The sequence below is a fragment of the Aplidium turbinatum genome, chromosome 9 (genome assembly GCF_918807975.1).
Source record: "Aplidium turbinatum chromosome 9, kaAplTurb1.1, whole genome shotgun sequence".
NCBI classification, from domain to species: Eukaryota; Metazoa; Chordata; class Ascidiacea; order Aplousobranchia; family Polyclinidae; genus Aplidium; species Aplidium turbinatum.
Genome location: NC_137480.1, coordinates 18,716,654 through 18,774,491, shown reverse-complemented (window position 1 = coordinate 18,774,491; position 57,838 = coordinate 18,716,654). Strand labels below are relative to the sequence as shown.

The 57,838-nt window shown below is 36.6% G+C and overlaps 2 protein-coding genes across 2 annotated transcripts; one reads left to right on the top strand and one right to left on the bottom strand.

The window, feature by feature from the left end:
• Positions 1-13,076: 13,076 nt before the first annotated feature.
• Positions 13,077-57,597, bottom strand: LOC145777093 (uncharacterized). The gene is made up of 45 exons (XM_082588382.1): positions 57,482-57,597; positions 56,427-56,494; positions 51,403-51,509; positions 50,590-50,796; positions 48,944-49,052; positions 48,512-48,666; positions 47,470-47,608; positions 46,918-47,037; positions 46,410-46,532; positions 45,987-46,183; positions 45,653-45,778; positions 45,081-45,257; positions 44,755-44,887; positions 43,989-44,224; positions 43,548-43,637; positions 42,900-43,110; positions 42,279-42,433; positions 41,829-41,967; positions 41,231-41,328; positions 40,729-40,870; positions 39,969-40,100; positions 39,523-39,701; positions 38,974-39,087; positions 38,631-38,751; positions 35,879-35,983; positions 35,181-35,294; positions 34,515-34,650; positions 34,220-34,335; positions 33,568-33,693; positions 33,155-33,275; positions 32,507-32,592; positions 31,700-31,852; positions 31,067-31,245; positions 28,804-28,941; positions 28,222-28,355; positions 27,501-27,717; positions 26,329-26,518; positions 25,860-25,982; positions 24,981-25,121; positions 24,295-24,426; positions 23,449-23,631; positions 22,904-22,993; positions 22,594-22,674; positions 13,736-13,860; positions 13,077-13,433 (listed from the first exon to the last, which is right to left on the bottom strand). Exons 2-45 carry the CDS (start codon positions 56,491-56,493, stop codon positions 13,272-13,274), a joined length of 6,129 nt encoding a protein of 2,042 aa, XP_082444508.1. The 5' UTR covers position 56,494; positions 57,482-57,597; the 3' UTR covers positions 13,077-13,271.
• LOC145777094 (uncharacterized) lies at positions 14,561-17,737 on the top strand. The gene is made up of 3 exons (XM_082588383.1): positions 14,561-15,452; positions 15,846-15,976; positions 17,068-17,737. Exons 1-3 carry the CDS (start codon positions 15,121-15,123, stop codon positions 17,247-17,249), a joined length of 645 nt encoding a protein of 214 aa, XP_082444509.1. The 5' UTR covers positions 14,561-15,120; the 3' UTR covers positions 17,250-17,737.
• Positions 57,598-57,838: the final 241 nt, after the last annotated feature.

Here is a 57,838-nt window from a genome sequence, read left to right as displayed (position 1 = left end):
TTCTTGTTTAAGGGTTAGGAGTACTTAAACTCCATCTTCATGCCTTGTATTGCCTACAGCTCTAGACTTAATGTATTCGAAGTCATATTTTGTTGTCATCAAAAACATTGTTTAGAAGTCACCCCCTGACTTCAGTTATATTCTCGAGCAAATTAAGTAAGTAGCCTAACCAAGATAACTTGCAACACAACTGCTATTCTAGTTTATTCAGTTGCTCAAGGCGTGGACGTCGCTATTATAGCGACGTCCACGCTCAAGGCTGAACAGAACAAAGATTCTATCTTTTAGGTTACTCATTAAAAGGGGTTAGATTCTAAAGTTGTGGAGAAATGTTTTATAGTCGCTCCACTAGACTTACATGGCTAGGGATCAGCCAATAAATGGAGCTAAAGTCCTTCACATGTAATTCTGACCTCCATTTTCCACAAAAGATCTCATTAAACAGCTTCAGAAAATAAAAATAAGTGACTCTTCTAAAACTTCTAAGTATTCACGTTGACAACAGAGCTAATCAAGGGTCTACTACGTAAAATTATGTCAACCAATGTAGTTGGTTCGACTTTTGTTTTGATTTGCGTAACGCGGTTTATTCTGTAACTAACGTAAAGTTGATAATGCTTCCCAAAATAGAAACGAAAGTTTGGGCAAACAAAAAGCGTCCTGCTACAAGTTTAGTTCAAAAACGGCTTAAATGCAATTTCCTTGTAGTTTCTTTTTCAAAATTTCAAAATGTTACATGTTCTACACCATGCCACTTGTGATTTAAACTTTAGGCTACATTTGTCGAGGAAATAGTTGGAAATGACGCTGCGCTATTGATGCTTGGATCGAATTTGGAATTAGATTTGAAAGGAATTCGGGTGAAATTGGTCCTAAATGTTCACATTATTTCTGTCACGTTTGCCATGTTAATTTTTACTTTCATTCACACTTAAGCAAATTATTTTCAAAAACATCTCTTCATTTCTAGCACTAGTTGCTACGTTCATCTGATGAAATTGAAAGTAAAATTAACAACAAACAAGATGGTTTATTGCTTCACTGACGTTTCGCGCACCATGACAATGCGCATCCTCAGAGCGAATACAAAATAAAATTTCACCAGGTTATATACTGCAATGCGATTGAAGGCAAGAAAAAATAAAACAGGCAATATTTTAAAAATTGGCCAATGATGTGTGAGCAGTTCACACATCATTGGCTAATTTTTAAAATATTGCCTGTTTTATTTTTTCTTGCCTTCAATCGCATTGCAGTATATAACCTGGTGAAATTTGGACAATTTGCATTGTGGACAATTTGTGGACAATTTGCATTAGAAATAATTCTGGTAATCAGTTTTCTACTTTATGCAGAGGACATTGAAATACGTATGGCATTGTAACACACCAGTGTCGGTATATATTCATGCATCTATTTCTAAAGGGAAATCAAAGCCTACAGCAGTGTTTCCCAACCTGGGGGTAAATTACCCCCGGGGGGTAATTTGCCTGTTTTCGGAGGGTAACGAGACCGGAGGTTGTAAACTTTATAAAAGCGAAGGAATGGAACAGTCGTCTTTACAAGGAACTGTGCAAGAAGATGGGAGAAATATACGAAGTATTACTGTACCACACAGAAGTACGATGGCTGTCTCATGGCAAAGGATAACCCGCCTGGTCGAACTTCGTGAGGCTGTCCATGCTTTTCTGATAGAAAAGAAGTCCTACTTGACCGAATACTTCTCTAACCAACAGTGGATTTCCCAGCTGTGCTACCTGGCTGATATCTTTGGTGAATCGAACAAAGGCAATCTTTTAATTCAAGGCAAGAATGTAACTGTGATCGACACCAAAGTAGCCGGAGCAGCATTTATCGCAAAGGTTAAATTGTGGAACAAGCGAGTTGGAAGAAGCACAGTTTTAGACGTTTGACATGTATCTCGGAGGCAATGGACTTGAGTTGACAGCGGTATTGAAGAAGGACATAGCTGACCACTTAGGCCAGCTAGCCAAGAAGATGGACAACTACTTTCCGAATTTGAACACGGCTAGTTTTCAATGGTGCACTGAGCCCTTCACATGTGATGCCAGCCAGGTGGATGATGACGACTTTTCGGCCAAAGAAGAATTTATCACTCTCCGAATTAACAAAGCGTTGAAACTTGATTTCAATGGGAAAGGCTTAGAAACCTTCTGGTTTAGCAGACTCCAGGACGCACCAACATTAGCGACACGGGCATTAAATATCCTGACATCTTTTTCAACAACGTATCGCTGTGAACAAGGATTTTTAACTGTCTTGGGAAGGAAGACAAACAAGCGCAATCGCCAGGATGTCGAAAGCGACACAAGAATTGTCCTCAGTAGCTTACCACAAAGCCCAGGATCACAAAGCTGGCGCCTGAAGTCCAGGCCTGACCTTCGCATTGAATGTTTACCACGCATTGTTATCTTGTATTCAGTATTGTATTGCATTTTGATTGTCATAGTTAGCCCTTTGAAATACATAGCAATAAACATTTTTGTTTTTGAAAATTGATCGTGGGGGTAATTGGCTCACTTCAGGGTGGAGATTAGGGTAACAGCCAAAAAAAGGTTGGGAACCACTGGCCTACAGGCTAGCCTACAAGTCGCAACAAACGCACGTTTTGCATGTGCGTGATTCAAGTAAAGAAAGCAAAGTTAATGAATTGCGGACAGAAAGTTCACATGACGTGTATATATTTTCGACACGAAATTTCCAACTGTGCATAACTTCAAAGTAACTTAAGTTTATGCATTTCAGTTAAGACATATTTTAACATTTCTGGTTAATTCTTAATCTGACTAGGTCTCCGAAATCTGTACTGAGAAATAATAGAGGTCACTTATAACGAAACGTTTTAAATTAAGACCAACATCCAACACGGTTTAACCTTTCGTTATCGGTGTTAGGCCTATAGCTCTGTATACAAATAGCCTGTGCCCATACGTTGTGCTGCGGAAATACATGCGTGGTTCTCTAGTCGATTAAGCACTTTTGAAGAATTTGTCAATTTATATTTAAATTTCACTCTTTTCTTAAAAGAGGAATACATGAAAGAAAATTCAGTGTTATTGTTCATTAGGCAAGTTAACAAAAGCTCAACAGCTAGATTTTCAAGTTATTTGACATATTTCTTTAGATATGTTACGCCACTGATGATTTATTAGAACAGTGTGAGTGATATTAAACTACTAGAAGTTAGTTTTTAGGTAGGGAGGTAGGGAGCGCAGCGGGTAAGACTAGGGACAGTACAATACGGGACGCGCAACTCCGTTGTTCCGCCAACATTAGAAGGGTCAATTGCCAATTTAACATTTTTTTCGCATTGCTGCTGGCTTGCTGTCAACTAAAATCCTTAAATTACTTTAAAACCAACTTCACTCTTCTTATATAACCCATAAAAAGTACATTATGTTGTAAATTACAAAAAAACGTAACCCTTCTAGTGTTGCGGATAAGCCAAAAGCGGATGTAGTTTCGCATCCCTATGATCTACAATCTCTAGTAAGGCGTTGTCTTTCCAATTTTGTGAACCTGTTTCAACTCCCGGCTTAAGCTGGTTCTGGAAACAGCGTTCACCTCTACCCTGGGTGTAATATATTGGGTGAGCGAAATTGCTGAAGGAGAGGCGGTTGAAAGAAACTGGGCACAAGCCACCCTACTCTCATAAATGCAGAATATCGAGTATGGACCTTATCATCTCAAGACATAGCATACCTTACAATGTATTGGACCTTATACCTCACAGTGTAAGCATTGGCATGGTTTAAATCAGATATTTTGCTACCATTTGCCCTCCGTCGGCTTCCTGCTAGGTTGTAATGCATCCTGTAAATCGTTGCTACAGCTGGCAGCCTATTTATTTTTCTATCTCGGATGTGATGACAAAAGTAAAACTAAAGAAAACAACATCTTCCACTAAAGGTTTTCTTTTGTTTAAGGGATGTCAATTTGAGCGTGATAAAACTGGAAATGCACAACGTTACGTACAATATTTGCAGACTGGTCAGTAGACAATGAGTTTTACATAGCAAAATTCATCACCGTACCAAACTGGTCAATGGTCATGTCTATAAACGAGGTACTGTAGTTTTAAGGAAGTTGTATTATAAGACATAGATGTCGGTTTTCTAAGACCCAGCGGGATAGTATTGTTGACTGCAAACAAAATAGCTGGCTAAAAACGAAAACAAACGGAATCGAAATGTTGGCTACTGCAAAAAAACTTTTTTTTTAGAAAAGATGATTATTAGGACTGTTGTGATAAAAATATGTTTGGTTGTAAGTTATTTAGTCTTTACTGGCTCTTCAGAGCAGGATATTCAAACAACTACAGCATTTGGTAAGTCACCAAATATTTTTTTTCTTTGTGTGGGCTACTATTTGAAAAGATCAATAGGCCTATAGGCCTAATTCAATTTATCATAAAACCACAAATTCGAATTACGACACGTTTTCTAGTTTTTTGAAGAAGTCACTCGTGTCTGATTGACGAAACGTCAGAAAGAATGTAGTCGATCACCTACAAAACCGTTTAATAAAATGCAACCAGAAAAGCTTTTAATATGCTTTTAAATGAGATGTTTCGTGAAAATCATCATGCAATCATTAAACGACATTAATTAATTTTGCCTATTCATTTCTTTGAATTAGCTGTGCTATGACATAAACTACATTACGTAGTCTATCGAATGAAATTTCATTATCGTGTTTCTTATTTATGACTTGTACATTTGCATTTGCAGCGCGTTGCGGTAACAGAACATGTACTTTCACTCGCCCATTTTGCTGTGCAGCTGGGTCAACACCACGGTGTGTTCCAAGTCCAAGCACATGCGTTGTCTCTCGAACGTGTGGAAGAAGAATATGTTCTTTAAACAAACCACATTGTTGCAGCTCCAAAACTGCGTCTTATTGTGTATCGGACAAACAAAGATGCATTCCCGCGTGCGGAAACTCGATTTGTTCAAAAACAAAACAATACTGTTGCCAAAATGGTACGACTGCATTTTGTACAACTGATTTTCCAGCTTGTGCTGCATCATTGTTTTGTGGGAATAACAGATGCACAGAAGAACTTCCTTTTTGCTGCGGCACTGGTGATGGCGCTTATTGCACGCAAAACAATATAAGTTGTGCCGCCCGAAACAAATGCGGAAGTAATTTTTGTTCCATAGAACTCCCCTATTGTTGCGGCAGTGGTGATTTTGCCTACTGTGCAACTAGCAACTCAACTTGCACAGTTCGGAACAGATGTGGTTCGCGGATTTGTCCTAACTCCAGACCATTTTGCTGCCACAGAGGTGACGCTTTTATGTGCGTTATGGAGCAGAATGAATGCAAAACCTCATCACTCCAGAGCTGTAGAAATACAAAATGTCCCGAAAGAGCTCCCTATTGTTGTAGGGGAAAATCAGAAGCTTTTTGCGTACAAAGTAGTGAGTCATGTCACGCGAATTCGCCTGAACTCTTTTTTTGTCCCGAAGCAACTCCGTATTGTTGCACGACCGCATCAATTAGCTATTGCGTCAAAGAGGCAATTATTTGCAAAGACGCAATGAGTTCCATAGATTTCAAAACAGCTTCAACATCAAACAAGAGTGCTATCAGTAATCACACTTCAGGAACAGAAGTGGTCACTAGTCACAACTCATTAGTTTCACAAAAATGCAGCTGGAGTAATTTTGATCAAACTGCTACTTCTGAGAAACTCAGTGACAAAAACAACACAGAACAAAAAAATGAGGAAAAATTGAAAGAGTCTACATCTACAAATCAAGCCTATAACACTTGTGGTATCCAGAACTGTTCAATGCCAAACCCGATATGCTGTAGTAATAGCACTTCATCCTATTGTGCAAAGACTCCTTGCGAAGACAATGTCAATAAGAAGTCTCCTACATCACGGTAAATTATATTTTTACTTTTAACGCTCTTTAAAACAATACTTGACCATAGAGATCCACAGCATATTGGGGTAGACTACAATGTGTAGCCTATGACTATTCTTCTACATTATATACAATATCATGAAGCGTTGCGGATGTTATTTAATTCAGTAATAGGCTAATTTACAATTTGCATTACAGAACTTGGCTAACGATCCTTGTTCCAATCCTGTTGGTTGTTCTACTTGCGATGGTCTGCGCTATTTGGTTTCGTAGGAAAAAAGGAGAGAAGAAAAACAAAGCATGCAAAGTTTCAACCGTGATGCTTCAAAACATCAACACCGACGAGATGGAACCTAAAGAAAATATTGATTTATAAAAAGGACAGAGTTGCTTTCACATAGTCTGACCTCCTTCCAGCAAATAAATCACGTTTAATCACACACGTGAAATGTCTCGACTTTGGCGACCATACCCTGCGGTTTAAGCGTGCATGTGCATTTGATTTCACGTGCATGTGTTTTTTTGCTACAAATAACGTGGTATTTACGTTTTTCCTAAACATTGACGTGAGCTTGGTATTTCAGTTATAAAACTCTTTACAACATTGGAACTTACATTAACTAGAAGTAGCCTACATTTACGTTCCATTGATGTTGATGCGATATGTAAAGCATAGAACGCAATGCTACAGAATTTATCTCCTCAGAACAGTTGGTCTGGTTGGTTGGTCTTGAATCTTTATCCTCGGACTAATAAAACTTCTGATAAGTTATTTTTGGTAGTTTCGCATACTTGAGGCTTTAATCCACTGACGCAGGTCCGGTTACCAAAATTGGCAGAGTGAAGTTCGATAGTTAGTTTTTGAAGTGTTGCCGAGGAATGATTATTCTCCATTCACTATAGGTGACGCTGAATGGAGAGCAGTGCTAAAATGCGTTGCTCAAGCGCACACCCCGAAAGCCGAACCAGTTTGATTGATAATAAGATCTTTATATCGCACTGTATCGATCTCAGATATCTGTTGTTCTCATCGCTACACAAAGCAAGCAGTGTCAGCTAATCCTAACAGAGACGCAGCTGGGTGGTTTTGAAACAAATTGTGGTGATGATTTAACAGTTTAGTTTCATATTAACAGTTTTGCTATGGCTTAAATCTGGAAGAGAAAGAGGCAAAGTTGAGCAAACTTATCCAGTTTTATTTAAGCACCAAACAATGGTAGGCTACAATTTTTGATACTTTTTGCAAAGTTTTGGAGCATTGCTAGTAAAATAAAAATAATCACGAAACAGGACCAATTGTTTTGTCTTTTCGGAGAAAGTTTAAGGTTTCCTAATTAGTAAAATTAAATTGTAAAATCTATTGAACTTTATGGAAAAAAATTTGCATCAGGGTCTTTCTTGTTTTGTTTATGTAGTTACGTTTCTAAACAAAGACTGATGAGTCACACGAATAGTGTTTGAATAATTTAATATGCTAAGCCAATGCTTAAGTGTTTAGATCTCTCTCAAATGTTTATATTGCATTTAATTATTAATGGGTTGTTGTATGTGAAACAAATAGCCATGTAAGTACAGTAAATTGGTTCTTTCCACTAGAGAAATGCGTAGGCTATGCTTAAAGCGTGTGAGGTTTTCATAACAGTATCTCCTTTTTTGGTTATCTGAATTAAGATAAAGTAGTTGCAATCGTGTTTTGACCTAACCACTGTGATCTTAAATCATATTTATGACACCGGAAACATCCCTAGTGATATGGTACGTTCCATATTCATAACTTTACCAAAGAAAACCGGAGCAACAGAATGCTCACTCCACAGAACAATTAGCCTTATGAGTCACTTAACAAAGATCCTACTTCGAGTCGTGATGATGAGATTGAGACCAAAACTAAAACCGGAAATTTCAACAGCACAGTTTGGATTTGTCCCAGACAAAGGGACCAGAAATGGAATTTTTACATTAAAAATGTTAACAGAGAGATGTATAGAAAAAAACAAGGATCTTTATCTATGTTTCATAGACTTTTTTAAAGCTTTTGATAAGGTTCAACATGCCAAATTATTCCATATACTGCATTCTTTAGATATCGACGGTAAAGACCTCAGAGTCATACGAAACCTCTATTGGGAACAAACGGCTGCAATACGTATAAATAACGATCTTAGCGAATTCAAACCGATACAACGTGGCGTCAGACAAGGATGTGTCCTATCTCCAGACCTTTTCAACGTTTACAGTGAGATGATTTTGAGAGACATCGAAAATATGAATGGAGTAAAGGTTGGAGGACAAAATATAACAAACTTGAGATACGCTGATGATACAGTCTTGATAACAGAATCTGCAAACAATCTACAGGACTTATTAAATTCTGTTGTCAATAACAGTAAAGCAATGGGTTTAGAGTTAAATTCAAGAAAAACAGAATGCATGACGGTATCAAAAAAGAAAACTTATCCAAATTGCAACCTAACACTCAATGGTGTTACAGTGAAACAAGTTGAAAAATTTAAATATCTTGGATACATTATAACTTCCGATGGCAAAAGTGACACTGAAATTAAAAAGAGAATCGCCATAGCAAAGGATACTTTCGGTAAAATGAGCACAGTCTTCAGGAATCGCAACATGACAATAAAGACCAAAATTAAAGTTTTAAAAGCATATGTAGAATCAATTCTAACCTATGGATGTGAATGCTGGACAATAAGTAAAGATATGAAGAAAAGACTAGAGGCTGCTGAGATGTGGTTTCTCAGAAGGATGTTGAGGATATCTTGGACTGAAAAGAAGAGTAATGACGAAGTTATGAAATTGGCAAATGCAGAAAGGAGATTAATAACAACAGTTAGAAGGCGTCAGATGCAATTTGTAGGTCATATTCACAGACATGGAGATTTGGAAAAATTAGCTCTATTGGGGATGATACAGGGAAAAAGAAGCAGAGGTCGACAAAGATTAACTTATTTAAACAGCTTGAATCAATGGGCCACAAACACAACAGTTAAAACGAACGATTTTATACGAATGGCAAATGACAGAGAAGCTTGGAAGACCATGATCGCCAACGTCTGTATCAGATCAGGCACATAATCATCATCATCAGTTGCAATCGCTTTACCGTGCGGTAAACTGTATAGGAAATTATCTGATTGTCTCCTGATGCCAAATGGTGAGCTATTCCTGCTCGTAAATTTGTGTTTTGCCGAGTGATAAGATAATCCAGTGAGCTTTCTTTACATCGAATATAAAATATAATTGAAACCAAGGTTTTGTAGATTTGTCTTTTAAAAATGCAAATTGGATTTAGTGTATATATTTTTATATTAGATTAAAGATTGAATTTAAATTTCTTTTGTCGGTTCTTACAAGGTTCCAACAATTGGGTCCGCCCGTACACCATCTTTGGTCGGTAATGACGGCAGGTGTAGCATTGGAGACTACTCTATTATTATATTGGCACAGGGCAAATATCACATAATGGAATGGGACATACCAATACCAGGACATACCAGTAGTGGACATACCAATATACAGTACATTGGTAGGCTATGTCTACGCGGCATTTGGCCACGAGAGTGAGGGAACACTTAGATTTAATTAATTTGAACAGAAAAATCGCCATTGAAGACCATATATTCGATTGCCAATCATGTTTAAACAACAAACCATCATTGGAATCTTTTAAAATTGTGCGTAAATGTTTCACCTAATTTAACACTAAAATCCACGAGGCTTTGCTAATAAAATCCTGCAATCCTCGCCTCAATACGCTGTTGTTTGCCGCAAGTGCTTCCTATCTGCTTAACGTCTTTTCTTAATTCATCATATGATGCGCTTTTGCCTCGCGGAATTAACCGCCATGTGATGTGCCTTTCTCCCCTGCTTTGCCGTTTCATTCTTATGTATTTCATTTTTCAATTCATTGTGTAGATCAGTTATATATTTTCAATGTAGATGTAAAATCAGTTATTTTTTGTTACTTGAAAAAGGCTAACACGTGTATGGCCGAAAACGTTCGTAGTTTATAGTTTATGTTCAGTTTAATGTATTATGTTAAATGCCGTGTGGTTGCTTGGTTTTATCTGTCTATTATTGAATTGCGTGCAACAAAAAGCTCACTAAGCTTTGCAGTCTGCATCCAATCTCTACTAGTAGCAAACGCTTTGTTAGTTTTGCTTGTCTTTCTTTTAACACGATGAACTTGATGAAAGTTGTATTGCTACGATTATTATATGGATCAATAGTTATGGTGCAAGTATCTTCTGCATCTGAAAGTGTTGGTAAGTTACATTTGAAATAATTCAATTGAATGAGCTTGCTGGTGAACAACTTTGGATTTTCTGTCTTTGTTCATTGTTGGCAATGTAAAAAAGTGTAACTTATGTTTCCAATAAAAAATAATAATAATAATTCAATCTACGCAAATAGTAATAAAATATCAAAACATTCTAGTTGCCGATTATAGTGTAAGGCTATGAGCTACCACATGTAGGCCTAAATAAAGTAGGTTACATATTTGGAGCCTTGGAAGTATTTTAATTGGCCATGATTCAACTAAATGTGTTGTGGACTAACATTTGATATGCTTCTCGCATCTTTATAAAAGAAACATAGTCTATAGTCCATATAGCCTAAATGAATTTCGTTTTCAGAGTTATGTAAATAAAATATTGGCTTTATGTTCTTCAAGGATATAAATATAGGCTATTTATTTTTTCAGAAAAATGCGGTGAAAAAGCATGTATTGGAGTTAAATCATTTTGCTGCAAAATAGGGCCCGTAGCAAGATGTGTGGTAAGCGAAAGAAGTTGCGTTCCCAGTAATTTTTGTGGAGCACTAATCTGTTCAATTTTAAAGCCGTTTTGTTGTGAAAATGGATCGATTTCATTTTGTACTTACGACAGTACAACTTGTGTTTCGAGAAGTGTTTGTGGAAAGACTAAATGCACTGAAATCAAACCATATTGTTGCGGGAAAGGTGATAATGCTTACTGCACAGTTAGTAAAAGGAGTTGTGTCCCTGACTCAGTATGCGGAGGCAAGATATGTACTAGCTCCTTTTGTTGTGGTGTCGGTGGAAAAGCTTTTTGTGTTGCTACCAAAGACAAATGCCAACAATTAATGTGTGAAAATTTTTACTGCCCAACTGCTGCACCATTTTGCTGTACATCGGAAAACAATGTAGCCTATTCTGTACACCCAATCAAACAGCCTGCATTTTGCAACAAACTCTATCAACAACATTAATTTCATCTAAAGTTGTACCTCCAACTGCAATGAGCATTTTTCAACCAACAAGTGATAGAAGTCTGGTTTCAGCTGAAAAGTTCATGGTCTTTACAGCATCTTTGACCGATCATGAAAAGAATACTTCTAAAAACTTCATGTTTACACCCGTCAAAGATTATCATCAGTTTCAAGATTTACCAGCACAAAGTACAAAAGAAGTTGAAGGATTCCAATCGACTACAATAGATGAATCTACTTCATTACCGATCAATTCACACATCCACATCACTTTGGATCCAAGCAGTAACTCTGAGGACTATAATGATTCAGAATACTTCAGAAGTAACCTCACCCCAACTTTACCTACAGAAGGTATAAAAACATTTCCTATAGGTGAGGTACCCACAGGTTCAAGTAGATCTATGTTGTTGGTAACAAAAGGTGCAACAACTAGCAAAAACTTTATAAATTTCAAGAAAACTGAACGCATTTTGAAAGCAACTCATGAAGAAAACTCCAATGTTAACAAACATGTTCGTCAAATCAATTCACCAGCCTCAGCCTTTGAACCAAATAAGACACATGAAGATGATTTCGTTTTGGGAAAACGTAGGAAACAGAATGAACAAAGTGGTGAAATAACAGATCTTCAAATAGCTCTTACTTCCAGTTCAAATACATTGGAGGTTCAATGCCGGAGAGCAAATTGTTGTGGAATATGTATTTCTTTATACTGTGCACCATTGTGTGTCTACAATTGGCAAGAATCCAAAAAATTTTTGAGGTTTGTATGTCAATATGTATTTACTGGTGAATTTTCGCTAAAACTTGAAAGTTTTTTGAACTTTGATTCAAAACTTAAAGCGACTGCATGAATGACATTAAAATTAACATTTAAGCTTACTTAAAATGTTTGTATTCAGAAGTTGATTTTCAGTCAATTTGACAGAAACTTAATTGCAGGATTTGGCTTCCAGTATTGCTGGTATCTATCCTCATCTTGCTGATTTGCATTTTGGTAATTCTTTGTGTTCCTAAGTTGAACAACACAGTATGCTATCAAAGAGGAAAGTGCAAAATTATGCTTCGAAGAAGAAAAATTAACACCACGGAAGAACTGGTGTAATGTAATTGTTTTCTACATGCCACAACATACACAATTACTTGTTTGAGTTAACCTTTACACTCTACAGTATACCGGCAAGCAGATAATAATGATTATTTTTTTATTCATCTTTTGTTTCCATGATTCCTGCCATTTTCCTCATGCAAGATATTACTTTCACAATATTCCCAGAAGCTGCCCACAAATAATTTGAGCAGCTTTACCTGTTATGGTTCTAATTCAGTTCCCCAGCTACAAGTTAATTAAAAACATGCATGCGTTTGTCACGTGAGCTTTATACACTCCGAAGTGTTCGCTGGTAGACTGTAGACCTGCAAATATTTGAATGTATTCCACTTCTGTTATGCATTTCAAATTCACCGACATCTTTTTGGCCACAAACGACAATGCTCAACGAATAAAAGTTAACGTTAAAGCAATGTAAAATATCAATTTACAGTTTGAGAGTCTCTTGCTGTGTCTCTTGCAGTAAGTTTACAACTTATTTTCTGTATTTCTATATCATTGCCGATGTACATAGGAAGCATTCTGTTATATTTTACTTAGAACTATCTTCTTTGTCTATGAGTTTATTCTTTTGGGAGCTACGGTGATGGAAAAGTTTATCACAATGATAATATTTGGTAGAATTCTTATTGCCAAATACCCTTCCTGGCGCTTAAGTTCCTTCCGTTACAACTGACTTGAGACTTTGTTTGAGGTATGTTTTAAACTACACAGGCCATTTTTTGTAAAATCCTTTCCAACTCAATTCTGCAAGAATTCCTAATGGTGGGATATTGCTATAAAACATACATTTATTTCACAGATGAAGTTTAACCTCCAACTTTTTCCGTTTTTATTTGCAATAACAGTTGCACTTTACCAACCGATTGGTTTGACTTCTTACAAAACTAACGAAATCATTTTAAACAAAATACGGTCATGGCAACAAAAGATCTATCTGCTTGGGCAAATCACTGGTCAACGCGTTCATAAACTGCCCAAAAAATCAAGCCAAATTTTCGTAATCTTGATTAGAAGTTGATGGCCACAACTCGTACGCGATAGTCTGGAAATCTGTTCCTCATGTCAACAGTGAACTCGATTTGTCCGCTGGAGCTTTGTTGCTCGATGTAGTTTTGAGAAATCACAAATTCTGAAGGGTTGATTCTCTCATCAACACGCCCAAACCAGACCTGTGCAAGCAATGATTTTACCTTGAGTTGAGATACTTGAAGTTAGAAAGATAAAGTTTCGGTAGATAGTTTGCTTTGTTGTACCATGTATGTCTATTGACAATAGAAAGTAAATGATAACTAAATTTTGAAAATGTATAAATCTAAACAAAAATTCCCTAGCTTAAGATTCCGAGTTACACTCTCTTGTAACAACTGTAAAAATATGCAATCGAGATTGGTTTCTCACAAAGAAACCATTATCATTAATTTCATTTAAAATATTGCTTGAAGCGTGTTTTGAAGTAGCTTGCAAAACTTACATTGAAATTAATGACAGGAATTGGGAAAATTACACGCACAGTATCAACTCCCGTTGGAAGATAAATTTTTCCTTGAGCTCCGTTTGGCCAGGTGCGGGTGAACACGATAAGAGCTCTGTCACGAACTAAAAGAAAGCAATGAAGTAGTTGGTTGAGAAATACAGAAATAATCTAATAGCAACCCTTAAGTTGCTTTAGGTACCTATAGTATAGAGCAAAACTAATTTCCTTGGAATTTTTTAAGTAGTTCTAATAGCATCAATGCAAGGAAGTAAAGATTAAATTCAGAGGGACGTTTTGGCTTGTCCCAAATTACTAAAAGCTGAAAGTCACATTATCGACAATTCCAAAACTGATTTCGACTAAGCCGAATATTTTAGTGTGTAAGTTCAGTTCAGTTGATTTTTGTTTTGTTGGCGAAAAATAAAAAAAACAAAAATATACAAAAACACAAATAATTCGCACAACAAGGATGGCAGCGAAAGACCAAAAGGTCACCAAAGTCAGCTGCCACCCAAACAAAAGACCCAAAATTAAGAACATTAACACATACGGTATATAATATATAGCACAATACCAGCACTTTACATAATACATTAACAGTGGAATAACACAGAGCAACATAAAAAAAACTGTGCAGAGAAATAAGCAGATGATATGTTTCAGGAGTGATCATAGTACAAATTCTTTAAAGGGGCAGACAACCCCATTTTCAAATGCAAATTGAGAGTTGAAATACATAAAGGGGATATTCAAAAACACGTTGCACTTGTTTTTATCAAAAAGTACCCATTTGTTCTCGCGCAATCTTAAAACAAAGTTTTGGTTTTGCAATTCGAACACACGCCGCCTCAACTGTTGTCAAAATAAAATATTTGCTTACGTGACGTCATAACCAGACTTTGGCAAAAACATTTTGCTGGTTTAAGGTGTTGAGTGCAGCTGCAGATAAGGTTTGAAGCGTTGCAGCAGTAGATAAGATTATCACAAGTAAAAATTTTAGCTCAGATTTAGTTTATTGTAGCTTTGATACTAGATTACATCATTTTAGAGACCATACTACACATTTACACTAGGCCTTGCACTGTTTGCAGGAAACAAGCAAATGCGATTATTTTGCTTCAGTGCTACAGAATGGTTTTGATGGGATTTAGTAACAAGAGGTTTAGACAGTCAAGGGTTGTAGGGGCTTAAATTTATTTATTTTTCATCTTTAGTCATGTTTGTGTACTATCAGACATGTTTGTAGGCCTATCAGACAGGCTAAACTAATATGCCTACCTCAATATACGGTACATGCTTTCCCAGTGCCATACCTTACTTGAATAGATTAAGCTAAACCTGTTACAGTTTTATACTCATCATGACAAGTCGATGTGTTGTGTATGACTGTTCAGTGTTCATCTGGTGGTTCTTCATACAAGAAAATTGAAATGGGACAAGTTTGTAAACACCACAAGAGTATGGCCAGGAGCAACAGAGACCAGCATAATAATGCCGACTCCATTTCAAGGAAACAGATTTTCAAAATCTTCAATTTAACATGGGACTTGCCACACAGCATTAAACCGCAATGCATGCCCTTCAATTTTTTTCAAAAAAATCCATTTCAACAACTCTGCAACCTTTGGAGTCAAGGTCCAGTGGGGAGACAACTCCACAACAAAATTCCAATCCATCCATACGACCGGCTGTCAGGAAACGTCAAGTTCTTGAAGTAATTTTGAGTTAACAATAATGTTACTACATGTTTGTTATAAAGTACCGTACATAAATTGGGAAATGGGGAGTACTGTACCATCCTTGGGAAATTGTTTTTCATATAATTTAGAATATCTTCCGGCTAAGCCTATTACATTTTAGTTGCTGCCTGCTGGCATAGCGATTCCTATCCTAGCTACATGTAATTTTAAAATGACCCATCTATAACTCACCAAGTATACTAACAAAAACAAGTCCTTGACAAACTGGTGTTTATTTCATTTACTGGCTAGCACGATATGCAACGGTAATGTAACAGTACATAAATGTGAGTTTTCTTTATTAGCCTACTGTCTTGTAATCTTGAGTTGTATTGTGCTGTTTTGTGATGTGCTTTTTGTGTTCATAGTTGTCCTGGTATTCTGATGGGTCAAGCCAAACAAAAATCGTTATTTGTTATGCCGCAGCACAATACAACATATCGGATTTTCGTGTTTGTTTGTCAAAAGGATGCCATGAAGCCAAGGAGTGTGGCAAAAGGTAAGAAATTTTAACTCTATAATAAACTAACATATGAAATAACGGGTGGTGATGATGTCGTCCCCTCATACATCATACATTGCTTGCTGCTTTTGAGAATCATGCTGCTAAAATGAGTTTCATTTGTAAAACTGCTTGTGTCTTGGTTGGTTTTGAATCTTTATCCTCGGACTGGCAAAGCCTTGATTGGTTATTCCTGGTAGTTTCGCATACTTGTGGAGGCTCTTGACACAGGGCTGGTTACCGAGATTAGCAAAGTTGAAGTTTTTTGATTGTTGAAGTGTTGTTGCCGGAGAATTCACTGGGTGCCCCTGAATGGGAAGCAGTCCTGAAAGTGCGTTGCTCAAGCGCACACTCCGAGAGTCGAACTTGAGCCGGGCGCGTAACCACTGAGCTAACGGGGCGGGATGGGAAGGCCTATTATTGGTCAACATTTTTGTTACGGATTTGTTATAATAGATGTAATAAAAGATAAGTTTTTATTGGCTTGTGAGTGCAAACATCATTTTGGTCTGCATTTCTTTTATACTATGCATAGACAACTTGTAACTGCATTTCTTTTATACTATGCATAGACAACTTGTAACTGCTATTCATTCCAACAAGAATAGCAGCAGGTCTACCGCTAGGTTTCGGGTTAGCTATCCGAAAGCAAAGCATAAGGAATGAGGCTATTCTCTAAAAACGATCAAAGAAAACCCCACTTACCATAAGTTATCTATACACCATAATTTTATGAAATTAGCAATATTCCAAAACTGCTACTTTATAATATGTGTACTGTGTAGTTGTAGTATGTGATTACCCAGTCAGCAAAATCAATCATTTTTACGTTGATTCAACGTTTTGCAGACGTTGAAACAATGTAAAAATGACGGATTTGACGCAAATATTGTCATTTTATTATTCATTTATTTGACGCAAAATTCGTCATTTTTACATTGATTCAACGTTTGCAAAACGTTGAATCAATGTAAAAAGGACTGATTTCGTTGACTGGATAAGCATGTGCGGTAAAGTGAAATGTGTGCAGCAATCATTGTGACTACCATACATTTTTATTGATTTAAAATGCATTATCTTTTTTAAAGATCATGCCAAGAGCCTTTTGAAGATTGCATTGTGTGAAAGGGAAACATTGGCAGAACACCGAGAAGAATGGGAAAGCACACCTCTTTTTATGCATTTATGCTTAGACGTTTGCATCCAGATGTTTCTGATGCAATTGCATCTTATTTTTCACGGTTTTCTAACCAAAACCCGTCTTAAATGATGTAGCAAATGCAATACCTAAACGTGGGCAATCATGTTGTATTATATTCATGTAACTAGAGATGTACCGATATATCGGTATCGGCATCGGTATCGGTGATATCGGCCATTTTTTGAGTATCGGTATCGGCATCGGTATCGGCAAAATTTGGCCGATACTGTGGCCGATACTAAACATGTAAAAAAAGGCGTTTGCTGCGGATTTTCTGCGGAAACAAAAATATAGATTTTTTAAAGTAGTAACTAACGTCACATTGAAGTAGAAAAATAACAACCTGTTCAAATTTTTGATACCTCACAGTCCCATGACATCATGCGCGCACCTTTTGGCATTGTTTGCTTACAGTGATTCTTTCACTCAAACTAAACGTTTTGTTTCGGCAGTTTTGCGTTGTTCGATTCTTAAGTTGTGAAGGAGACTCAATTTCTCCAATATTTATCATTTGTGTTTTTTTTTTACTCTCAGCAGAGAATAAAACCAGGCCAAGACTACCCAGGTGGCGGGAATGTGTAGTTTTGCATCGTTTTTGCGTTGCTGGACGTTTGAGGGACCCGTGTGGCTTGGTTGTTTTTTGGTGGGCTTGTTCTGTTAGTTTGTGATTTGGTTTCCGCCTTTCGTTGTGGTGGACTCACCAGGCTTGAACAATGTTGTGGTGGAGTGGGTGGGCTCGGGGTGGGGCGGTGGGACTGCAAATCCTCACTGAACTAATCAATAAGTAGTCTTGTTGCGCCTGGGATGGTGGCCTCATTGTGGTGGGGAGGAGTTTCCTTCCCTACTGTCGGCACGGGGCTGGGCGCTCACTGGTGCGGCGGGCTGTTGCGATTCGCTGGCCATAACGGTGTAGCTTCCACGCTAGCCATTTAGACCATCCAATCAACTATATATATGTTTCTCGGCAGCCGTTTTGTAGCAAGAATTGACATCGACAAGAATTGAAATGGCTAGTGTGGAAGCTCCACCGTTGTGGTTGGGGGGTCGCGGCAGCTTGCTGTGCTGGTGAGTGCTCAGCCTTGTGCCGGGGGGGACGCTCCTTTCTTCGCAATGAGGTGGTCATCTTGGGCGTAACAAGACCATTTTGATTGGTTTGGTGAGGATTCGTGGTCCCATTGCTTTCTTTTTGGGCCTACTTATTCTGCCGTGACATTGTTTGGGCTTGGTGAGTTTGTTGCGGCTAAGGGTGGAAGTTGAATCGCCGACTGGTGGAGCCGGCTTGCTGGGGGCAGCCGAGTTGCACGGGTTTTTTGAGCATTTGGCGGGGTGGGAGCGATGCAGAATTGTGCATTTTTGCTACCTGGGTAGTCTTGGCCTGGCAAAAGCTTTTCAACCAAACAACAAGCGCCCTTAGGTTGCACATTACTTGTCGAATAGTGTTTTGTACGACTACACAAATCACTTGGTTTACATTTTACATCTTATTATCAATTATGATAGCCTATTTGGAGAGTTTGCGCAAACACTTTATTAATTTTTCAGAAACCCCAATTATGATGTAATGTTTCTTCCCTTATACCCCAATCATCAATTACGGTGGCTTTTCATTACTAAAACCTACTATTATGACACAACAATGCGGTTGAGATTGGATTCTTGAATCTTTAATAAATTATGCCAATTTAAAGCTTTTTTTAATAGTTTTATGCAAATAAGGTAAAACTTAGCATTTGATATAATTCCTTGCAAATACCAAAATTGCTTCTTTTTGTAACACCAAAGTATCGGCCAAAATATCGGTATCAGTATCGGTATCGGCCTAAAAAAGTGATATCGGGATCGGTATCGGCCAAAATATTGGTATCGGTACATCTCTACATGTAACCAAAAGTTGCTTTTAAATACGTTATAGGCACATTGTCTACAGACAATTTGTTCGGTGGATCTGGGGTTACCTTTGTCATTCAATCCGTGTACCTCTGCCGTCATGCGTTGTTTCGGCTATTAGGTCGAAATTTTCAAGTGAACATAGAAAATATGTTGGATTTAAATTATCCTGATTTGAAATAAAAAGAAGTCACAATTCAAAGTCTGCTTCAAGAAAAGCTTTGCCGTGTGCATAGAGAGAGTGATTTTTGTACTTGTACACTAAAGTATACCTATCAGAGTTCTTGAGAAAATGTTCCTAGTTCTTTATAAACTAATATGGTGCTTGCCTGAAGCTAGTTGCTTTCGGTGTTCATTTTATCAACTACTAAGCTGCTTAAAATCGACATAAATAGTTCATTGCATTTGCTGGAAACGACACCATAAGCGATCTCTTACTCTGCATTTCAAATGCATCTTGCGTGAACATACGAGCAGCTTGTACCGTTATGACGTCACGTCCGATTATGGCACGGTTCAGTGAGCACGCGTCGCTCTGAAACTAAGGGCTAACTAAAACGGCCCTACAAAGGAAACGCAATGAAATTAAGGAAAAATTTCAACGACAACCACTTATTATACATCTCTAGAGCACTTACAAAGAAAAAAATCGAAAAGTATGGTTTGGGGTTTACTGCCCCTTTAAACAAACATTTATATTTAAATTTAAAAGCATTATAAGATTTTTTTTGGTATTTGATTCCATAGTTTCACTCCATTAAAACATAGCATCTTCTTACCAGAGTTTGACGTTGTAGAAGGCAAATATAAATCATTCTTTTGGTTCTGACGGGTTTTATGCTGGTGAATTTCGTTTACAAAAATAAAGCAGCCAGCAAAGGCCCGGGGAAGCATTTTGTGCACATATTTGTACATAAATTTTGCAGTCTCTAATTTAATAATATCGTCAATTCTGAGCACATTAAATTGGTGATAAAGAACAGTTGTATTTGTTGACCTCGACAAAAATAAGCAGGATCGGATGAACTTGTTTTGTAACACTTGAAGTGGAGTAAGCAATGTAGAGTTTGCTCTTCCCCAATTTATAATCGAGTACTGGATCTTGGATTGAAACAAATCATAATATAAAGTTTGTAATATTGTTAATGGGGCAATGTATCTCAGCTTAAATGCTATGCCGCAGACCTTTGCAAACTGCTTTCTAAGATTAATAATACGACTATCCCATGTCAATCGCTCATCCAAAGTTACACCTAGATAGTTTATACTTTTCTTCCTTTCGATGGATCGGCCACTGATGGACAAACTAAAATTTTCTGTTGCACTTTTTGTTGTTGCAGAGGATCATATAAGTAGTTTTACTATAATTTAATGAAAGTTTATTGGATTTCATCCACACATCAATTTTTCCGATTTCTCTATTGACATTTTTTTTGTAGAGATGACAGGCATTTATCTGACATGTGAAAATTTGAGTCATCAGCAAAAAGTGTAGTTGAAAAAGAAGATGCATTTGGAAGATCATTCACATAAAGACGAAAAAGCAAGGGACCAAGGATTGACCCCTGTGGGACACCACATTTAACAACATTGAAATTAGAATTCTTACCGTTAATTTTTGTACTTTGCATTCTATTTGTTAGATAAGATTTTAAAACGTTTAAAAACTTGCCACGAAAGCCATAATGGTGAAGTTTTTTTTTAAAAGTAGGCCATGATCAACTGTATCGAAAGCTTTACTTAAATCAAGAAAAACCGAGCATGTGCATTGGTGATCATTCAAGTTAGAAAGTAAATCATCATATATTTTTATCAATGCTAATCTTGTTGAATCATCTTCACGAAAACCATGTTGAGCTGGAGTTATAATATTATATTTGTCAATAAAATTCATCATCCGTTTATATAAAAATTTTTCGATTGGCAATAAAGAAATTGGTCGCAAATCTGTAAAGTGTAAAGGTGAACTAACTTTTGGTACAAGCATTATCAGACTCTTTTTGAGTACATCAGGAAAGATTTCTTGCAGAACACATTTATTCAGTATTTTTGTTAAAAAAAGGCATATAATTACATTAGCCATTTTGATAAATTTAGAAGGTATTTCAAAAATGCCTGAAGCTTTATTTGCTTTGAGGCTCCTTATAGCATCAGATACTTCTATCTCATTTATATCAGGAAAGCCAAAAGAAGAACATTTTCTGTTTAACATGAATGATTCAAAATTTACATTTGAATTTGGAACTTCAGCTGCCATTGAAGTTCCAATATTTGTGAAGTAATTATTTAATAAATTAATGAATTCAATAGAATCTGTTTTCTAGTTTTTATCATTTATAGCCATTGTTGAAGGAAGCTTTTTATTATTCGAATTTTTTCCCCTCTATCATCTCATAAATGATCTTCCATGTTTTCTTAGAGTCACTTTTTGTTTCTTTAAACTTTTTTTATGTGCATGTTTATCTAGTGTTAGCCTACTTGAAATCACATAATAAAAGAGTGCATCAAGTTGTCTGCATCACCAAAATCAGCATTTACTTCAGTCAAATTAGACTTCAAATCGCACAGGAAGCTGCCAAGACAAAAGTTTTTTAAGGTTCTAATTTTTTTGGTGGGTGAATTACACACTACATTTTTATTTTTAACACGTAAGAAAATAGGTAAATGATCAGAGATGTCATGTAAGCAAGTGCCATAGGCATTTTGGTTACAAGTTATGTTTGTGTAGATGTGATCCAGTAGGCTTGGATTAAATTCTCCACAAAATCTAGTTGCACTTGTTATCAATGATTGGCAGCCTGCAGCTTCAAGGGCTTCTTTATAATTTAATACTGCAGGAGACTTTGCAGCCTTTAACAAGTCAATATTTATATCTCCACAAATTATGTATTTACATCGAGAGTTTTCTAATTTGTTTAAAGAATCAATTATTTTGTCTTGGAATGTAGAAAAAGCGTAACTAGGATGACGATATATGACTCCTACAGTAATACTTGGTAAATTTTTTTGTACAATTGCCACCCAAAGATTTTCACAATTGGGTATAACAATCAAAAGGTCTTTTCGCTCATTAAATATATTGTCTTGTTTTAAGTAAAGTGCAACACCACCAGAATTGCTACAAGAATCCTTATGTAGCATGACATAGCCTGGTAAGGAATAATTAAGGAACGAGTTAGGACCAATTTTTGTTTCTGAAATGGCAAGAATATCAGGAGAATGATTGACAAGTTGAATAAATTCTTCAATGTTTTCTTTGTTTTTCCCTAGACTTCTTGTATTAAAGTGAAACAAAAACAAACTATTTTTGAAACTTGTAACAGTTTCTTGCAATTGTTTATGGTTAAAATATTGTGCATTTGGTTGAGGTTTTAATTGGTTTGTTATATTTTGTAAGCATCATAATCATTAATCGATGCATTTACCCAACAATTCAGAATTCATGTGAAACATAATTTAAAGTCTTTTGTTGTATGTAGGCTAGAGTGGTACAGGTGCCTCCTCAAAAATGTTGTTGTAAACTTACCCAATTCACAGATATATCTTCTGCTCGCACCACAATCCGATGCAAAGTAGTAAGTTTGTACATATCCACAATCTCCATTGCCTGTGATTAAGGAAAATTATTTAACTTTGATTAGCTTTCACTCCTGATACTGTTAATCAGGCAATTTTAACGAACGATTTTCATCACTTCGACTTAAAGCAATGAGTTTAAACAGTTCTCTTCAGTGTTCGTATCAGTTATGAAAAGAGCTAAAATATTATATCGCAACAAGTGAATTGACCCGACTTGTGCTTCATGCTGTAAACTTATCAAAGGAATTATCAAATACCCGGTTGCTCAGAAGCCCATCCGTTTGTAAATGTCAAAGGTTCATTGTCAGACCATCTCCAAATGCCTTCTTCTTCGCGATCAGTTAAACCTTTTGAAAACATATCGTATTGCAAAATATATGCTCCACTAATACGAAAACATGAAACCGCAGTAAAACTAGCGTTTTTTGTTCACATAGATCTAACAATAAATGAAAAGAATGAAAAGTAGGTTAAGCGTTTTCTCTTGTATGTTGGAAATGACATTTACCGTACATCACCGTATTATTATATATACAGTATGGGCTAACATTTAAATTTGTTTACCTATGGAAATTACCATGCAGTATCGAATTATTTCACAATATTGCCAAATGTGTTTCCTTCGCAATTGTACGAATATTTTTTGACAAGAAATAAAACCGAATTCGTTTAATTTTTATACGAAAATCAATTCAGTGTTTTGTGTTAGCACCCATTTGTCTGTATCAATGCGTGACAATGGGCTATGTGATTCAAAATAATTTTAATTTAAAGATAGCCTCCCTTTTATTCAAATACATACCAATCCAACGTCTGCCTTGAAAGTTTCGGTCTATGAGACGACGTAGACCTTCGCTATCGGCTTTGACAAGTCTTCCTCCATCTGCAGCGCAATTCTCGCTCGCTACTCGAAATATCGCTTCTCCATCACTCTCTTGCATGCAGCTCGAACCCAAAGCAATCCAATTGGCCGGGCAATCAGCAGCTGAAACACGACAATGTTGTTGGACAGAAAAGTTGTAACCATTGCCACATTGTCAGTTTTAATGTCGCTGCATAGCTGAGTGGTGATAGTCTTGGCACGATGCTAATTGAAGGGCGCCGGTTCACCACGCCTAAAGAGTATGCGCTATGTCTTTGGCAAGACGCAAGGTATGCCTGAAAATAGACATAAAGGTTGGCTTCCTTGTCTTTCCGTTCACTTAATACTGTAAAACTCATCAGGACAAAAACATCAGTTGTACTGTACAGCGTTGATGATGGTCTGATATGTACCGTATTTTACGGACCATAAGGCGCACTTTAAATTCTTTTTTTCCTCATAAATTGATCGTGCGCCTTATGGTCCGATGCGCCTTATGTATGGATCAAGTGCGGTAGTGCTTTATTGCCTACACTCAAAACCAGTACCGATATACTATTATATATGGTCCTGTGCGCCTTATGGTCCGGTGCGCCTTATAGTCCGGTGCGCCTTATGTATGAACAAAAAACTAATCAAAGCAATTTATTGACAGTGCGCCTTATAGTCCGGTGCGCCTTATGGTCCGTAAAATACGTATGCAAATTCTCTGAATGTAAGGTAGTCCTTCAGTCGCCACCTTGAGGGGCGTTCCATGCTTAATTGTTACAAGCAGCAATTACTTACGTCCAGGGCGTGGCGTGCAAGTTCGTTCATCTGCGTTCATTTCATGATCCTCTGGGCACTCGCAGAAAAACCCAGGCTCGATGTTCACACAAGAATGCGAGCATGGGTTCATAATTTCACATTCATTTAAATCTATAGGTAAAAAAGCAAAGTTTATCGCAGGAACATAATAGCAGATAGCGTAAATAAAACAAAAGCTAAAGCCCTTTTGTTCCACACATTTCTACTTTCAGCTTTCCTTCTCATTTCATAAAACTTTTCACTTTCATCACAACATCTAACGCTTCTCGCTTCTTCCTTTCTCTTCACCATCTGCACTTCCTGCAACTTTTGATTAATTATGCTCTTTAGACATTTCACATGCCTAAGAGCGCTTCCGATCCCTTGATGTTGACTTTTTAGACCGGAAAATACTTTAAGTGGTAACTTTGTACTAAAGGTATACTGCTATACCGCTACTACTACCATTATTACAATTACTGCGTGTCACACGTTGTAGGAAATTAACAAACATTTACGTTTGATAAAATATAATGTGAATCACTATAGAATATGTTATAGTTTCGTTTTTCTTGTTTTAGATTTACGATATAGGCCTAAGCTAGTCATGTTGTCTTACAACACGATAATGTTACTCAAACACTGAAACACACAAATTGCAAAAGAGACAATTGTTTGTGACTGACCGAAACAGGTTCGTTCATTATCTCCAAGAATATACCCAGCATTGCATGAGCAATTGTTTCCCTCCAACAGATCGATGCAAATTTGGCTGCAGCCGCCATTGTTGTCGGAGCATTCATCAACGTTGGATACTCCAGGACCACCTAAGTTTACCCAGCAATGAATATAATTAATAGGTCAGAATTTTAAAATAGTTTGTTACAAAAAATTTTTTGTCAACGACACAAAAATCGAGATTTGTACAAAAATGGTTTGGTGGCCGTGCTTGATTTACTTTCATCTACGTAACCTTTAAATCTGCATCGCAAGCACGTTTTAAACTTCTGTGGTTTTGCCACCTTTTCCTTTTGTTGGTTTTGTTCCCGTTCACTATTTGTACCTTTATCATTGCTGTTGTTTTCCGACAAAGAAAAGATAAATTGAATTGAATTAAAATTGAATTGAATGACACATACAATCAAGGTTAACAAATTTTTTCGTCCTGCGAGAGTTCAGCACAAAAATACAGTAGTTAAAACTATTTTTCATCCTTTCAATAAAAAGTTTTTTTCTTAAATTGATTTCGTTTAAAATTAATTTCTTTGTGAAGAATTTTGCTTCTCCCGTAAATATTCTTTTAAAATATCCCCGATACGTGACCATGAAGATTGAAGATGTAACACACAAAAGCTGAATATTGAAATTTCAAAACAGCAAAAACACATCGGTTAATGCAAGAGTTGCATGTCAGTTTGCGGTAAGCTATATTTTTAGTCAAGCTTAGAATCTGTCAATTTCCGTGACAACTAAGCTTAAAAGCTAAGTTTTAATTCTTGGACTGCCTATATTGGTTTAAAAATACGCAACAATGGGAAGCTTAAAAAACAATAAATTCCTCTTACCAACACAAGTTCTTGCATCTTCATCTAAGCGCAATCCTTCAGGACATTCACAGCGGTAGGAGCCTCTCACATTGACGCAAGTGTGACTGCACAGACCATTGTTAACCAAGCATTCATCTCGATCTAAAGCAAGATAAGTTAGTCAAATCTCCTTTATGATACATTCTAACTAATCTCTAACTGCTTGCTGTGAAAGGTAGTTAGTCATAAAATAAAGTCATGTTTGAGTAAGCGACCCCCTACTTAGAAAAGTGTTTTATTGTGGATTAATTAATCATACAATGAGTATAGAATACTAAAATGTTAAAACAACTTATTTGTTGCAAATAACTTGCAGTAGCTACTATTTAACTGAAGTAGCCTATGCCATACATAGGCTACAGCACGCATACACCATACGAAAAATTGAACACCAAATTTCTTCAAATTACTTGATTCATAATGGATTTATTATTGTAATTAGATCTACCGTAACAGATTTCTCTCTGGATATCAACGAGAAACATTCCCTCCAAACTATCGAAGCCTTCAGCGAAAAAGACTCGGCTTTCGTCTCCTCCAATCTGTAGCAATTCAGCAGTGTCTGCATTACCAATTCCAACAGCAAACGTAATGGCTCCACCTGCTCTCAGAGCTTCGCTTGGCTCAATGACGCTGTCCTATATACAAAAATTGCAAGATTACCATATAGCTGCCTTATCTTTTTTTTAAGCCTTGAAAGGTCATTCCTGGTAGTTTCGCATACTTGTAGTAGAGGCTCTTGACGCAGGGCCGGTTACCGAGATTGGCAGAGTTGTAGTAAGGTTTTATGTTGATGTTTGCAGCGACACCGCGTGGTTGGAAAAGCACTAGATATTTACAAATAACTTTATTCGTGAAAAGCAGCAAAGGAGTAGCTAAATAGATTAAAATCAAATGGTTAGGCTACAATAGTAGCCTACAAAGATAACAAAAAGATACACAAAAATAAGTTGATGAAAGATTATTTTCATTGAGCCTGTTAGGTCCAAGGCTGCTTTTCGGCAGAGTTAACTGTGTTTTGAAAATTTTATTGAACTTGGAAAAAAGTTGTTTTACTGTAATATTCAATCACCAATTAAATGTCACATTAGGTCCTGCGTGACTTGCCAAAGCCATGGTTGTGTTTAGTAGGCTTAAATCTATTCTTATGTAGCCTATTTCTAATTAAATATTTTGCTTGAGAATGTCGCTTGTCTTTTGCATTTGATCTACTTCCATTATGACTTTTCCATGATGCAATGGAATGCCTGTGGTTTATGTTGACAGTGTGTGCTATAGTTAGCATCATCAGGGTATGGCATAAAATAGTTTTTGCATTTAGCTTATATGCCTACGCATAGATTTTTAAAGGGAGTTTCTCGAAAGCTCAACATGTTCAAAATTATTTTTCTAATTTATAGTGTCAAATAAAAATTTTCTAAACCATTCAGCGTTAGATGAAACAATTTAATTTTATTCAAAAATGAGAAAGGCTAGTTGTTCATAGGTGCACGTTTCAAACAAAAGACAATGAACACTTTTTAAAATGGTTTTACTCATTGGGGTAAACCTCACAATGCTTCTAAAAAGATTAAGCCTACGAGTTATGGACCCAGTTCAAAAACTTTGCTTCACACGAACCTGAGATTGTCCATCCGTGACTGTCACCACAATCTTCGGAACGTCGTCATCTCGAGCACCGTTCTCTGGTGTTAAAATGTTATCAATGACGTATTGGAGAGCTCTTCCGGTCTGGGTTCCAACACCATTGTATCTCATTGCATCAACAGCATCAGCGACATCATCGCGGTGGTTTGATGAGTCAAAATTGAACTGTTCTTCAACAATTCTGTTGTATCTGACGAAAAAAAATAATTTAGTTTTGGTAAACGTAGGCTACATTAGCCTGTTGGTCTGTCTCATTTCACAACCTATTTGACCACGCTAATAGTAAAAAGCGTAAGTGGAAGGCTTGAAAAAGTAAGCAAAAAATAACCCTCACAATTTCCTTTCTTACAAACTTTTTGGTTGTTTCCATCTCTGTAAAAGTAACGTACTTAAATATGGTCTTAGTTGCTTTTCTTTTCTTTTTCTCCGACCTATTGCTACTCTTTGTATCATTCTAGCAAAAAAAAACAACTTTAACTGCTTGTATACAGACGTCACTGCTTTTATTGCTCAACCGGTTACTGTATTAAACTTAAAGTCAAAGCATTTTGAGCTCAACATTATGTTTCAAAATCATTCCAAAATTTTGTGACTATAATGGACTACTATAGGCCTACACGATCTTGAACAGTAGGCTATAGGCTGTCTTAAAACAAAGCCACTACTATAAGAAAAGCTATCCTTTGAGCCTTACCTTATCAAAGCAGTGTGAACTAAATCTTCTCCAAGATTAAAGCTCAATAAAAGAGCTTTTACAAAGGATTTGATTGTCTGGAAGTTGTCGAATCTTACAGAGCTTGATGAATCAGCTACAATAACCACGTCAGCCTGCGTAGAGAAAGATATCGTTGGAAGCAAAAGTGAAAGTCACATCGGTAGGGGCAGACGTTCGTTTTAAAAATAAAAACATACTTACTGCACTGAAGACTGAGGAGAACTTAAGGTCGAAACAGTGGCGTCCTGTCTGCAGCTCTTGGCTTATGCCGATTGAGCACTTTACTAGAGGCATCTTGCTGTGCATTGCGCAAAGCTCACTGCTTGCAGTTTGAGCACTTTGGCAAGGTTGGCGGTAGTACCATTTTTGGAGCTTAGATTCCATAAATGGGAAACGTCACACGGATGAATATAGGCTATCTCCGTGGCCAGACCCAGTGTACCTACTGCACTGAGGAAGCCGGACGGCCGAAACGGTGTGCACTGTCTGCAGTTATATATATATTTAAATGTATTAAAAACATCATTTTGCTCATGTTGATTACAAGGCTGTGCAACAGACCTGTTGAAGGTGACAACGTTCTTCGACGGCACAAGGTCTTTCGTTGAAGTTGCAGAGGTGACCGGTACAACAGCATCGGCAAACATCGTTCACCGTGCCAGGGTTACATTGAGTTGGCTCCCAAGCATTCATTGGGTTCTGAAGAGATAAAAAAGGATTAAATTGTGGTAAGAAATTAAATTTATTACACCTCACACATTTTAACCAAACATCATAGGAAGCAGTGTTGTGCGTTGACGCCGTCAATTTGACGGCGTCATTTGACGGCGTCAAATTTTTGTTGACGCTGAGGCTAGCGCCGTCAGTTTATTTTTTAGTTGACGGAAGTGACAGCGCCGTCAACTATTTTGCCGATTTTAAGCGTCAAGCGCTATGCGTCATTTTTTGTTTTCATGGAAAATCTCGTTTCGCAATGAGAGTTTCACAATGTATTCTGGCCAGCGCGACTCATCCAAATTACCGGCTTTCGCGTTGGTTGGAATGGCTCCCTGGAATACAAGCGGAAGAAGTTCGCCAAATGGTAATCACTCATATCGTGAGCAGTATCGAGAACGAGGGATCAGAGAGAGAAAACGAAAAATCAATGAATGTCATCGCGGAGGTTGAAGAAACTTTATTTCAAGAGCTCTATGCCCCTGAAAAGAGCGATGTTGTTGCAGTGGACCTCGTTAAAATAAGATTTATATAATACTAAACCATCACAGCACGCTTGGAAAAATAGAACAGTGATAGGCTACCTTTCCGAGTAAACGTTCTCAAGACTTGTTTTTAAAATACAACACACCAATACCATTTAGTGCTACTGTGGAACGCATGTATTCGCTTGGAAAGGACATTATGCGTCTCAAACGCAGCAGATTGTCAGGAAAACGTTTTGAAATGCTTGTGCTTCTACAAAGAAATAACTAATAAGCTAAAGCAGCTAATTAGGCTACAATACAATCTCAAAACATAAAACCTGCTCTTTATTTATAGCTATTGTTAGCCTACACTTGGTTAAAATACTTCCGTTTTGTGAGACCCTGGATACAATAGCGCTAGAAATTAGCGCTGACACTGACGGCGTCAATTTCTTTAAGAGCCGACGCAGTACTTTACGCCGCAAAGTTTTTAGGCAATTCGCGCAGACGCTGACGCCGTCAATTTATTTCATTGACGCGTGCAACACTGAATTAAGAAGTAGTATACTCTGTGGCTTAAACCGAACTCAGATGGCATCTAATGTTTTAACTTTCCTTAGAAGCCTCTTCAGAAATCTTAATGATGGTAAGCTGTATCTAACTTCTTGGGATTTTCAGGGTTCTGAAGCTTCTTATTGGCAATTCCAAATATAATATGGGTGAGACTAAAAGAAGAAATTATTAAATAATTTGGCGCTATCAATTGTAAATTTTCTCATTATGACATTGTTGCAAATTAAAATCATTTGAAAGCTTATTGAAAGTTTTTTGTTTGATAGTTGTTAATAAGCTATAATGGTTTCCTCGAGATGCAAACAGGATTTTGGTCGTGTGATAATGATTTAGCTATGTTCAAATTTAAATAAATTTAACTAAAGTCTCTGGGGTTGAAAAAAAAGGGACATAGTAAGAAATGAAATCATCAGAAAACCAATGCAATTTGGAGAGTTGGAAAACAAGCTGATAGAGACACGCCTTAAATGGTTGGATCACGTCGTAAGGAAAGACGAAGATTAAGTCGGAAGAAGAATAAGACAATCTGAAGTTGGTAAAAGAAAGCGAGGAAGGCCAAAAAGAAGATGGAGAGATTGTGTGACAGAAGATATGGAAACAGTAGGAGTGAAGGAAGAAGATGTTGCTGGAGTTATGTGGAAGACTGTAATCTGCACCAGCGACCCCACTTGCAGTGGGAATATACCAGAAGAAGAAGAATGTATTATTTTTTAATACTTGTACCAAAATATTTTCAACAAGGCTTTAGTTAAGAGTTTTACCTGACTTTCAGCACAAGGCTGGACATCCACTGAAATGTCAGCAAATATCTCACAGTCAATTGTAAATAGCCTACACGGTGGTATTAAGATCAGTGGTTCCCACACTAGAGTCTACAAACCCCCGAGGAGCTCGTGTATACATCAGTTGGAAACTGCTGCTTTCTTGTTGGGTAAATAATCTATAGGATCAGTCGACTTAATAAAAGTTACTGCAGCAAAGTGATGTGATATAGGTTTAAGTTATTACGTTAAGTAACCTATAAGCATAAAAGCTACATCAAAATAGAAAGTAATGAAAAACTCCAATACCTGTCTAAAATTGTTGTTACAGGATAGGGCTTGCTTGCATCGTTTGAAGATTTGTTTTTTACCGTCATGGACACGGACTTCGTTTTCACATGCATCCGCATCATCAGGACATACTTGCAATCCATTGGCATTGCACTCCTCGTTGGTTTCTGCCCCATTGCATTGGTAACATGCTCGTCCTTAGTTAATATAACTTATGTTATGTAGGGGTAATAGACCAATGCATAGATTAGAAAAAACAATAACACATCAAATTTTGCAATATTGGATAACAATAAGTTCTTTTCTGTTCTTTAAAATAATTTCACAAAAACTCTCTTATATTTGCCGAACACCAAAGTTTCTAATCGCTTTGCATTCACGCATCTTGTTGATAAAAAGATATATTTGACTAAATTTGAATCACAAACTAATTTAAACTGATATAAATGTTATGCCTGCTGTGATATAATCTAAAAACACTCAAAAAAAATTAGCATAATCTCTAATTGCACAGCGATCTTAAAAGTATTCCTGCCCCTTTCTAAAACTTTTATTGCTCGACCTCATTATCCAATAGTTTTGTACGGTATGAAAACAAGGTAGGCCTAAGGTAGTATTGAGAAACTGTAACAGAACATGCAGTTCTCTTACCACAGGTTCTACTATCTTGATGCAAGGCTTCTCCCATTGGGCATACGCAGTTGTATCCACCGTCTATATTAGTGCAATTTTTCTGACAGCCGCCATTGTTTAGAGCACACTCATCAATATCTTGACAACTTCCATCTTCCATTAGAATATAGCCTATATTTGAAAATAACAAATTCCGTTTAATATTGAGCCTGTCTTTAGCAGCCTCTTTCAACTTTAGGGGGTCTACTACACCCTTTCTTAGTTTAACTGATCAACTTAATGTACAATATTTTTTTTTAATTATTTCATTATTACCAGACATTTTCCATAATTCTGTTTCTTGGTACCAATTGAAGCAAGAATTGATAGCGAAAGACACGTGTTTCGCCCATGAGGTTGCGCCCATGAGTATCGTACCACCAATTCATGACACAATTTTTTTGACCACTGCTTTTGCCAGTCAATTTAATTCTTATTGGTAATATTAGTGGTCCGACTATTAGCTAAAGCTAGACTACAATTTGTTCTATGTTGATATTTGAATATGGTGGACTGAATTGACTCACATTGACAAAAGAAGGATTTAAAATTAGAATTCAACCTACATAGCTTAATCTTTTTATCATGCATTTTATTTGAAATAAAAGTAGGCTGACAGGCCTAACTAAGCAGTTCGAGAATAATATTAAATTTAACTCAAAAATATAGCCTATATTAGCACAGTTTTACGTAAAGCTTTGCTTGATTGTGGTAAGGGATGCCCTTTATAATTCTTTGACGTAATGCTGTAAACTATAACGTAGGTTAATCTTCCCAAGTCGTTACCTTGGCCGCAAGAGCAAACATAAGAATCTTCAGTAATAGTGCAGACTTGTCCACATCCTCCATTGTTGATGGAACAAGGATCAGCTCTGTAAGATAGTTGAAAATCTACTGTGGGTCGTGTGATAAAGAAATGTAGTAATTTATCGTCATCTGACAACTATATTCTGTTGGAGTCAAATTAAAGTGCAATAAAATTGCTAAGCAATGTAAAAACAAAATTATCATCAAGCTCAACAATAGATCTTGAAAACAATCCTTGAAGCACCTCAGTTTATTTATAAAGAAGCATTCGTATTAAAAATACGGGAGTAAAAATGATTACGTCAGCTATAGTGGCCTAAAAGGAGGTGACCGTAATGAAAAATTGGGACAACTTTTCATGACTTCTCATTTGTTTCCGAAAAACACGTGCCCAATTATAGCCTATTCCCAAGATCCGAGGCTGATTAAAGTAGGTTAAACAAAGTGTAAAAAAATCTTGGATCAAGCCGACCTAAACCTTATAGGCAACAATTACTTCTATCCAGCATGCTGCAAGAAGCAAGCTATCATATGTCATTGCTGGGAACTCAGCAAATGCAGACTCACGAGTAAATTGTTTTCCTTTCACTCATCTCAAGCTGGTTAGGTTTACATACTTTTACTAACCTGCATGTGAAACCATCAGCGCTAAGGACCTGGCCATCAGCACAAGAACATTCATACCCAGGATCCATATTGGTACAACTATCAGAACAGCCTCCATTGTTTGTGAGACACTCATCCACATCTGCACGTTTTCAAAAACAAATCCGAATTTTGATAAATAGTTACTAATAGTTATACTAATAGTTAATACTAATAGTTATAAATAGTAATAAATTGGTAAATAGTTACTCGTTGTAATTTACTTTTAAATTTTTCAAAAATGATGTTTTTCTATGGTGGTCGTAAAAAAAAAACTCAGAAACCATATATCCATTTATTCTTGTAATCAATGACTACTTAAATAGTATAGCCAAATGCTCTTCGAAGGAGTTATAATACAACAGTAGAGGTAAAATTATAGACTACTTAGTTACCAATGCAATTAATTCCATCGGCACCAAGAATAGACCCTTCATTGTTGCATCGGCACTCAAATCCACCAAGAGTATTAACGCAAACTTCTAAGCAGCCTCCATTGGCATCTTGGCATTCGTCTGGATCTAATAGAAAATGTTGCTTCGATAGAAGTGGTGTGGTATTAATAAGCAACTACTTTGTCTGCTTAGTTGCAACAGATCAAAACTACATTATTACAGCAGTAAAAAAAAATGTGATTATACCAGATTAAGACCGCAGGTTTATTTTCTCAAGTGCTGTTAAATAAGGTTCTTTAAACCAGTTGTCAAGTAAGCCTAATTTAAAATATTAATAGCTTAGACAGTGTTTAACAACTGTAAGTTTGACATTTTTAGACTTTGTTTTGTAATTTGTACTTTTTATTTTGATAACCAAGACTGCATTTGAAGTTGAAATCTATACAGAAACACCACGATTGAGTTTCTGAAAAATCTTTCTAGTTTGGGCTTTATTATTTAATCAAACAACTTCAAGTTTCAATAAAGTTTATGTTTCATTTTGATTGTACCACTATAAGATGTCTCAAGTCTTCATTTCTTTCAAAGGTTCAAACACAATATCAAAACATTGTCAGAAAAAAAAAACCCAAAAAAAAACGATAAATCCTACCACAAGTGAGGCCATCTTCCACAAGAGAATATCTTGGCGGGCAAAAGCAAACAAAGCTTCCAATAGTGTTAGTGCAGTTATCAGAGCACCCACTTGATCCATCAGCACATTCATCTCTGAATAAAAAATTGAAAATATAAGCAAAAGGAAATGTAAATTCTTGTGTTGTTTTTTGTATATGTTATTTAATGTTTTGTGTTGAAAATGGTTTGAATAGAATGGACAGGAAAGTCTTCGAATATAAATCGTAAGAAGGAAACGTATCTTTGCATGTTAACTACTCTTACTTACTTACCTTTCGCAAATGGTGCCATCAACAAGAACGTAATCGGAAAAGTCGTTTGGACAAAGACATTCAAAAGATCCTTCCAAGTTGACGCATGTAGCAGGCGCTACACATCCTCCGTTGTTGATAGAGCACTCATCAACATCTGAAAATTAATGCAACTTTAAAGCGAATTTTTCTTATTCTCGGTAGCGAGTGGTCAATATCTAGAATCCATGCAAACAAAAGCTATTTTTGTGAAGCACAGTGTATAACGTAATGTGTCAGTCTAATAAAGCATAAAATTTAGAATCGTAAAATTGTATAGGCTGCGATCGCACCACATCTTGTAAATTGCAAAGAATTAATAGGACACGAGTAATATTTTTGTGATACTTTATTCTGACTTTGTTGCATTACGAAGTAAGCTAAAACTAAAAATCCGAAAGCCCTGAATTCTTTACAGCTTGAAAAGTGTTAAAAACTATCTTCACGTGTTACAAATATTTGCCTTCTTGGCTCCCCAGCAATTGTTGTAGCATATGATATAGCCTACAGTAAGTTAGGCTATTGGACTGTAATTACATTAATGGAAGTCAGCTGATCTGTGAACAAGAATGTTAGCTTATTTGCATCAACGAAGTTAAAATACTTCCTGTTTTAGACAAACAGTTTAAAAGTAAAACTTCTCCTTACCAACGCATACATCCAAATCACTTGGATCGGCGTCCCAATCTGACGTTTCATTGACGAAATTATAGATGCAGTTGAGTTGAGAACGTTGTGCTCCACTCTGGCTTAACATGTAGCCTTTGCAAACCGAACGGTATAAAATTAAATTCACCTACTATCCTCTAAAAGTCTAAAGTACTGTAGATGTAATATGTCAAACAACAATAAGACCATGGCAGTTTCTCAAAGTTTTATAACACCAGGCTACTTGTTGTATAGTTGTCATATAGATGCTTGGAAAATGCAAACACTTGAATGCTAAAAGGTTGGGTCGCCCTTTGTGTAGTACCGGTAGGCCTATTGTAGCTGAAATAAAATTCCAGCGTTAACTAATAGTAGTGATACTTGAACGTTTTAAATCAGTTTTAAAACATGTAATAAACATAAAAGCCTGCTTTAATGCGGTGCTGATCGTATGTTAACCAATTAAAGTCTGGGCTGTTAAAAATACCATATATCGAAGTAGCAAATACAATAGGCAAACTATGTATAAAGTTCTAAATTAGAATATCGAATTTAACCAGTATACTGCAGGTAAATTAAGCTAGTTTAGAAATTCCGTTTGATTCTGCTAATACTACAAAAACATTTAATTTACCCAATTTAGATCTTCAAGTACATTGCGTATATACTCTGGTTAAAATGATATATCTCAAACATACCTTCTGAGCATTCGACTGTAGCAACTCCTCCAGGAGCCACTTGATCTCCTTCTTGAAGTCCTCGGAAAACAACGTCTGTTCGGGCAAAAACTGGACATCCATTGACTTAAAAAACATTATGCATTTAATTTCGTAAACGCAGAATAACATTGGATGGAAACACAATTTTCCTTGAAATTTATAGATGAATACAGGCTATAAAGCCTATCAAAGCTAACTGATCAAACCAAAACTTGATATATTTACTTTCTCAGAGTAAACCTAATGACGGAAAATTTATCGGATTGAATTTTTAATATGGATGTAAATCTTGTTAACAGAAATTATTCAACCAATGGTTTATATGCCAGAAACAGGAACAGTACATGTTCGAAACAAGCAAGTTTGTATATACACTGAAAAAGTGGCTCAAGTTTCCATATTTCAATCCAATAAATCAGCGTTTGCATTTATTTTCCGAGATGGAGAAAAATGTTCCAAACATAACAAGTAACAACACATAAATTATATTAAAACAGCAAGTACATGGTGAGTTATGGCGACTCCAAGTGGGGTAGTGACCCACAGGTTAAAGTTACAGTTTGTAGTGCTATATGCATGGGCGCCGATCGCTCTGTAAAATTGGTGGGGACATTTACTAGGAAAGGTAGGAAGGGGCGACGAGCGAAGCGAGCTAGAAAGTTTGGGGGTCTGTTCTGACAAACAAAAACAAATACAGTAGGTACAAGTCTAATGCGATGTATACTGTATATCAGGGGTGGCCAACTTCTCGTCGAATGGGATCGACCAAAAATTTCTTATTTACTAGCGATCGACCGGTCGGTGATAAAGTCACTGAGCAATTTTTGTGACACCATAAGATGTGTGGGAAGAAAGTGTGTTGTATAAGTGTGTATGAGCGTGTACGAGTATGACTGACAGGTATTCTGTTTTCATACTTAAAAAAAAAACCCTGATCGAAGTTTGTCTGAGTTGATCGACAATATTTCTCACGAAAAAAGTGCTTTTTAGGAATCTTGTAACTTCAACACAAAACCCGACACGATCGACCAATTGAGACTTGGCAATCGACGTGTTGGCCACACCTGCTGTATTTGGTTGGTTGGTTTTGAATCTTTATCCTCGAACTGACAAAGCCTTGATTGGTTATTCCTAGTAGTTTCGCATACTTGTATAGGCTCTTGACACAGGGCCAGTTACCGAGATTGGCAGAGTGAAATTTTCCGATTGTTAAAGTGTTGTTGCCGTGGAATTATTCCATTCACTAGGTGCCGCGGAATGGAGAGCAGTCATGAAAATGCGTTGCTCAAGAGCACACCCCGAGAGTCAAACTTGAGCCGGGCGCGTAACAACTGAGCTTGCCGGCCGGACAAATATATTTTAATTGTCAGTGTCAGCATTGGACGGCAGACGTCCAAACACTCGGCAACGAGTCTCCGGCTAATTAAAAACGAAGTCCTCGGAAAGGCCATGAATGTTGTTCGAATTCAAACCTGTGTTGTGCACATGGCAGACCATTGCATGATTTAGCCGTTTCTGTGTGATGGTAGATCGTAACCAAGTTTTGACACGTCGCAAAGTTGAAAATGACCGTTCAGCTGAACACGAGCTGGCTGGTGAAATGAGCAAAAGTCGCACAAAAAGTTCCACTTGCGGAAACATTTGTCGAACGGCGGATGGCATCTTCTTGAATATCATTCGAAAATCTTCCACCGAATTTCCATTGTACTGCTTTCGAAAGAAGCATAGCTCTTGTGCAAGACTGCAAGGGACTCTGTATCAAAGAACTCAAATCGTCTACCACATGTGATCGTAGCTTTCAACTAAAGGGTGATTTTTGTAGAATTCAGAAATATTGTAGTGCTCAAGATTGGTTGACTTGAAATAGTCAGTAAGATTTTGCTGCGTGCTGTGAAAGACTGCAAAATACTCTGACCGATATTTCGTCTCAGGTGTTTGAAGTTGAGGAGGTTGACCATGGCTATGTCCATGCTGGAGACAATTTGGGACCTTTTTGGGACGTGACAGGTTCAATAACTCAAGCCTTTCAGCATTTACAAAGGCAAGATTAAATTCTTCTTCACTGCGTAGATAGCGGAGTTTAGCACTACAAAGTTCAGAACCTTTAAACATGCCAGCCACAGTCACCGTGCAACCTTGCAAGGCTTTTGTTAAAACGATCCAGACACTGAATGCAGACACTGCCGCTAATAACCTAATAACACTCGACCCGCGAGAAAAAGATTTCAAAAGCCAACTAGTTGCTGTTGCTACATTTGAATGAAATTGATTCACGGCTACTTCCAAGACTTCCAATACTGACTTATAATTATCAAGCACTGCTTTTACAGCAGCTGCACGTGTGAGCCATCTTGTTGGGACTAATTGGTTTCAGTTTTCATGCCGCCTGAGGCAAAGATTCTTCAGAATAAAGATTCAGGTAGGCTACAGATGCTTGAATTTCTAAGAAACCATTACGTTATAAAAAAATAATTTAAAAAGATGGTGGGGACTTGTAAAAAGATGGTGGGGACATGTCCCCACTGTCCTATAGGGATCGGCGCCCATGGCTATATGGCAAGCTCCCTTGAATTTATACAGTATAAATCGTTCATAGAATAGGTATCAAATTTCTTATACCGTAGACCGGTTATTTAATTTTAGTGAAAAGGTAACAATGCTATACATAGTTACTTTAATGATGTAAACTGTAAAGTGTTAGTTTTAAAACAAAATTTAAATACAAACTTACGAAAGAAGTCATACGGGCAAAGGCCAGAGTTGCAAAAAGATTCCGTACAGCAGCATTCACACTTGGAGTTCAATTCATTGAAATTACATTGGGAAGGGCCTTCTCCTGCACTTCTTGGATTCTAGTGAACAGAATTAAAAACAGTTTTTGCTGTTAAAACGGAACAAAATTCCTCTTCACAAATTTTATTACAAGTATTTTTAAAAATTTGAAATCATTTTTCGTTGTATTTGCAGCGAACAGTTTTTGGCCTGCATTCGGCTTTAAAACTATACGTTTTTTTAGCAAAAAAAATTATCCAAATTCCTTAAAGCTTCTCAAATATTTCGAATGAACAACTTACTTGGATCAGGTTATTGATGCAAGCAAGAGTCTGCTGGCAGCCTTTGGTGATTCTGGTCACGTTATTTCTTGTCCTCATCGTTGTAAAACAGGAGTCAGCACCAAATGGGCAAGACTACAAAATATGAAACATACACAAACTTTCCATTATAGTGAATCCCATGCTTTAAAAAATTTTTGATTTGTAATACAATGAATGTTATTTGATGTTTTAAAATCATTAATAATAATAATAATAATGTTAGTTTTTATATAGCGCTGTATCCATCGCAGAATGCGTTGCTCCTCAGCGCTTTACAAAGCAGACAGTGTCAATGCAGCCGTATAGAGGCGCAACTGAGTACATAAAGTAATTGACGATTCAATCATGAAAATATTTTTCGTTAACTTAGGTTAATTTTCATCGTTGTCAACAAACCTAAATTAAGTTTAACTTAAATTGCGTGATAGAATATTGTGGTAATTGTCACATTCACATTGAAGGTATGAAAATTTACGGAAATCATATAGCCTAAAATTTAAAAAAAAAATAGAGATGTCAGAGGCTCACTGAAAGTGTTTGGCAATCGTCATTACTCAAGGCATTATCGCATGTATGACAAGTAACTCCACATGTGCGCCCGTCGTCACGAACGCCAAAACCATCGGGACATTCGCATCTGTACGATCCAACAGTGTTCACACAGGTGTGTTCGCAGCCACCATTTTGTGTAGCGCATTCATCAATTTCTAAACAAGATTATTCAAAATTTAATATCTTCTTAATGACTTGAAATTTTGTTGTTTGTTTTTGAATGAAATAAATAATAATGATGATCAATGCGGAGATATATGTTGCAATGATTTGATTGAAGTAACCTGGCGTTTAGCCTACTCTTTACATCAACACGTATTTTTTGGTGTACTGGAGCATTATGTCACACTTCAGAAAGTAAAAACATAACAAAAATGTTCTTCAAATCAAACGTTGCAGTAGATGTTATATCTATGTGTGACCTGTGCAATTATGTTCATCTTCATTTAGAGTGTGTCCAGAATTGCAAAGGCAATCGTAGGAACCACCTAAAATATTTTCGCAAACTTGTTCGCATCTGTTGGGAGAAACTTGTTCAAAGCAACTATCAGGTTCTGAAACACATAAAAAACATTGAAGGTATATATATCTTCATGGCCATATATATATCTTCCTGGCCTTATATATATCTTCATGGCCATATATATATATATATATATATATATATCTTCATGGCCATTATTCCAGTGTAACTACTGCACTGATGAGACCGGGAGGTCGAAACGGTGTGCACTGTCTGCAGTTATTGACGCTCTTGGTTTACGCCAATTGAGCACTTTACTGGAGGCACCTTGCTATGCATTGCGCAAAGCTCACTGCTTGCAGTTTGAGCACTTTGGCAAGGTTGGCAGTAGTACCATTTTTGGTTACTGATTAGGTACCACAAATGGGAAAATGTCACATGGGGATATATATATCTTCATGGCCATTATTCCAGTGTAACTACTGCACTGATGAGACCGGGAGGTCGAAACGGTGTGCACTGTCTGCAGTTAAAAAACACTTTTACCATTCATGTATTATTCTTTTTATACCTTGTCTGTAGAGTTATGATTGTAAATATGTGGAACACCTGAAAGCAGACAACCATTTTCGGCATTACCAATGTTAATATTATACAAACAAGAAAACAAATTATTTAAAAACCCGACATCAAAAGAAAAGAAGTCAACTTGATCTAACCGCATGTCTCTCTATCAGCTCCCAAAACCATCCCTTCCGGACATGTGCATGTGAAGCCCGGGTCCAAGTTTTGACATCCATGAGAACAACCAGCATTTCCATCCAGGCATTCATTGACATCAGCACAATTGAATTCGTCCACCTGTTTAATGGTCGTAGAAAGATTATATTGGTCATTACCTTCCCTGAAAAACAACATTTCAACAGACCAAATGATGCTAGAGATTTTACTGTTGAAGAGTATAAAATAACTCCATTACTATGTCATTGAGAACTCCACAAAACACTTTGGAATTAAAAATTTTCTCATGAACTTTATCATCAGCTTTTGTATTCAGTAATATCTCATTCCAAAATGAATAGCTTTGTGACGGATGGGCAAATTTGTAAACCCAATTAAATTGCAACAATTACTCAAGTTTAAAACATTTGTCAACAAAAAAGAAATGATTTCATAAAAGTATAGTTTGTTCTTTATTGTAAAACACATTACATTGCTTACCAAAACTTTGTCAAGATCACACAAGCAATTTCTTCCTCCTGGGATGTTGATGCATCCTTCCTGGCATCCTCCATTATCAACGGCACAAAAATCATTGGCTGAGGATGAGGAAAAAGATTTACGTCATTTCGTTTCTCTGCATGCAAAACAATCTCTACGTGCAGCTATAGCCCAGCAAACAACCTACAAGGTAGTACTCATTTCCATTTCAAGGTTATCCACACAGAATGCTATTAAATTTCATGTCATGATTATTGAGGCAACACAGCGTGAAGTCAATAAGGGGTGTGGGGTGTCCAGGAGGTAGTTTTAGACCCACACACGGGATGAATTTAGGGGCAGGTAACCTTTCCAAAGGTCCATGAATCTTAAATAAATTATCAAGTATTCTTTGGATGTAGTGCGTATGTCTTAGAGGTGTTTTGATTTGGATCCCGAGGATCTCATTGGTACTTTTCTAATTTCCCAAATTATCAAAATGCCCAAGTTGCCCAAATTATCCTTTCAATGGTCCTGTCAACAACATTACACAATACACGATTTTGTATTCTAGCTGAAATGCTGATGTAACAGTAAAGTACTTGGGAAGTCAACAAACCGCAGGTAATTCTGTCATTGCTGATTATCTGGTTCTCCGGACATGTGCAGTAGTAAGACCCCACCGTATTGGTGCAATTGTGTGAACAACCTCCGTTCCCGATGCTGCATTCATCAAAATCACATCTTCGCTCGTCTGCCTGAAAGAGAGAAATCGTTTAGTTTGATCCGTTGTGACAACACAAAACCACAAGGATAACAAAACTAACCGAAGCCTAAAAATTGTCAATTTTTGCATCAGGAAAACATAAATAGTGACATGTTTCATAAATGCAAAGAAATTTATTTTCACATGAGTCAGTTCAATCATATATAGCTAAAAACCGATTTCGATCAGCTAGAAGCTAGATCATCTTCAGTTAAGCTTGAAGATACTTCATTTTCTTGATCATGTTTCATTAAACATTTCATAACTGATGCTTATCTTGCGTCAATTTTACATGTAATTTACCGTGATAAAATGTTGTTGCTCTGGTTCAGGACAGAAACGACTTCCGACAAGACCCGAAAGTTCGTCGTCGAGATTGTCAAAACCATCAATAATTCGATAACTGCTGGGGTCGTTGTCAGCAATCATCAAGATTTCTTGCTCGTTGACACGATCCGCTAGTTGTGGAAAAGATAATTTAAAAATTAAAAAATGAAACAGTTTTAATATTGAAACAAACAAAATTGAAGTAAGGAAAGGTTCTTATTGGCTGCAGTCATAAAAAAGTAACACCGAAAGGTCTGGAAATGTGATGTTAACGGTGGATCAATTAACTTAATTAAAGTCAAAGAAATATATGATGTTTAACACCAGAAACTGCAAAACAAGCATAACGCACAAAGCCAAGAGTTACTGACCACTGAACTACTTGGATTTGGACTTGTGCCGTGAATTCAAACAAACAATATCCTAAATAGCGATTTTGCAGACTTTGTTTAATGTAAACTGTTTAAATTGTCCATGATAAGCAAAAACGACACTGGCAATGACTTAGGCTGTATGCTGCTGCTAAATGATCGTAGCAAATCATAACTAATCTACTCTCACTTGAGTCCTTGATAATTTGGATATTATCATACTCACATATTCCGATTGCAAATACTTCGGTAGCTATTGAGTGCAGCCGCTCAACTGCGCTAGGAAGACTTTTTCCATCTTGTGATCGACCGTCAGTTATGACTAATACAATAAGAGGAATATGACTTCGTCGACCTCTTGCTGCTGTGAAGCATTCTCGCGCGGCCACGTCAATGGCTTGCGCTGTCCTAGTCCCACGACCAGAGTACTCAATGCTCTATATAGCAAAAAGAATGTGTACGGCAGTGGTTTTCAAACGTTTCTTGTTGCGATGCCTTTGGATAAGTTTAGGAATTTCAGTAATTTTATCTATTTGTTTGTGTCTCCTGCCTTCATTTGTCTTTTGGGAAAGTGAATTAGAATTGTGCTATGTAATTGTTTATTGCTACAGTTTTGTAATAATGAGTTCGATTGCACATGTCAGGGGTAATAACGTCCGTAAGCACTTTATTGCTGCAATTGAGTTGATACGAAACGCAATTATTGCTCTACGCTTTTGGAAAAGTAAAACGACGCACCAAGACGGAGAACCTCTCGTGTGCGGTAAGCTATGCAACAGTAACAAACAAACTCAGCTTCCTTGCCAAAGCAATAATCAAAAGCTTACGTTAGCTTCAAATGAACTACAAATGTGTAGCCTCTAAAAATACTTACCCTGATCATCTCCAACAAATCCTCTGTTGTCTCTGCATCTTTCAGATCAAATCGCTTGTTTGTTAGTCTATTATACGTCATCAAACCAACCTAACAAAATAACATGCAGTCCAGTTAAAATGATAGACCAGAGAAGAATTGGATTGATTAGAAATTGATTAAACAACTTGGGTTTGCACTAAACTAAAACAACTGAATTGAATCTGGTGGTTGATAGCGTTCGTTACGTTATTGGTAAGCTATCTTAATACATGCAGAAAGACAGTAGATGTTCAAAGTCACGAAACTTATTAAGAGCGCTTTCTTGGTTGATAATGTCAGATGATGATAGCTAAATGATTAACGCAAGATACAGAAAAGCTAGAATACTATAGATATATTTACTGCCGTTCTACGAATATTTATTAAAATAGAGTAAGGGGTTGAAAATTGTTGTCTTACCCGTATTTGTCCATTTTCTTGGCCAACGTTAAAACCGGAAATAAGATTCATCACGAAATCTTTCATAACATCGAAGTTGGTTTCTCCGACTGAGCTTGATGAATCGAGAATAAAATACAAATCGATCGGTTGTGCTTCGCAAGGGTTGAAAACTGGGCAAGTGCAAATGAAAGATCCATCCGTATTCAAACAACCATGAGAACAACCGCCATTGTCCGTTGCACATTCATCAATATCTATGCATATGAAATATACAGACAATATGATATCGAAACATATCCAATCACATTTTATCCAAACACATTTTTAGAATAAGCTGCTGTTCATAATGCTACTTGATTTGTTTTAACAGGAACTGTCAAGTTTGATAACGGAGAAGAATGGAGTTATCAAAATGCACCAATTTGTCCAAATTTTGAAAAAAGCAGCAAACTGTTGATCATTTGATTTTAGATTGTCCATGGACTGCACTACCCAGTGGTTTTAACACAGTTTGCCAATGCGAAAATGTATTTAAAAACTGGCTAAAGGCCAACGAGCTTCCGGTGTGGAAACACCAAACGAAAGTACAAGAGGGACAAGAATGTTTGGAAAGCTACGTCAATGGTGTTCTATTACTCCCGAATGGATGATGATGAATGGACAATAGCCTTTAATTCAAAAACTGCTGAACTTTCACTTATCCTAGGCTTAGTTTAACCGGAACAGAAGTTAGTATTCTTTGAGTATTTAAAGCACTGTTGTAGAAAAGGTGAGCCAAACGCACCTTCGCAAGTTCCTGGTTCACCTCCAACCCAGATGCCGATGATGGTTCTTGGTTCTAAAGTGCACACCAGTTCTGCAGCACCGTTTAAAACTTCATACCCAACAGGACAGTTCACTGTACACGTATCTCCAATCTGAGTAAATGGAAAAAAAATATTACAGTCCTAATAAAAGTTTGCTCGCCATGTTTTGTGTTTTTTAATTTAAATATACAGCATTAGGGCATAAACCTAAAACAAACAAAAAAAAAATTAAAATTACCCAAACTCAGTTATATGTTGGATGTAAACATAATAAAAACTACTCTAAACTCTGGAAACAACCTACCGTGTATGGAGGATCTGAACAAGTAAGGTTAGCGTCTCCTTCCACTGTATACAAGTCAAAAGGATTGGGACAATCTATATTGATTGTGTCGGCAAGAGTACAGTCCCCAGCGTCGTTGCAAAGGTTTTCGTGGCAACAACATCTGCAAACCGAAGTCCCGTCTTCTGCCACGTTGCACTGTAAACACACAGGTGGGTTATAAGAGGACGATATAAGAGGACGACTACTACTACAAAGAGTTTGCACTAAATTAGCCGCAACGCATTGTGCGTTGCCTTACAATAATATATCGTTCACTAGTTTAACATAACTAAGGACATCGTTTTCTTTTTCAAAAAAGAATACCTAAAAACAAACTTTCGTCTAACCAGTTTCCAAAATTAGTGGATTTAGAAATGAGACAGTTGGAATTTAGAAATAAGACAGCACATTTGTTGAAATCAAACTATGGTAGTTGTGCTTCTTTATAGGTAGTTATATTGATTATTTTCATTTGGATCAGTAAAACTCCTTTTTTTCAGTATGATAAACAAGGTTTTTTATTTATTCAAAAGAAACATTTTAACTCTTGCCTGTGTTGGAGACCAAGCCGTCCTTGGATTTTGTATGAAGTTATTTACACACGCTTCTGTTTGCTTGCATTGCTTGGATATGTAATCAATTCCATTTTCTCGTCGGGTAGTGGTCTGGCATGATCTCTATAAATATTTAAATTCTTCTGATAACATTTGAGTAATTAAATCCATTACAAGTAAATTTTGCGAAACCAGAAGTCTTGTTATTTAATGTTAATAGACTGATTCTATTGGACAACATTCTGCTAACGATAAGCTTGTCTATTACCCAGGCATACACCAAACAAGAAAATCTGTAAAACATATAAATCAGCACAAAACCTTAACCTACTTGGTCCGGTGAGCAGATGACAAGGTCCAAACACTCTGCGTTGCTAAGTGCTCTGTGGCAATAGTAGCACTGAACACCACATGTTCTCCCATCGTTGCGAAGACCAAGTCCTTCCGGGCATAGACATTGGTAACCACCCATAGTGTTATTGCACATAAACTCGCATCCACCATTATTTTGTTCACACTCATTGATATCTAGAAAAATTAGCACGATAAAAGGTCAACAAAAACAGAACGATCTAATTTTAAGGCCACTGGGTTTATAAATTTCGTTACATTTATCGGTGCGTATTATACTTTATTTCCAAGACTTTTAAACAATATATTTTATCGAATTTCTTTTAGTGCACGTTTAAAAGTTCAGCTTACTATACTTTACAAACATAAATTAAAAATATTACCATAAGTTTCATAATGCTACCTTCGCAAGACACCCCATCATCGTTGAGTTTGTATCCTCCATCGCACGTGCAGAAGAACGTTCCTCCAACGACGTTATTGCAGTTCTGCTGACAGTCGTTGTTGTTGAAGCAACTGTCTTCCACTACCATGCATACATGAAATGTCAAGAGTACAAATTCATTTAGTGTTTTTATATTTTTTGTTATTTTTAAAATTTTACGGAATTGTTTTTTCATAAAAATTGCCCAACCCTTCATTAAGTAATATTTTGTCGTTTTGCAAACATTTTACTTTGAATGGAATTTAAAACGGGTTTGCCAATCATATTTTTACATGTTTTCAAAAGCAAATGCATCAACAAAATAGAAAACGTTTATTTTTTGCCATTTCTCGCATGAGTCTCACATTTGACAGTCACAATGTAACAGCCAGTTCTGAAAGCTTGTGCACGGTGTCTAGGCCATCTATTTTCGTAGGCCATGGTTTATATACGTTCTATAATCGCCAACTTCGTTTTTGTCACTTACCACAACCTCGTCCATTTCCTGTCAAACGAAATCCTTCATTGCAAGAACAAGCAAAGCTTCCTTCGGAGTTAGTGCAAGTGTGAGAACACCCTCCATTGTCAACACTGCATTCGTCTGTATCTATAATAATAACTTATGATTGTTTTTGTTTTGTATATTTTATTTTTATGTTATGGTGAAATTTGACATGCTGGGAAAAGCTAAGGCTTTCTCAATAAAGTAATCACAATCACTTATTCTTTAACTGTATAACTCCCTTTCGTATTGTTGCTAAAAACTTAGAACTTCCGGCAGTTAGCCAGTAAGCTATTTTGAATGTATTGTACATGTAGTCTAATACCTCTGGACATCAAGCATTCCGGCAGTATTAATAATATTAAGTGGGCTAAGCATAATATAGTAATAAGCCAATAGGTAAGTATAACACAATATTTTCAACAGGCCTTCATGGTAAAAAATGAAACAAAGGAGATCTTTAAAACTTGCCAGACAAAAAGACACCTCAAAGAAAAGCTTTCTTTTCTACTGTTATTGCAAAAAAAAACTACAAACCTGTACATGCGGTTTGACCCACAAGAGAGAAGCCTTCTCTACATGCGCAAAAGAAGGACGTGTAAGTGTTGACACATTGAACTTCGCATTGGCCGTTATCGACAAGACATTCATTAACATCATCAAGAGCAGCGCAGACCTGCAAAAAATGTAGAATATTAGTAGCTTCTTATGAACAGATTTCGTATGCGCCAAACGGTGTGCATGGTTTCCATGAACCTATCAATCCAATGGCTTCTCAACACCTGCCCAACCATCAAGCTCGAATCTGTCCACATGCAGCTAAGGGTGGTAAAAGGCAGAGCCCCTCAACCCTTGGAGTGGCATAGGAAAAAGAAATGCGAACGAAGAAGAAAAAAAAACAGATGACGAGACATTGCAAATAGTTATGGTTTTTCTTCATTTGCTCATAGGAATGCAATTCATGTGCTTAACATCCTAATCAACACTGAACTGAAACAATCGTGTGAATAACTGATCAAAAATTTTTTAGCAGATCAACTTAAAATCATATTCCAAAGGTAACTTGAGTTTAAAGAACGCATCTTTGATTCTCTTCAATTTAATGCAACAAACCCTTACTGATTGAAATCAACAATTATTTCCATGAGATTTCCTTGATGACTTTTATGTACTTTAAAGATGTTGATTGATATCATCAAGTTCCTCAATTAAAACGTGCAATATTTATTAATTATTATCCTATATCGACTTGGTTTGATGAGAAAAAGTGCAGGTTACGATTAATTTGTTATCGAGGTAAAAATTACTTTTCAAACCTAGCTTCACTGTATTGTTTTTTGATATGATGGTCAAAAATAAAAAACAACTGAACTGAACTGAAAGTAGGGATGGTAGAAATACTGTAGGTATTTTACTGTCCCTATATCAACGTTTAGACTAGAATTTTGATAATCACTTAAAAATTAAATAAACACAAAATCTCTTTTATTTTCTTATATGTTTGTGTACTGAGTCAGTTTTTGCAAGATTACCTGAAAATCTATAACAGTTGTTTTCATTTTAGTGAGCGCAGTCTTACCATGTTTAGAATTCTTTCAATTCTAATCGCATCAGTGAGGTCATTAAAATTGTCGACGAAAATAACATTATCCCCAGCAGGTTGTGTGGCAATTCTGATAAGTTCCCCTGCATCCGCCTCTCCAACACCCACAACAATTACTCGAGTGGTTTTAGCTGAAGAATAGGTAAGACACAGAGTAAGTCAAAAAATATTCAGAACAAACAAATAGTGTGATTTTATAAGACGCTTTGTTTTTACTTTTAATCAGTTTTTAGTAGTCCTCACAAGAACTTATATTCACTTTTCAACTAAGCAGAAAATAAGATAAAAGCCTTTTTTCATTTTATGAAATCGATCTTTATTGAACAAAACAATGCAAGAATCGTAATTACATTATATGCCTACCAATTTCCAGCATGTATTGACTAAGGCAATGACAAATCTGCTTACATCTCAACATCCGTGAATATTCGTCTAAAAACTCTTCATCCTGTGATCGACCATCAGTAACAACAACAACCACTGTTGGTTCAACACCCTCCCTCCAACCGCTGAATGCCTATATTTAAGAATTCAAGAATTTACTTGAACTCAGTTAATTTAGGGTTCAGGCTACATAATTAATCCCATTCTGTTCATCTTGAAGCATCTGATTTTTGCACAGAAAAACGTTTAGACCTACATAGCGCAACTATACGCAGGTTACAATGGATCAAACTAATCATAATGTGTAACATCACAGCAAAACAAACAAAAAGTTGTGCATGTTCTTTGGAAAAAATTATCTTTGAAAGCTTTATTGATTTTTAATTGGGAAGCTTTGTTCTATTCTCTTGTCAATGTTGGTTCACATACATTGTAACATACAATAGCCTACATTGCTTATCTTGAAATGTTGATGTGATTACAAAAGGGAAATACAATGCATCATGCGGTCTACAAGGAAACCACCCCTCACACTACTCATCTATATTATCTTTCTATGAACAGAACACAGTGCTAGTAAAAATATATTATAAGCACATAGTTTGAAAATAAAAATCTGTTCTGGTAAAGCATAAAGCATGTCATATACGTGCAGATTATTTTTAAATCTTCCACAAACCAACAGAGCAATGAATAGTTTAACTAGACAAGCATTAGCGACTACAAAATTTGTAGTAATACTTTGTAAAGCACGATGACACTCATCCTCATTGCAACCAGGCCCGGATTTAGGGGGGGGGGGGCAGAGGGTGCAGGTGCCCCGGCCCCCCTTTTGAAGGGGCCCCCAACGTGGAAAAAAGGTGATTTTGTGTGATTTTTTTCTTTTAGCCTTTGAAGTTTCTACAAAATGCTGTGCAGTGCAGGATTAATGCTATTGTAGGAAAAAAATTTTGCACAGGGGGCCCCCCGATGTAAAAGTACTCCGGGCCCCCCATCATCTAAATCCGGCCCTGATTGCAACTATGGGTTGCAATTTGTAAAAACAAATCATTGCATGCTCGTGGATTAAACTTTCAAATAGGACAGTGCATTGTTTTTTTGATATAGTTTTATACGAGTTTAGGGATGACAAAGAAGTGTCTGTTTTAATCTCTCAGGATATTCTCAGTCGTTTAGTATGTAACATGATCAGGTAATTACACGCAGTTTATATCAGTAGCTTATGTTCCCGGTTGTGAGCATACGTTTTTTAAGTATTAGCCTACATTTAGTGTAATGTATCACCAAATAAACAAATGTCAAGCAAGTCAACATGTCAATACCTAACAATGAGCTAATTCCATCAATGTAAGTATTATCATAGAGATAAAAGTATACAATTTTTATGTATTGTGTGGCTCATGCAATCGCGCAGTAACCACGGGTCAGTGAATGACCTAAAATTAAACAAATCGTCATCTCCGTTTTGCAGTTGACATAAAGCAGAAGATAAAAACTGATAATCTATTTCATATGATGATTTTATTTGACTATTTTTACTGCTAAATGCTGTTTTGAGATTCTGAAAAGTGTTTCTCTCTGCAACAGCTTTTTAAGACACGAGAAAATTAAAACTTAAATAAGGTGTAAGGACCTTAGCGTTTGCTTTCAACATTAACTAATGTTCTCACTTGTAGATGATGTTCTGTGAACACTCTTAGAGCTGTGGCGGTGAGAGTACCTCGACCATAGTAAGGTAAATCTCTGACGACTTGTAGAACAGCTTCTTTATTGCTGACTTGGTTAAAAAAAAGTTGAGAGTCCGTCCAGCTATTGTACCGAGCAATTGAAACCCTTGTTTGACCATCGCTTAATCCAATATTGAGTCCATCAATTATCTAATGAAAAAAGTTGATACTGTGTATGTTAAATAAGCGTTTTGTAAAAATAAGTTTATAGGACCATAATATTCTTCTGTATATCTCTATGATATGACATTTCGTCGTGTTTGTAATATCACAAAGTGTATATATTATTCCTGGGCGTTAAAACAAAGAATCTACTGAAAAACATCAAAGAACAACAATTTCAATTTCTAGGACACGTGCTACGAAAAGGAAAATTAGAACATCTCTCTCTCACAAGCAAAATTAAAGGGATGCGTGCCCCCAAAGCAGTAAAGATTAACCAACAAATCGACAAAGTCAACACAAACATAGCCTACACCTAATACACACAGAAAAAGACTGAGAATCTTGGAAACTTATACAAGAGGCAGTCAAGGCTTGAAATCAAGTGCGACAATGAAAGAAGAAGTATTGTGTCAGCATTAATTTTTCTTAGGTTGACAAATGCAAAGCCATTACGCCGTTTCACGCTGCATCACTGTTTCAAAATTATGCAGTTTTCAGAGCTATTTGTAACTTTTCTCTAAATTGACAATCATAAGCCATTTTTGAGGCGAAAATTTACGTATTAAAAACATTAGGATATCAGACTCTTACGCTTTCTGTAAAGTCTCGTATGAGCTGGAAATTTTCTTCTCCGATCGAACTTGAAGAATCAAGAATAAAACCAAGGTCCATGCCGCCGCTGCAAGCTAGATTGTTTCCTGAAAAACAATTTCTTGGTAATAATCATAGCTCTGGCATGATTTGGTTGCCATTTATGAAAACAGTTAGACTATCCGAGACGGCCATAATCAACATTGTCAGCTTCTTGACATCAAGATTTTGGAAAATTGTTTTTGTGATTTACCTTCTGTCTATCTTTGATCCACTGAAACACAAAAATGATTTCTCCTCCTTTGCTAACATACAACATACAATTTGGGTAGAGAGGTAACTCTTTTAAGCCATAAACAGACATACGGTAACTCAGCAACAACACTACATTTAATATTATAAAAAACAAAAAGCGAACGTTTTCGGCTAGTCATACAGCCCTTTTCAAGCCTATAAGAAAATTGTGCGCGGACATTTTGCTGAAAGACTAATTGCCGAACGGACTAATTGCCGAAAGGACTAATTGCCGAATGGACAAATTGCCGAAACAATTTGGAAAAAAATTACTTTGAAGTGACACAAAGTCTCGTTACTATGCAAGCAGTGCTTTTGAAATAGAATCACTTTGCTACTGTTTGTTTGCCTAAAAATTACTTTGAAGCAACACCAAGTCTCGTTACTATGCAAGCAGTGCCTTTGAACTGGTAATTATTTTGAAGTGACACCAAGTCGCAAGTCTCATTGCTATGCAAGCAATGCCTTTGAACTGATAATTATTTTGAAGTGACACCAAGTCTCGTTACCATGCAAGCAGTGGCTTTGAAATACTGTAGTAATTACTTTGCTACTGTTGTTTGCCTAAAAATTGCTTTATATACAGTATCCACAGTTTTTGGAAATCAGTATTAGTTTGAAGTGACACCAAGTCTCATCTATAAGTATAGGCTATAGGCTATGCAGTCTCCACAGGTTTTGGAGATCAGTATTAGACGTTCGCTTATACATATAACACTTCTGTCGGATACTTACGCGCTGTCGCACATAATTTGTGAGTGAAATCTGTTTGTGAATGACATTTATGTGTTATTAGGTTATGATAATACATAAAATGCATTTGTATAATTTCGGCAATTTGTCCATTCGGCATTTAGTCCTTTCGGCAATTAGTCCTTTCGGCAAAATGAGTTTCGGCAAAATGTCCATTCGGCAAAATGTCTTTCGGCAAAATGGGTTTCGGCAAAATGGGTTTCGGCAAAATGTCTTTCGGCAAATGTCTTTCGGCAAAATGTCCGGGTACCAAGAAAATACACATTAAAAGAAATGCTAAAGAATCATATAGTATCACAGCAAAAATATGGTCAAATCTAAACATTTGAGAAACTGCCTTGCTCACACAAACCTGTGAAAATTTAGCACGATAAAATTTGTGTGAGCAAGGCAGTTTCTCAAATGTTTAGATTTGACCATATTTTTGCTGTGATACTATATAATTCTTTAGCATTTCTTTTAATATTTTTTTTTCTTATAGGCTTGAAAAGGGCTGTATGACTAGCCGAAAACGTTCGCTTTTTGTTTTTTGTTTTTTATAATGTTAAATGTAGTGTTGTTGCTGAGTTATGTCTGTTTATAACATACAACATGTCGGCAATAATGACGACATGCCTTAACGTTTTAAACTTTGTTTGATTTTTCCAAAAATAAAATATCAAAGATTTTGTGTATAGCATAAAAAATAATAACATCTTGTACAAAAAGAGTTCCACTGGATCCTAAGGCAAACCATACAGACAATCCTTTGATATGGGCAAACTGAACATTTGCAAAGGAAGGTTTCATATTATCTGCAACCAATGTAATCATCACCAAAACTAACAATAGTTATATAGTAGTGAGCCTCCATAAACAATGTAATTATTTTTAAAAAATAAATTTGTCTTATAATTTGGCTGACCGTGGCACTGGATTCATTACGTACAGGTCAGATCAGCTTGGTTTAAATCAGTCCATGCGGCACTTTGTGTGTAATTGGTTGTGTGGCAATTTTTTGTTAAGTTATTACTTGCTGTAATTTATGATGTTCTTTTTCGCTTAAACTGCATTTTTTTTATTGGAGCTAACTTTTGTCAAAATGAAGGGCTTTTAACGTAATAATGGTGTATTACTTTTGTAAACAGAGAGTTAACGTTTCAAATTTCAATATGATGTTATTTCCCCTAAAAGCTTAGATTGATTTATATCAACCCTTAAAAAACTGGAGACGCGAGATAAGATAATAGATGTGGCCAAACATGTTTAAAATGCCCGGAGTGTGTGCTGTCACTGCTGACGTATTGAATGAAACCTGGTTTGAACTCACACTGTATGAAAAGCTAAGTAAATGCAAATTATGACCAGTGACCTGTTTTTATTAGTTGTCTTACTTCAAGCTTCTAGTTTGCACTTATCATCATGTTCATATTCTGATTACTGCTTCTTGTATTTTTGGTAATGCAATCGTTGTGCAGCTAAGTTCAGAATGAATGAACAAAGCATTAAAGGTAAAGGTGAGTTCCACACTTGATCCAAGCATCGGGGGATGAGAAGATAAGGTTCTCATCATACTAAGCCTTCGGCACTAACGAGAGTAGGGTGGCCAGTTCCTTTCTCTCGGACGCCTTTACTTCAGCAACTACGCCCACCCAATATATTACACCCTGGGTTGAGGTGAGCAGTGATTTTCAACAACCAGCTTAAGCCGGTAGTCGAACCAGGATTGCATGATTGGAAAGCGAGTGCCTTATCCGCTGCGCCATCCCAGCATTGCGATTTCTATAACTCACACAGGCTTTGCCAAAATGCTAACTGGAGACCGGTGTAGTTTCGATTTGAACAGTTAAGCTAAGGTTACTTTACATCCTTTTGAAATGATAGTTTTGAAAATTCAAATTGCAAAAGTGTGATCGCGGAATCTCAAATCACTGCAAACTCTTAATTTTACGGTAGGCACTTTAACATGATGATAGCCTACCCAATTCAACCACGAACCATCAGATGTTACGTTGTCCGTCCATTTGCGACCATTCCAGCATTCAGCCAGAAAGTTGATTATTGCTTTGAACTTTGTTTGGTAAATTACAAAAGAAAAAAGAGCAATAGCAGTGGTTGGAACTTGCGTTTTTGCTTTGTTCCGAGAAACGCAACCTTGATGACGTCATGAACAGCGTAGATTCTGATTGATTGATGGTTCGTGGTTAAATTGGATGTCTGCAAGTTAAAATGCCTACCGAACCTAATTTTACGAACAAAGGACTTCCTTCTTACCAGTGTTGCCAAACGCTTTTTGGATTTACAGCACAAGTGCTAAAATCTAGTCCATTATTAGTATAGCATTAATATCACAAAAGGAGTTCAAAATATGCACAAAAAAAAAACTATATTTATAACGCAAACCATCAACTTATACTAGCGATTTTGTCTATTAACAGATCGGCCTTCGGTCATATTTTAAGCTGCATGTTGGGGTGACCTGTGCATAAAGGGCGACATAGAACAATGTGAAAAAAAGTGAAAGTTTAACTTCAAAGGAGAATATTTATGTTGCCAAAAACCTTGAGAGTACTTTCTATGTTACTTGCTTTTGACCCAATGAATTTTAGAGAAGAGCTTCAAATACAGTAGACCAGTGACGTTCGGTGGCTTAAACCGTTGGGAAAGCAACACTTCCAGCGGGGGGTCTGGGGAACTTCCCCCAGAATTTTTTGAAAAACACTTCCAATTTGGTGCGCTCTGAGAGCATTTCCAAAACAAATCAAAAATAAAAATCTGTCAAATTGTGCTTCGCCTATGTCGTGATCATACATCCATTTAATGTTTAGAAGTCATGAACAATCTTAATTTTAACGTTGCAGGACCAAAATCCAGTGTTAGACATGGAATAATAGTTGTCTAAATGTTTAATTCGTCATGAATGTGCATTCTCACATATTCAGTTAGGCCTACACTACAAAAACTAACACTTAGGCCAAAACATTACAACCGCAAGCAATTTGTACAAAAAGCTGGATAAGTTTGCCTCCTGCGTATAGATGCTTAACGAACTAAATATTGCATCCGCACCTGAACGTTCATTGGCGAAGTAACGTTATATCAACGCTGTAAAAAGGACAAAGGCATGACTATGAAAGCTAGTAGGCTAAAGTACATGGCGAGGAGACATCAAAAAAAAACAACAAGCTTTTTGGCATTATGATGCTGTGCTGTGTACCGTGACGAGAGACCATTCTGACGAGTTATTCTAACCGCTCTAGCGAATGTACGCATTGACATCACTGGGTAAGCAACTCTACCATATCATAACCATGACACATCTGATTGGCTAAGCAGCTGGTGACGTTTTGTAAAACGAGTGAGGATTGGATAAAACGAAGGCGTTTTTTGACATTTTTGAACCTGGGAAAGCAACTTTGATAGTTGCTTCCCCAGTGGTTGTTTCTGACAGAAGCGTTTGCGTTAATTGGCATTCATAGGCAAGACATGCGGTTTGGTGAGGACTTAGACTACTCACAAGACATGCGGTTTGGTGAGGACTTAGACTACTCACAAGCGTTACGAGTAATTCTAGTCACGAATACAGTAATTTTCAAGTTAAAATAGACGTGATAAAAATAATAAGAAGTTAAACCTAGAATTCAGTCATTATATTTTGCATAGTTTTCGCTCAGGTAAGCACTGCTTTCCTTGCTTTCCCTCACCGATCGTCACTGCAGTAGACTACTAAGTTTGATTTTAGTTGTTGCAAATAAAATAATCTGCGTGACATAAACAAACAAAGATAATACGATTTGCCTTGGTGGTTAACCAACCAATAAGACCATAAGCCTGTTGTGGATACTTGGTGGCAACAAAAACGTTTCTGTTTAGTCGCGTATCTGCTTGAATACTGCAAAATTCACTGTAACAATTAAATGTAGCCTAGCTACACTTTGAAATGGATTTTTGAAATAGCCTATTTGTTTTTATCACATGTATTGCGTACTGTAGCTTACCATCCTGAAAACCGGCGTACACTGTAGCAAACGTCATTACTACAAAAAGGAAACTTTTTTTCACCATTCTATAAAACAAAAAAATAATTAAGCTAAAAGATTTCTCTTCCGTACACTTTTCCGACTGATCTTCTTGCTGCTTTGTACGTAGGCTGTACGAGTATCAGTAGCCTATTTATTATAGGCTAATCAATATTGATAACCTATGTGACAATAATAAGCTTGAGAACTTTTTTTAAATGCTTCACGAAGTTTTCATTAATAGTAAGTTGTAATTGGACATGCAGTAGGCTATATGGTGTACTCAGGGAACTAGCCTACTTTACTTATAACTACTAACAAACAACAACGTAAAGCACTATTTCTACTGATAAAAGGACAAAACTCGATTACAAAAATTTATGAATACTGAAAAGTTTGGCTGTTTATCACGATTACTATCTTTCTAATACTAGTTGCAACGTTCATCTGATGAAAGTGAAAGTAGACATACAAGTTGTTTTATAGCTTCACTGACGTTTTGAGCACCATGAAATTGAACTAGAAGAGCGTTTCCAACTGTGCCAAATTAGGCATGAAGACTGCCTTGCTTAATTTAACTTCGTCTCGAATACTAAGTTTACCTCAACTGCTTCAACTTCATGTTCAATGTTCAAAGTTTTATGTTATTTAACATAGAAAGTACCCGCTCACACATCTTTGGTCAATCTTTGAAACAACGTAGGCTATGTTTGACTTTTTCTTGCCTTTAACCGCACTGGATTTTATGACTTTGTAAATTTTATTTTGTATGCTATTCGCTCTGAAGATGCACATTATCATGGTGAGCGAAACGTCAGTAAAGTAATAAATCAACTTGTGTGTTTTCTTTTATCTTAACTTTCATCAGATGAACGTTGCAACTAGTGCTAGAAAAGAAATTTATAATAAAACTAAATGACTATTTAACGTGCAATTAAAAAGACGAAATACGAGGAATTAGCATATTTTCTGCTACGTAGCTACTTTGTGCATTTAATCAGAGATAAACTTGTAGCCGTGCCAATAAACTTTACCTGAAATTTTCAGTCTTCAGCTCCTTGAATTGCAAGAGTCAAATAATACTCTACACTCAAATAACACCTCAAAAAGTGCTCTACAGTAGTTGTAAACACACTTGCCTACTATTTTGTCTAAATAAAGTCGAACGTGGAAAACTGAACGTGACGTCATATGAATAATGTGATGTTAAACATTGTTATCTTCAGCCCTGCGATTTTTTCTACCGTTGGCCTTTTGTTGTAGGAGTTATGTCTCATATTGCTTTTACCTAATTTTTTAATTTAATTTGAATTAAAGAAAGGTTATCGAATTCATCTAAATAATTTTTGTATCTCTTTCTCTCTGTAGGTATCACGCTGATACAGCCCTCG

Coding starts and splice junctions, on each gene's coding strand:
- LOC145777093 (XM_082588382.1), bottom strand. CDS start 56,493: ATGGTGAAAAAAAGTTTCCTTTTTGTAGTAATGACGTTTGCTACAGTG. Junction 25,983..26,328: donor CCAGAGAGAAATCTGTTACG/GTAGATCTAATT, acceptor ATCTTGCTTTAG/ATCGAGATGAATGCTTGGTT. Junction 24,427..24,980: donor TAATGAACGAACCTGTTTCG/GTCAGTCACAAA, acceptor TTTTACCTATAG/ATTTAAATGAATGTGAAATT.
- LOC145777094 (XM_082588383.1), top strand. CDS start 15,121: ATGACTGTTCAGTGTTCATCTGGTGGTTCTTCATACAAGAAAATTGAA. Junction 15,453..15,845: donor GGAAACGTCAAGTTCTTGAA/GTAATTTTGAGT, acceptor TTGTGTTCATAG/TTGTCCTGGTATTCTGATGG. Junction 15,977..17,067: donor GCCAAGGAGTGTGGCAAAAG/GTAAGAAATTTT, acceptor TCTTTTTTAAAG/ATCATGCCAAGAGCCTTTTG.